The 72,089-nt window shown below is 36.7% G+C and overlaps 3 pseudogenes; 2 read left to right on the top strand and 1 right to left on the bottom strand.

The window, feature by feature from the left end:
* The first annotated feature begins 32,293 nt into the window (after window positions 1-32,293).
* On the top strand, window positions 32,294-38,837 carry LOC105881690 (large ribosomal subunit protein uL3m-like; annotated as a pseudogene).
* Window positions 33,130-34,060, top strand: LOC105881694 (PSME3-interacting protein pseudogene; annotated as a pseudogene).
* A 6,196-nt stretch (window positions 38,838-45,033) lies between the features above and the next one.
* On the bottom strand, window positions 45,034-46,171 carry LOC105881689 (translin-associated protein X pseudogene; annotated as a pseudogene).
* Between the last annotated feature and the right edge of the window lie 25,918 nt (window positions 46,172-72,089).

Raw genomic sequence — 72,089 nt, 5'->3', positions numbered from 1 at the left:
TATAATTAACACCACCAATTTATTAGCACCAGTTATTATCTGTGTGATTGCCAGCAAGTCATATAGTCTTTTTAAACATCCAGGTCCTCATTAACAAATAGGCAACCCAGGCTGGGCACGGTGTCTCGCGCCTGTAATCCTAGCACTCTGGGTGGCCGAGGCAGGTGGATTGTCTGAGCTGAGGAGTTTGAGGTTGCTGTGAGCTAGGCTGATGCCACAGCACTCTAGCCCGGGCAACAAAGTGAGACTCTGTCTCAAAAAAACAACCAACCAACCAACCAACCAACAAAAAAACCAAATAGGCATCTCAAACCTCTGGTTCTTCATTTACAAATAGGCAACAGATTTCTTGATGAGTGTTAATGCCCATGGGCTTAACACACAAATTCTTAATACATTATAACTTATTAACAGATGGTTGATATAGATAATGGTAGCCACTGTCAAGTAATTTCAGCATTTACATTTTTCAAGACAATGCTTAAGTTTTGCCTTATTTATAAAGGAAGGAATCAATTTAAAATACATTTTCAGAGTCTTGTTAGATTAACACTTAATTTTCTTTCATGACAAACTGCAGTGCCAGAATTGGCTTCATTTATTAGCAAACAACATTTTCTAGGTTTATAAAGATAAATTAGCCAAGTCCTTCTTCTCTAATATGTATTTATTTTTTTTGTCATTGTATTTTTATTTTATTATTTTATTTTATTTCAGCATATTATGGGGGTACAAATGTTAAGGTTATGTATATTGCCCATGTCCCCCTCCCCTCTAGTGTCAGAGCTTCAAGAGTGACCATTCCCTAAACATTGCACATCTCACTCATGTTTGTATATACCCATCCCCTCCTCCCCCCTCCCACCTGCCTGAGACCCAATAAATGTTTTTCCTACATGTCCACTTAGGAGTTGATCCGTTAATACCAATTTGCTGGTGAGTACATGTGGTGTTTGTTTTTCCATTCTTGAGATACTTCACTTAGTAGAATGGGTTCCAGCTCTATCCAGGAAAATACAAGAGGTGCTATATCACCATTGTTTCTTAAAGGTGAATAGTACTCCATGGTATACATATATCATATTTTATTAATCCACTCATGTATTGATGGGCACTTGGGTTTGCAATTGTGAATTGTGCTGCTATAAACATTTGAGTAGAGGTGCCTTTTTCATAGAGTAACTTTTGTTCTTTTGGGTAGATGCCCAGTAATGGAATTGCTAGATCAAGTGGTAGATCTTGTATTGCTTTAAGATATCACCATATTGCTTTCCACAGAGGTTGACCTAGTTTGCAGTCCCACCAGCAGTGTAGGAGTGGTCCTATCTCTCAGCATCCATGCCAACATTTATCGTTTGGGGACTTTTTGATAAAGGCCATTCTTACTGGAGATAAGTGATATCTCATTGCAGTTTTGATTTGCATTTCTCTGATGATTAGAGATGTTGAGCATTTTTTCATATGTTTGTTGGCCATTATTTGGTCTTCTTTTGAAAAATTTCTGTTCATGTCCTTTGCCCACTTTTTGATAGAGTTGTTTGATTTTTCCTTGCTGATTTTCCTGGGTTCTAAATAAATTCCAGTTATCAGCCTTTTATCAGATGTGTAGCTTGTGAAAACTTTCTCCCATTCTGTGGGTTGTCTGTTTGCTCTCTTGACAGTTTGTTTAGCTGTACAGAAGCTTTTCAATTTGATCAGGTCCCATTTATTTTTGTTACTGCTGTGATTGCCTTTGGGGTCTTCTTCATAAATTCTTTGCCTAGGCCAATGTCTAGAAGAACCAAATCAAACACTCAATTCCCTTCAAAATGGCAAGAAAGAAAATAAAGTACCTAGGAATATATTTAACTAAGGAGGTAAAAGACCTCTGTAGGGAGAACTATGAAACACTGAAGAAGAAAATAGCAGAGGATATAAACAGATGGAAGAATATACCATGCTCATGGGGTGGCAGAATCAACATTGTTAAAATGTCTATACTACCCAAAGTGATCTACAGAGTCAATGCAATCCCTATTAAAATACCATAATTTTTCACAGATATAGAAAATATAATTTTATGCTTCATATGGGACCAGAGAAGACCCCGTATAGCAAAATCAATCCTAGGCAATAAAAACAAAATAAGAGGTATCAATTTACCAGAGTTCAAACTATACTACAAGGCTATAGTAATTAAAACAGCTTTTTATTGGCACAAGAACAGGGACATTGATCAGTGGAACAGAATAGAGAACCCAGATATAAAATCATCCTCATATAGCCAACTAATCTTCGACAAAGCAGACAAAAAGATACACTGAGGAAAAGAATCCTTATTCAATAAATGGTGCTGGGAAAACTGGATAGCCTCATGTAGAAGACTGAAACAGGACCCACACCTTTCACCTCTCACAAAAATCAACACATGCTGGGTAACAGACTTGAACCTTAGGTATGAAACTATTAGAATTCTAGAGGAAAATGTTGGAAATACTATAATGTGTATTTAGACACTTTTTTTCCTGAAAACTTCAGATTTTGGGAAAAGTCTCCTTGAGAGGTAGTATTTTAGATTTTATGGGTTCTTAGATATACTGCTGGTAGATAGTTTCTTTCATCTATGCATGCTACATTGGATTTCTGTTGGCAACAATCACATCTTCTGTATTTTTGCACTTATAACCCTACTCTGTAGGGTGTCCTTGCTTGGCTATTAGAGAATCAGAGCTAGAGGAGAATATCTGATGTTCTACCCAACGTGTACTTCTCACCAAGCATTTCTTAAAGGATATTCAAATCTTTTGATATAATGTTCTCTCACACATGAGGGACTCACTTTATTTCAAGCAGGTTTGGTAACTATCTCAAAGATTGCAATAATTGAACTTACATTTTTTATTTTATAACTTGTTTGTTTATAAAGTTTTCTATTGTTTGAAGACTTTTTTTATATTTAACATTCTTCCTATAATCTTTTACTCATTGATTCCAATTCTGCTCTCTTGTATTTAACAGAATTAAGTTTGGTTCAGTTTTTCCAAAAGCTAGTCCTTTAAATATTTAAGGAATTGATTATCTCATTATCTCACTATATATGTGTGTACACACACACACACACACACACACACACACACAGGCACCCCCCCAGCTGTCCAGAAAATATCCAGCTATGTACTACATTCTCATTATATTAACAACGGCTGGATACTTTCCAGACAGTATATATATGTATATGTGTTTGTATATATACACACACACGCACATATATATAGTCTTTTCCAAGCTAAACATTTCCAATATCTGTAGGTGCTTTATCATATAATAAAATTTACAGATTCTTCCTCCTTCTCTGTGTTATGTGGTTTACTAATGTCCTTCTTGAAATGTAGTGGAAGATTTGAAGATTTGATCACTGTGGAGCCCAGAGCCCAGGCATTTATTCTTTCCTTTCTTCAAGTTCCACAGCTATGTGAGGGCATTTCGTTTTTGTTGGCTGATGAAACCATTTTCATCAAACTGTTATTCACTTTTTGTGAGTGTATGAGTGTATGACTGCTGTTTGAAATTCATTCTGATATTTGGCAAACTGTCTTAACTAGGCAAAATTATAAGTAAGCAGGCTTTTGTTTTTCACAAAATCATCAATATACATGAAATTCTATGTTAAATGTCCTAAATAATGTTTTCCTTTGAAATGGAAAGACATTCATAATTATTTATTTAGAATATTTATATATTTAAGTTGAAGCAATGTTCACAACTTTTCTAGCTCAGAAGCACATACATGCTTTTTGATAATTTTTCCTTTTGTTAAATGAATGGGGTAATTCAAACACGGCTTACGTGGCTTGTTATATCACGTTGCCGATTAACACAGAACCAGGGGAATAAAACTCCCTTGACTTAAAGGGCTTCTGGCCAAGGGGGCTTGCAAAGGCAAACCTCTTTGATAATATAACTCCTCCTGGAGGGTATTTCCCTCTTAATACTATGATCTTTATAGTTTGTTTGTTAAATTAAGAATTACAATTATTTAGGAGCAGTAAAGCTTGCAGACATACTCTAAAAATGGGTCAACATTGAGACATAGGATATTTAAATAACTTTCTTAAAACCCCAAATGAAGTCATTTCTCATGTTAATCATAAAGGAAAATTCCCAAGGCAGTTAAGGACATTGCTGTAACTGGCACGGTGAATACATTTATACATTTTATTGGCTCCAACGAGGAATGTAGGCTTTTCAGACATGGCTCGTTCTCTCCAGGGTTAGGTTCACACTCATCATTACGGGACATTCACCATTCAGTGGGGGACCAAATCTGAAGCGCCAGGTCAAGGGAGGATTTATTTTTTTTAATCAGAAACTAATTTCACACAGAACAGTGATCCTCAGATTTTAATGAGCGTGTGAATCACCTGGGACTCTAGTTAGAGCGTATGTCCTGATGGTGGGGCTGGCATGAGGCCTGAGTATTTGCATTTTGAACAAGCTTCCAGGTGATACCAATTCTGTCGCTCCCTGGACAGCCTTTCAGCTGAATGTTCCAGGTTTTGCCTCACAGCCTCCGGGACATCATTTAGTGCCAAAACCCTTAACACAGACTTACAACAGTTATCACAGTTTTATTGTAATTATTCTTATGTAACAACTTCTTAGACAACTTCGGGAGTAAGACTTGACTTTTTCATTTTAGCAGAGCTTCGCCCAATGACTGGCATGTAAGAAAGAACTCAACAAATTTTTCTCATTGTATCAACCAACATGTATTCTTCATCTACTATCATAACAGTTATAGTAATATTCTATAACTTATATAATGTTGTGTCAACACAAGTCAACCTTCCAAACATTTTTTAGTCTCACCAGTATTTCAGACCTATTATCGATATGAATTTGATGAAATGTGCTTATATGCGGATAATTTTTTTTAATTTATAAAGAAATTGACCATAATTTTAGTTTTGCAAATTTAGTCTTAAAAATTGTTTGCACAATTTAAAAAATATAATTGTGTAAAAGTATAAAAAAGATGAAATCCCCTTCCCTTCTTGGTTCTTATTCTTTTAAGAAAATCACTGTTAACAAGTGGTATGTATCCTTCAAGACTTTTCTTAAGGCTATATAGTGCTTTTCTAGGCACAGACACATAGACGCACACACTAGTTTTTATTTGTTCCTAAAATTCAGATCAATCTGTAATATTCTTCTGCTGATTGTCTTTTTTTTTTTTTTTTTTTTTTTTTTTTTTTTTTTTTTTTTTTTTTTTTTTTTTGAGACAGAGTCTCGCTTTGTTGCCCAGGCTAGAGTGAGTGCCGTGGCATCAGCCTAGCTCACAGCAACCTCAAACTCCTGGGCTCAAGCGATCCTTCTGCCTCAGCCTCCCAAGTGGCTGGGACTACAGGCATGCGCCACCATGCCCGGCTAATTTTTTCTATATATATTATTTGGCCAATTAATTTCTTTCTATTTATAGTAGAGACGGGGTCTCACTCTTGCTCAGGCTGGTTTCGAACTCCTGACCTCGAGCAATCCGCCCGCCTCGGCCTCCCAGAGAGCTAGGATTACAGGCGTGAGCCACCGCGCCCGGCCTGTCTTTTTTAAATTTTAAATTTCATGGTAATATTTATAGTTCAGTACTTCGTGCTTTCATTTTTAGTACTTGGCAGAATTTTTAACTCTTAATAAATACTCAATAAATATGTGTTGAAGGAATGACCATATCTACTTTCTGATCTCTGGATCCAAAAAATTACAAATAATTCCCTTGTTGAGAACTATTAGCTTCTCTTCTCCAATGTTTAGCTATGAAAAACAATGTTGAAATAAACTTTTTTCCGTAATTGGCTTTTGTGCACAAGTATTGGTAAGACAATTTTATGTAACTAAAATTACTGGGTCAAACTCTATCTACTCTATGAATCTTGATAATATTACCAAATTGCTCTTCAAAAAGGGAGTGCCCTATTCATCGTCGACAACTGCTCACACCCTTACCATCACTGGGCACTAACAACTTTTTTAACAGGTGAAAAAATACATAATTATTTTTAAATTGTCTTTGTCAGGGTTTGAGCATCATTTTATGGGTTTGGTCACTCATATTTCTTTCTAGTGAGTTCATAATTCACATCCTTTGCATATTTTTCTATTGTATAGTTTGCTTTTTTCCTTCCAAATACCTTTTAATATATATGGATATTAATTTGTATATTAATTCCATCATAGAATATATTAAAATATTTTCTCCTAATTTGTGACCTATCTTTTAATTTTGTTTCTTAGTTTTATAAATTCAAATCTGTCCTTTGTGATGACACATGGTTTTTATGCTATGCTTTGCAGCACCCGTCCCTCCTCAAAATTTTCCATATTTGTTTCTTATTTATGGTATTCATTTTTCTGTGTATTTAAAGCATTTGTTTGAAATACATTTGTGGTTGTTATATGAGGTGAAGGTCTAAATTTATTTTTTGTATGGGATAGGCTATTAGCTCTATGACATATTTTTCTACACTGATTTGAAAGGACATATTTAATCTAAACTAAAATGTTTTATGTGCATAGCACTGGCTTTGGATTGTTATATTAAGTATTTAATTTATTATAACATCCCTAACTATTAATAGTACAGGTTTATTAACATCTTCTATCTAATCTAACTATTTTTGAAAGATTTAATGTAATTGTAATAGTAGCCTCTGGCATTTTTACTCCTTTTCCATTTTCTTTATATAGAACAGTTGAACAGTTCCATCAATGACATTTAATTTATTCAAATTAAGTTTTATAATTCACATTCAGATGCTTTTTGTGTTGGCTTCTAGGTCTGAGGATATTTAAATTATTTGATTTGTGAGAATAAGTTCAAGTATCTCAAAAATTGAACTTCTCATTATCTCAATAATATATATTTTTATTTCACAAATAAATTGAACTTTTAATTTTGCTTTTAGTTTACATACTCAGCAGTTACCTTCCACAATTATAGGAAGCCCTGATATTTATAGCTTTCACTTTCAATTCTTTAATTATTTGAATTATTTGATTTTTATTGGCAATAAAAGCCATCTGGCACAGTCAGATGCTTTTGCAGGTTTTTGATGCCTGTCACTTTTCTCCAGTAAGTTCCATTTGTATGTCATTCAGTTTCAGTTCATGAACCCCTGCTTAAGATTTATTACATAAATTTTTATGACCCATGTGGAACAAAAGACACATGATAAGGTATTTATAGCTTCTTCTCACAGGCAATGTGTTTTTAAAAGTTTGTTTACTTTTTGTCTCCTCCTACTAGACTGTAAATTTCATGAGGACAAGGACTTCTGTTTGGTTCATTGCTTATGGGAATGACATATAGTAAGCTCTCAATAAATACTTGGATGAATGGATGAATGAATGAATGACTATTCTAAATCCATGACATTGGTAACATTTTTAAGCTCATGGATTTGTCTCAAAGTAAAGTGATAACAGAGTTGTCAAATATAATTTTCAAAAAGTTAAATAAAAAACCATGATTCTCTGAGCTACAGAGAATAAACATGAGCCAAAGGTTTAGTCACGTTATTGAAATGGGAATCAGCAGGCTGATAATGTTGGTAAAGATAATAAAGAACATTTCAAGAACTGAGTGTTTATAGGCATTTGACTTAAGATAATTTAAAATAATATTGCTGGGTTAAATACTAAACCTATTGATATATCATAGGCCATATAAGCATAGTGTTTGGGGTTATTTTTCTGTTAGAAATCATTTGCATCTCTAATGGACACAAATGATAAATAAACATGCAACTTCTCAGAGTGTGGGCCTTTGATCAATAGGTGGCAGATAGTGAGTCCAGCAATGGTACTCTTCCATGGATGATTAAGCAACCCTGGGATTCACCTGTTAAACAACGTTCCTGTGTATGAAAAGGAAATGCTGCTCTCCATTTACCTTATTTCAAAATGTTGGATAATTTTTCTTAACAGAATAAATGACCAATCTTGGAATATGCTATTAAGTTTGGCCCTTGATTTGATAGCATTTTCTCCATCCAAAGGTCAATGAAGTGATGTCACATTTGCTTACTGTCCCCTTATAAACATCGGAATTTCATCTGCTTTACCTAAAAGCTGAAGTTTCTAGTAATGGCTAAAACATGAAAGACTTGGCATATAAATGCACCAGAACTTTTATATGTTTCTTGATCGACCTTAAATCCTATAGGAAGATCTTAAGTAACAGTAAAGAAAAGTCTTTCCTATGTTTAGAACTTTAAAATAAAAGGCAAAATTCATGCCCTACTGATGCGGTATTGGCGAAGGCTGCTGTGACCTCACAAGAAGCAGCAGGAACCTTCTGCTGGTCAGGGCTAGATTGCATCCATTTGGACAAAATAAGAAATTCCTAGAAGGAAGATAGAGTTTGGAAATAAGAGAATGAGGCTGCTAGGCCAGGTTAGCCACTTGTAAGTATAAATTTGGACTAATCACAATCCCAATCTTAGGTTGAAAATTTGAAAGAGATGGAATGAATTCCAATGGCAAATGTACTAAACTAAACAAGGTAATGCTTTCTAACAAATTTGTAAGAGGAAGCTTTTAAAATGTAAACAAATTGCTTGGCAATGTGCTATGGATTATGACTTAAATGCTGCTATCGATGAACTCATTACATACAAATGCACACGTGTTTTTTATATGTATATAAAATGTTGATGTTATTGTTTGTTTTGTTCTGGATCTTAAGAGAACATTCTCATCTTCTGTAGAGGTGGCTTTTGCCATAACCAACACAATGAAGGAGCAGGACTCAGTGGTGGGTGAAATAAAAAGGAAAATTTATTTTTTTTTCACTGCAAGCCAACTCTGTGCAATTGTTCATTTGCCCTTGGATAACATTCTTCAAAACCCTGCTGCTTAGCTGATAATTTTCAGATGATGAAAGTATCCTTGGGCACATTGCTCCCCTCAAAAACAGTCTGAAAATATAAGTCAAAAATGCATTTAATGCACCTAACCTACAGAATATCATAGCTCAGTCTAACCTACCTGAAACATGCTCAGAACACTTACATTATCCTACAGTTGGGCAAAATCACCTAACACAAAACCTATTTTATAGTAAGGTGCTGAACATCTCATGAAACTTATTGAATACTGTATAGAAAGTAGAAAACAGAATGATCATATGACTACTTGCAATATGGTTCCTACTGAATGCCTATTGCTTTCACACCATCATAAAGTCAAAAAATCCTAAGTCAAGCCACTGTAAGTTGGGGACCATCTGTACTTAAAGAATAATTGTGATTTTTATAATATGAATATTATAGTTGCCAAAATAAGACAGTGATAAATTGTGTAATATGGACTGCTAGTTTCTCATGAGTTTAGGGAAATTGAGGACAGTCAGGAAGACTCCAGCAGATGGAGAAACTTCCATTTGGCACTTCCCTCAGACTGTTCCACTGAAGGCTCTAATTACGTTCTTGTTATGGAATCCAGTTGACATTCTTCCACATTTCCTTTACTTGTACTCTTGGCAACATTTGACACAACTGACCACCACTTTTTTGAAGTGCTCAGCTTCTTTCCCTCTCCTGGTTCTCTTTCTTCAGCGGCTTCTCATTCCTCCTCATGGACACCTCTTTTTCTGTTTTCAGTTGGTACGTTTCTAGATCTTGCCCCCACCTTTCCTTCTCAGTCTGTACATTTTCTGAGGACAGTCTCGTTCACTGCTGTTTATGCTGGTGCTTCAGATCTGAATCACCTTCCTCGACGTCTCTCATGATACTCTAAGCTTCTCCTCCAGATCTGCTCGCCCAGTTCCCTACCGAACATTTCCATTTGGAACTCTCACAGAAATTAAAACCAGAAAAAACAACAACACTTACTGCATCCTAAACAGGACTTGTCACATCCATCCCTCCTGCCAAATCTGTTCCCTAGTCTCCTGTGGTTCTCATTGTATTACTTCTGTTTAAGTGAGCTCAATGTTTGTTTCCTGGTGTAATTTGAACACAGAAAAAGCCTACTTGCTTTCAAACATTTATCCTATTTTCAGGCTTATCCAAGTACTAAAATTTTCAGCTTCGAACATTTCTTTGGTTTAAATCACTTCAATCAGAGGCTCTCTTTTGAAAAATGTCACCTGTAGTCATAGAATTAGGCCCAGCAGCATCAATTTACAAAGAACAAAGCAGACTAATTAATTGGCAATAATAACAACTATGATTTATTGAGTATTTACAATGTTCCATACATTTAGCTAAGTGCTTTTCATTTCATTTAATCTTCATAATAAATGAGTAGTTATTACTATATTACATAAATGAGGAAGCTGAAGCACATGAAGTTTAAGCAACTTGATCAACCTTTTCTGGTTGTACTAAATGGTGGAGAAATGATTAAAATTCAGATCATCTAACTCCAAAACTCATGCACATAACCATTTGATATACTGACTATACTGTCCTGGCAAGGAAAAAAACTTTAACAGAAGGTGAGATAGGGCAGAAAGTATTTTGAGGCCAGAAGCCTGTAAAATAGTTTAGGTTACAGGATACTGGCCAACACCTAGCAAGGAAGAGAGAGACAAGAACTCTACAGAGCCAGGATTCAGGAGGGCACTTGTCTTAGTCTATTTTGTGTTGCTATGACAGAATATCTATGATTGGGTAATTTATAAAGAGGAGAGTTTTATTTTGGCTCATGGTTCTGGAGGCTGAGAGGTATAAGATCAGGTGGCTGCATCTGATAGCTTTTAGTGAAGGCCTTATGCTTCAATATAACATTGCAGAGAAGCAGAAGGGGAAGTGGGCACATGAAAAAGGGTTAAAAGAGAAGAGATGACCTCACTTTATAGCAACCCACTCTCTCAGTAACTCAGTTTCATTAGAGTAAAAATTCACTCACTCCTGGCACTAATGCCTAAGACCCGACTGCCCCAAAGATCCCACCCTCTCTCAACACTGGCACATTAGGGACCGAGCCTCAACATGAGTTTTGGTGGGGACAAACCATATTCAAACTATAGCATGACCTAAGTATGAATGGTCGGAACTCTAGAAAACAGAGATGTTGATATTTGCATGGTCTCTTTGAGCCATGACTAATTAATTTCAAAATTAAATAAACATTAAGAACATTAATAGTTCATTACTGTAAAGCTTGATACCATATTTAACTGTTTTATATAGCTAAGAAGGAAGGTTGTGTTTTGCAACATTTTTATTTTAATTAGATAGATGACATGATTAATAGCACTAATATGTGCTAGGTAATTACAGTGTTAAATTTCATATTAGTGTAAGAGGGTAAATTTTGATGCATTGGAGAATAAGAAAGCCTGAAAGAACATTGGATAGGCAATGAATTATAGTCAATTTTATATTAGGTATGTAGCTGCATTAATAGTTAAAGCAAAGTTAACTACTTATGGTTCACTCAAGTGTGTTTGAAGGATACAGTGAGAGAGGAAAGCTTGTGCATTAGTCTGCTCAGGGTATAACAAAATACCACAGCCCACGTGGCTTAAACAATGGAAATTCATTTTCTTGCAGTTCTGTAGGCAAGAAGTCCAAGACCAAGGTGCTGTCAGGATTGGTTTCTAGAGAGGCCTCTCTTCCTGGCTTGTAGATGGTTGCTTTCTCATTGTGTCCTCACATAGTGGAGATGGAAAGATCTCTGGTGTCTGTTCTTCTTCTTATAAAGATACCAGTCTTATCGGATAAGTGGCCCACTCTTAGGACCTTATTTAACCTAATTACCTCCCTAAAGACCCTACCTCCAAATACAGTCATCTTAGAGGTGAGGGCTTCAATGTATGAAGTTTTGGGGGATACAATTCAGTCCATCACACATCGAAATCCATGTAGAAGCCAAGACTGCTCCCATGCTTTGGAGTGATTAAAAGCCAGGGCTCTGGGGCTAGAGTGTCTGGGTTTGAAGCCCAGTTCTATAGGAGAGAGAGCTGTTGAAACTCCCCTCCTTAAAACACTCTCTTGGGCTTTTAAATGGAGATGTTAATTATAGTACCTATCTCATAGGATTGCTGTGAAAATTATTAATAAATGAATTAAAATATAAAATACAATGAACAATGCTTAGTATTTGGGAAGGCTCAGAAAATGTTAGTTAGCATTACTTTTATTATTGCTGTTGTTGAATAGGTTGGTTTTTGGCTAAATTAAGCAATGTGTTACATACCAGAATTTGAAATCATATAAAGAGTGTTACAGGAAGGAGAAATTGACATCCGAGATATTAGAAGGCTCTTATGGGACAAATAATTTATTTAAAGCATAAAGGTCAACTTGTTTACCTCTTTGTTCCTAAGAAATAAGAATAAATTGTTAAAATAATGTAAGAAAAAACTGATTTTGCTCATAGATTCTAGGTTGAGAAATGTTAACCTTATGAAGAATTTACAAGAATTCAATGACAGTACATTAATTCTATCTTGAAGTGAGTAAGTAGAGGTCAATGTTTAAAAGTGTGACATTCTGGATGCAGAGAAAATTTCTCATGAATGTAGCATTGTTAGTTATATTTTTTCATGGACATTATGAAAATGCAACAGATATAAGAGCAAAGCTTTAGAAAAACTGAAGGCATGATATTTTAATATGACTTCTGATATTATTCAAATCACTGTAGACTGCTACAGTAATTTAATAACCCCTCTTGAAGCACCTCATTAGGATATCTCTAGGGATGAGTTAACTGTTTTTTTAAGAATATTATATTAACATAATATTATTATTATATGAATGATTGAAGAGAATGGGGTAGAAGCCACAGTGTCATCTACGACCTTACTTTGAAAATCACATAACATCACTTCCGTTATATTATTTTCATTAGATGCAGATTGCTAAGTCTAGCTTACACGCAATGAGAGAAAATTTGTCTCTGTCTTTTAAGGAGAGGATTGTCAATGAATTTGCAGACATATTTTAAAACTACTGCAAGATACATTAACTTTTCTCATCATGCCCAATCATTACCCCCTCAACAGCATAGTTTAGGGATTAATGTGTCACATTCCCAGTGGAATAGTACCTCAATATGACATTGGTTTTAGGAAGTGGAGACAGGAGAGAAGAAAGCTGGCAGAATTAAAATTCCTAGAGCTCAACAGGATGTGTGTGTGTGTGTGTGTGTGTGTGTGTGTGTGTGTGTGTGTGTTTGCGTGTGGGGGCAGAGAGGAGAGAGGAGAGAGAGAGAGAGAGAGAGAGAGAAAGAATTGGAGAGACATGAAAGATGTAAGGGGGTTAGGTGGGATATGGATGCATGAAGTTAAAAGATAAACTAACCAGACACCATTCCTCTCTGTCTTCTTAATTACTTTACTTCTAGTCACCAAACAAATTAGAGTTAAGTCCTATGAGTTTAAGGGCCATATGTCTTTTCAGCTTTGTTTTGGCCCAATAGTACATAGAATCTTCATTCTGTATAGGCACTCAGTAATGGCTACATTTGATGGAAGAAAGTAATTGCTTACGTAGTGCTGAAATATACCCAAGCTAAAGCTATGAGCTTGTATTTATTATTAGAAGAGGCTCAATGAAAAGTTGTTTAGTAACAGAACCTTAGAAATGTGTTTTTTTGTTGTTGTTGTTGAGACAGAGTCTCACTTTGTTGTTGCCCAGGCTAGAGTGAGTGCCGTGGCGTCAGCCTAGCTCACAGCAACCTCAAACTCCTGGGCTCAAACGATCTTTCTGCCTCAGCCTCCCGAGTAGCTGGGACTACAGGCATATGCCACCATGCCTGGCTAATTTTTTCTGTATATTTTTAGTTGGCCAATTAATTTCTTTCTATTTGTAATAGAGATGGGGTCTTGCTCTTGCTCAGGCTGGTTTCAAACTCCTGACCTTGAGTGATCTGCCCACCTTGGCCTCCCAGAGTGCTAGAATTACAGGCGTGAGCCACCGTGCCCAGCCTAGAAATGTGCTTTTGATAGTGAATATGGTGATGGTGAATCATGAAGTATCTGATCTGATTTACTGAAGAAATGTAACTTTTTTGGGATGGTAGGGTTTACAACTTTCAAGTGAGTAGTGAATTGTTTTTGTGTTGTAAGGCTTACCTAGGCAATAAGAGGTCTTGGATTTTCATGGATATTTATTAGTTCACATTTTCTCTTTTATTCTTTTAAAATTACAAGCCTATCAAACTTTGTCTACTTTTGATTTGGAAAATATTATTATTGTAACTATGGTTTCTTAACTGTGTCCCTTTTATTGTATCTCCTCAACTTTTCAGTGTATGCTTACTTTATTACATAAAATTTTTAAAGGCTTTTCACTGAGAGATGTAGAATAAAACAATCAAAGGGCTTTTATTGACTAATATAAAAACTAAATATTTTTTAAATATACTAAACTTAGACAAATATTTGCTGTTCCAGAGCAGATGTTTTTTCTTAGTACAGAGCAGAAAATGCTCTTGGTAAAACTGGCGAGCATTTTGATTGTGTGTTTGTTTTCTTATTTCTCTGTGCCTTTTCTAACCCTTGCAGAAAAGAAGTTCAGTGACCTCATGCTGCTCTCTAGCTTTGGAAAGCCCCATACTTCATTGTGCTACTCCAGACTGTGTATTACTTAAGTACCATGTGTTTCCAAATATTTCTTCCAGTCTATTACCTGGGAATCACCAGCCCCTTCAATACCACCTTATAGGTTGGTGTTAGGAAGAAAACAACACAATTAAAGCAATTCACAAAGAATATGTCTGATTAATAGCCTGCCAAATCTCCAAAGTGTATTTGCATTTTAAACAAATGCAGCAACAAAACCAGTTGACCCAGATTAATCTCTAGATGATAAATTGCAGACTTTTGGGGAAAGCCACAAAGAAGAGTAGTACCAAAATTCAGGCCCTGTGAAAGAAATGGATGGAGTGAGAGTGATGAATTTGAAAGAGTTTTTAGATTCCTAAATTTTATGGTTCAGATTAATTTTTCCTTTATTGGACAGGTTGTCCAATCTACTGCTTGAAGGCAGACTGAAAAATGAAGGAAACGGCCCCATCACTCACCCCATCGCTTAGGCCAAAGCCGTTGGAGTCCCATCTTGGATTCCTCGCTCCCTTTCACATCCCATACCTCCTCTGTCACCAACCCTACTATAGACTCATCTTTCCTGATGTGTCCAGATGGGACTACAGTTCACCCTCCCCCACCTCTACACATGGTCGGGCCCCATCCTTGGATTTCATTTCCTGTCACTGTCTTTTGCCCCCCACAGCCCAACTATGTCAGCCCCTCTGCTGTGCATTGAACATATCAACCATTTTCCTGTGTCAAGGCATTTTGTTTTGTTGTCCCTTCCTCCAACTCCTTCCTCGGGGGGTAAAAAATCTCCCGAATAGCTACATGGCTCTTACCTCAAATCAGTTAGATCTTTCCTCAAATGTCACCTTCTCAGAGACTCCTAAACACTCTAACAAATCATTGCCCTCACTCTGTATCTCCTTACCCTGGTTAATTTTTTTTATAGCTCCACACATACGTTTGTTTACTGTCTGTCTACCTACCTAGAATTTCTGCTCCATGTGGCCAACAACTTCATATTTTATTCATTGCTGTATCTCCGTAGCCTAGACACAGTGCTATAAAATAGTGATATAAAAGACACAGTGATATAAAATAGCTATTTAATTAATTAATGTTTGTTGAATAAATGAATGACTTACCTTTAAAAAGTGAGCATATTTTATATTTATATATTTTTGATAGAGAATAGTATATGTGCTATTAAATTACATGATTATTTTTGTTTCTTGAGGTGAATATGAGGACCTAGTGACTTAGGGATTACAGAAAAGTAAGAAATGACAAAAATCTAGGAGGAGCTTACAAATAGGAGGAGATAAAGAGTAGTGGCAATTCCAATAGTACCAAGTACTATTGCCTATATTTTAACATTAAAATATACTGGGATTATCACACAACAGGCTAAAACAATTACTGGAAAAGTAATATAAGGCAAAAGAAGCTAAAGAAAAATTAGGTAGTGACTGGATATTGATTATTCAGGGTTCTTTAGTTGAGTTTTTTATACACATGAACTTTTTCTCACCGGGGAGAAAATGTACTGCTGGATTTACTGAAATATTATTTTACTATAGTTTAATTCATTTATCTTAGTGCAATACTTATTTTATATCAGTACAAAATATTATTGTTCCTTTTTGGACTATGTCTCCCGAGAGTACTATGCTTCTTGAGATCTGGCTGCTTGTTAAAAATACTAGTGGAGCATAAAAATGTGCAATATTTTAGGTTGTAAGCTCATTTAAGCTGTCCTCGGAAGGCTGATCAGAATAAAGTAAGAAGAAAAGGTAATGGCTAATTTTCTAGAAATCTGAGGGGAGGGTGCAGTCAGGAGAGGTGATGTTCCTGCCATCAGCCACTCCAGGCAGTCCCATTTCCCCCGAGCTATGGTATAAGTGATTTTAAGAGAGAATGAGGCAGATCTATAACACAGAATGCATTATTCTACTTGTGCTGGAGCTCAGGGTCACGGATAGAAATCCTTTCTCACAATGTTAGCTGCTAAAAGCTCTGGAAAGAATCAGTTCAAGTAAGTGAAGCTCGTAGATTATCCTGAAGTAATTTCAAAAAGAGCTCCTTTTTCCATAGACTTCCCCAGTTTAACTGAAAAATTATTTAATTAAATATATACTGTATTTAATTTACTTTCTCCCAGTCATACCTATGTGACAATTTACCTCTACTGGTTTAATGTTTTCAAAGACATTATGAAAGAAAATGTCAGCAATTTTGTATCTATTTATTCAAGTTTTTTTTGCCACTTTTTTGTTATTTCAACAAAGAGCAGATGAGACAGCAAAACCAGTCATGAAAATAATATTATATTTGCTCCTTTATCTTTTTTTCCTTCTATTTGGATTTTTTGTATCTCTGCTTGATTATAAATCTAAATGTAGAATAATATCTATCTATCTATCTATCTATCTATCTATCTATCTATCCATCCATCCATCCATCCATCCATCCATCTATCTGCTGTTCCACAAGTATTTGAATAGCTACTTTTTATTTAGGACTGGCATAGTTACAAAAGGAGTATGGATACCATTTTCCTTGGTACCTTATGATACTACATGCACACAAGAATGGCTCAGAGGGAAACATAAGAAACTGGGTGGCTGTAAAACAAAATAATCACTAAGATTAATAGATACCTTTACATAAGATGAGATGCATGTGAGATAAATATGGACCTGCATAGTTTAGCAAAATTTTACTGAAATTTAATTTATTTATATTGAGCTTTACTATTTTATATGTATTATCTTATTTGATCCTCACTGATACTTTGTGATAAATAAAGATAGGCAGGCACTGTTAACATGAAGCCTCTGCTCCTGGTCATTGTCATTCTTCTGGTTGGATAACTGAACTCTCCATTTGATCTTGGGATGAAGCCACATTTTTTCACTGCCGACTTAATTCTCACAAGATGGTTCTTACCTTGATTTCCTTCCTTTCCATTCCCAGTGACCCATTTATTCTTGAACTGGGATCTTATTTCTGGGCCCTCCACCCTATTCAGGATACGAAGGATCTCAGGTTCTGGGGCTTGGCCTCTGTGCTTTTCCGCCACTGTGGCTCCATCTCCCCAGCCTGCCCTCTGCTTTTTCCCAGGGCTCTCCCTGCCATTGACCACGAGTGGGTCCAATGGGTCAACTTTTCCTGCCCTAGTAATCCTTGTTTAGCCACGCCTGCCACAAAATATACCCCTATTCTCACATAAGACCATCAGAGAAATTAGGAAATTAGAAATTTTCAACTTTCTTTAGCAAGACTAGTTTGTGATGACTCCAAACAAATCTCATATCAAATGCTGGACAAGTCTGACCTAATTATGCTCTCATGGAAGTATGGTAAGTGGTCATAGTTGAGTTTGGAAAAATAATAGTTCAAGGGAATTTTATTAAAGGAGAGAACAGATGGGGTCACAAAGCTATAACAATGTCTACAGGCAATCAGTCTGGAGGTGGCAGATTAGACAAGCAGGCAAGCAATTAGAGAAGCACAGTTTATAACAGTTGATAATAATAAAGAATTCATTATTTTCCTATTGTGACAGTAGCTTCAGAACTTTTGGTTACAAGAATGAAAGCCAACTAATTTCTGTTCTGATGTTCTGGCTATTTATCATTTATCTTTAGCATATTAAATACCTTGTTATTAGTTCCTCTCTGTTTCTATGCTGCAGGTAAATCTGATTGTTTTCCTGTTATACCCTAATCTGTCTTGGCAGCCATGTAGAGCACTTGCAAAAAGTTTTAAAATAATGTGTTGGAGAAATGTCCAGTCTTAAATGGAAAGTTTTTACTTTTCTGGTGTCTCAATCACATTTTAGTGAAAGATATTCCAGAACAAAGATTTGTTATTTACCCTTTTAGGATTACTGTGTTTATTTCATTAGAAGGAAGTATATACATGGATAAATACACTAACTTCTTAACCATTCTATGTATATTAATACTATTAAGTAACATCATGGTGATTTTTTACTAGTTTCTGAGATGTGGTAATAAAAAATGATTTAATATTATCTTCAGAAACTATCCAGCAGGCTGTAATCCTAGGTATCTATTTGATATACTAAGCAGAAATGTACATATTATTGGGGCAAATGGCAATGTGTGGAATATGCAAAACAGACTTATTACAGAAAGTTGGACATAATGAAGTAATTCTAATGAGTAGGCATATGAGAAACTCAGTGATTTTGTGCTTTGGAACAAAGCTTCCCTAAAGGAAAAATACGACACCTTTTCAGTTTGTCAAATCCTTGAGCTGTGCAAAAGCAAGGCCAGAATAATCACAAAATCTCAAATAAGCACAAATCTGTGTAGGGACTAATTGTTTTCCACTAGGATGCTCACAAAGAGAAAGTAATTTAATTTTTTTCTTTTTAATTTGTTAGCTTTTATTTTTTTTAAAGTAAATTTTATTGTGTGTATTTGAGGTTCCCAGCATGAAGTTATGGGATACACACAGATAGTAAAATGGTTACTATAGTGAAGTAGATTAACATATCTATCATCTCATATAGTTACTTTTTTGTGTGAGAACAGCAGCTAAAATCTACTTATTTAACAAAAATTTCTAATACAATACTTTTTAAAACTTTAGTCCTCCTGCTGTGCATTAGATCTCTAAACTTGTTCAGAGCTGCTATTTTGTAGCCTTTGACCTATATCTCCCCATTTCCTCTCCCCCTAATTTAGTTTATTAAAAGCTTAGTTTAAGCTCAGCATTTTTCTATGTATTTTGCTTTTCAGTAGTAGTTTTAGTAGCAAGCTACAATTTAAGATGAAATCAATAATTTCTTGCATATGTGTGTATGGTATTTTTGATTTTTCACAAATATTTTTACATTATTTTCTTTTTATAACAACAGTGTGAAGCACGAAAAGCATCATTATTCCCATTCTACAAAGCAGCACACAGAGAACAGGTTGTTCTAAGTTGCTCTGTGGTGTTTCCAGGGATCTGGGTCCTTCATCTGGGCTTGGCCTTTGATGACTTACCCAGGTTGGGAAAGACATCTGAGGACAGAAAAGAAGGAAAGGTTACCATAAACATCCCACAAGAAGAAACAAAGCTTGGCAGGATAGTAGGCCAACATTTAGATAAGAAAAAAAAAAAGAAAAAGAAGAAAAAAAAAAAAAAAACTCAACCTGATATGAATTGAGTTCCAGGGAACAGATCAAAAGCCCAGGAGTCAAACTCTGCTCAGTGGATTTCCAGGTATCTGCTCTTGAGTGACAACCCTTATTCAGAGGCAGAGCAAGGCATCTGCTTCCATTTCTGACCTGAGCAGTATCAAAAACCATTTTACCTAAAGACAAACAAAAAACACCCCAAAATCAAAAACAAATCAATATGTTCTCTTCTAGCATATTTTGTTCTTGACATTACTCATTCTTTTGGTTTATCCCATCCAGGGTTAATGTCAAAATAACACTTAAGGAGTGAAAGATGAGAAACAATAAATCGTCACCTGCTTCAACACCTTGGTATGAATTATATTCAACATCAGAACTGAATAAATTTATCTCATTCTGTAACTGGTCACTTATCAGGAACCCATAGATTAGGACATAAGGCAGGTATAAATGAAGAAGAAAGAGGAAAGGCAAAAGTTAGAAGCAATGGGGGCTTACAGAGTAGAATTATTTAGAGAATTTTGCCAGGTTGTTTACATGTCAGTAAGAAAGTGCTAAGCCTAGGCAAAGAATTTATGAAGAAGACCCCAAAGGCAATCACAGCAGTAACAGAAATAAATAAATGGGACCTGATCAAATTAAAAAGCTTCTACACAGCCAAAGAAACTGTCAAGAGAGCAAATAGACAATCCACAGAATGGGAGAAAATTTTCGCAAGCTACACATCCGATAAAGGACTGATAACTGGAATCTATTTAGAACTCACGAAAATCAGCAAGGAAAAAATCAAACAACCCTAACAAAAAATGGGCAAAGGACATGAACAGAAACTTCTCAAAAGAAGACATAATAATGGCCAACAAACATATGAAAAAATGCTCAACATCTCTAATCATCAGGGAAATGAAATCTTAACTCCAATGAGAATGGCCTTTATCAAAAAGTCCCCAAATAATAGATGTTGGCGTGGATGCAGAGAGAGAGGAACACTCCTACACTGCTGGTGGGACTGCAAACAACTAGTTCAACCTCTGTGGAAAGCAATATGGAGATACCTTAAAGTGATACAAATACATATCTATTTGATCCAGCAATTCCACTACTGGGCATCTTACCCAAAAGATCAAAAGTCACTTTATGAAAAAGACACCTGCACTCAAATGTTTATAGCAGCACAATTCACAATTGCAAAGTTGTGGAAACAACCCAAGTGCCCATCAATACATGAGTGGATTAATAAAATGTGGTATATGTAGACCATGGAGTACTACTCAGCTTTAAGAAACAACGGTGATATAACACCTCTAGTATTTTCCTGGATAGAGCTGGAACCCATTCTACTAAGTGAAGTATCTGAAGAATGGAAAAACAAGCACCACATGTACTCACCAGCAAATTGGTATTAATGGATCAACACCTACATGGACATATAGGAAAAACATTTATTGGGTTTCGGGTGAGTGGAAGGGTGGAGGAGGGGATGGGTATAGACAAACACAGTGAGTGAGATGTGCAATGCTTGGGGGATGATCATGGTGGAAGCTCTGACTGGATGGGGGAGGGAGGCATGGGTAATATACATAACCTTAACATTTGTACCCCCATAATATGCTGAAATAAATAAAATAAAATAAAAAAGAAAGTGCTAAGAAAATTATCTGAATAGAATAATCTGGTATAAAACAGACATGAAGTTCCACAGTTCTGTCCAGACTCTAATTCCATTTGTGCTTTTCTCAAAAGCTACCATTTTCTTCCATATTCTGGCAAGGTAAGAAGGAAATAGAACATGTATATCAGTAAAGTTCAGGAATTCACTTTATAATATCAATATCAATATTAATATCTATAATATCAAGAAGTATGTTTTTAGTTATTGCTATAATTGTAGCATTTAAAAACTGTTTTATTAACATTCATACACAATTAAAGGATAAGCAAATATTTAGAAGTACAAATAGTTTTGATATTTAACCATTATGTTTATTGAATATTTGTTTTATCCAGCTTTCAAAGTAATATGGCAACTTGTAGTATTATGCATGTAGTATTATGCATTTCTTAAAATCCCCACCAGCAACTGAACCTACATTTAAATTTAGTGCATGAACCAATTGAAAGGACAATTTAATCTATCTACTACAGAATTGAAGTATTTCTGAGAAGTTAGAGTGCTTTATGCTGTTTGATGAATAATTACGTGATTCCAGAAATAATATCTTATTTATGGAGAATACACCTGCCACTTATTTTGATAAAAAGAAATATAGTCTACGGCTTCCAAATTTACTTTTATCCTTTTTCATTCTTTTGGAAATTGAGCAAACTTGAATAAACAGTATATTATTCCATAATGTTTCCTTTACAGATTTATGTGATGTGTATTTTTATTACATTGTAAAAGCTGAAGAATATCTCATATCTGTACATAGTATATTATTGTCAGAGAGAATTTAGAGATCATTTAGTCTAGCTTTGTCTTATTTTTGAATTTACTTTTGTGGGGGGACTTTTGTTCTTAAAGATGTGACTATGATGTTGGTTGGGTGGGGTCGTTTGGCTTTGCCTCTGGGCCTGTGCAGTGCATAGCCCATCCCATCGTGTTCCTCTGTTTCTTTCTGTATTCTTTTTTTCTTAGACAGAGTCTCACTCTGTTGCCCGAGCCAGAGCGCTGTGGTGTCACCCTAGCTCACAGCAACCTCACACTCCTAGGCTCAAATGATCCTTCTGCCTCAGCCTCCCGAGTAGCTGGGACTACAGGCATGTGCCACCATGCCTGGCTAATTTTTTTCTATATATTTTTAGTTGTCCAGATAATTTCTTTCTATTTTTAGTAGAAATGGGGTCTTGCTCTTGCTCAGGCTGGTCTCAAGCTCCTGAGCTCAAACAATCTCCCCACCTCGGTTTCCCAGAGTGGTAGGATTACAGGTGTGAGCCACCGTGCCTGGCTTGTATGTTTTAAAATTGATTCCATAAACTGTGTGGTTTGAGCATCTTAATATGATATGTAAGACTTTCAGTTCTGTAACTTTTGCGATAACTCATGTTATATTATACTTGGAGGCTACCATTGCAGTAAAATAAGTGTTCCCCCAATGCAGGCAGCTCCCTCAGCCGTGTCCTTCTTACTTTGGGGCTCTAGCTGATTGGAGAGAACAGACATTTGATAGCTTTTTAGGAGCAAGCTCTTCTGCTGCCTGCTGGGAGGCCTGCTAGACTTGCCCCCTACCTGGCCTATGAGTGGTTAGGGAAGTCTGCCTAGTCCTTGCTCATGTGGTTCTCACAACAGCTAGGTCCTCAAACTTAACCTTCATAGGTAACAAAAATGATATTTTGATCTATCACTCATCACTATTTAATTTTGTTTTCCAATTTCCAATTTTGTTTTTTCTTGATCCCGGGTACAAAGAGAAATGATATGGAAGCTCACTCCTTACTATCTCCTAGGGATGATTCTACCTTATGTGAATTCTAGCTCACAGTTAATACTTAGGCTGAGTCAAACCAGCACCCTGTTTCTTAAGGAGCCAGCAGTGTAGTATAATCCTTTGATCTTGTTCTGTAATTATATAATCTTTTGACATCTCTCGTAGGTCAGCTTCGTTTTAAGACTACAACACTTCACTTTTTAAGTGCATGACCTCTCCTTGTCTCCTTTAAACAACTCTTAGTTTCCTAACTTAGAGATGCTGCCATCTCTGATCTTTCCATTCCATTTCTACTCAAGGCAGTGCTAGAATTTTATTTCTGAATTTTATAGGAGAAAACAACTTTCCAGATAAAATACTTAAAACAATTTATTCATTGCTAACAAGGAAATTAGTCCCTTCTCTTACCTTTAATTTCAGCTCTATCAGTTACCTTCAACATTACCCAAATTTTTTGTTCTTTGTATGATTCATTTTGCTTCAAAATCTGTTGCTATCACTAAAAATAATGATTGTATTTTATTTATTCATGACTCCTAGGGCCCAGCATAATTCCTGGGTAGTAAGGAAGAAATACATCATAGTGAGTGAGCTGCTGGAGAACATATCATTTTGTTTTTTGTCATTCGATATCCATTTTCCTTTTTCTAAAACAGCTCTCCAATATTTACTTATGGGAACTACTAGCGCCACTTTTGGATATGATCTGGCAGGATTGTCATTCATGGTGTCCAAAGTATGGGTGTCTGACCCAAGCTTGGTCATTCATACACTCCCTGCATTTCAGAGATTAAAAACCACTGACATTTGTTAGAGGTGATTGGTCACAGAAGCAGCACCCTGTAAGACAGTATACTAGTTCATTTAAATACATTTTATTGAGGTAAAATTCACATAATACACTATTAACTATTTTGAAGTAAACAATTCAGTGCCATTTAGTGCATTCATAATGCTGTACAACCAGCACCTCTGTCTAGTTTCCAAACTTTTCATCATCCCAGAAGATAATACTGTACCTATTAAATAGTCATTCCTGTTTATTCTTGGCACCTAGACACCTTTTGTTATTTCTGGTACATCAGTGTTCTCTCCGATTCTGTGAGCTACTCCATATCCTGATAACCTTATGGCAATTCCTTTTCTACTTAAGTTTTTCAAAATCGCTTTCCTGTGCTTGCAACAAGATTATTCTCACTAATATAAGATTATGGGTTTTGGAATCAGACAAGTTTCTTCAACTGTAAATTGTAATTGTCAGGATTAAATGAGATAATTCATGTGAAGCAAGTGGCATAGTCATAATATAGGTATTACATTAAATAAATGATAGGTATTATTCATATTGGGTACTAGGTGAATATTTAATGAGTGAATTACTACTCAATAACATGTCTGATCTCCCCTGTGTGTTTGCAGTAACTGAATTTGGTCAAATCTAGATTGGGTGTATAAGATGACTAGGCAGAAAGACCATCTATGAATATATATGTGCTTGGCAGGAGAGATGGAGATAATAAATAATTACTCAGAAAAGTTTTGGAGGACGTGGAACATTTATTCCTCCACTCCTGATGCTTCTTTCCAAGTGAAGGGATATCAATTGTTGTACTCTCCTGGTCTCTCTCCACCCCCTTGTTATTTGGTTGATGAGTTTAAGAGCAGGAAGTGAGCACTCCACCCTCTGCTTCTTCCTCTTCCTTTTTCTGGGAATGAGTTATTTGCAGGAAGCAAAGTTCCTGTCCTGCCACTGGTGAGATTTGGAAGTGTGGGAAGGACTGCTGCTGTAACTGGCTAGGTGATTTCCTTGTATTACTCCTGGATTTTATTGGGTTCCTTATGACTGTATTACTTGTTGCATTGTTCTTATTTGGGAGAAAAAAATCTGTGTTTTAATCAGTAAGTAGAGACAAAAGATATCACTAAGATAGGGAGATTGCAAAATTGTGAGATGAGATGAGGAAGAATAGAGAGGACAAGAATGCTACTTCTCACCCAGTCACTAGGTATTGGGTGCTTATTTGCTGCAGGGTTGATGTGAAAGCCATGCCCAGGTGAACCATGGAGAAACACACTTTTCTATAATTTAGGAGAGATAGTTGAAGGAACTGTATTTTCCTGCATTTCTTGGAAGTACTTGAAATAATTTATGAAGCTATTGCTAACAGATTTTGAAGCTTAACTATCTTTTGACAGTTTGATTTGTTAGAGGCAATAGTTTAGTTCTCCTGCATAGCAAATTAAATAAAGCCAGCCTAGCTCTGAGTTGTAATTTCTCAAGTTACTCTGTTTTCTTAGCTGAGGCAATCATTTGTTAAGCTAATGGGAAATAATTGCCCAAGTACATTAGAAGAGATGGGCGTGGTGGCTCACACCTCTAATCCTAGCACTCTGGGAGGCCGAGGTGGGTGGATTGTTTGAGCTCAGGAGTTCCAGACCAGCCTGAGCAAGAGTGAGACCCCATCTCTACTAAAAAAAAAAAAAAAAAAAAAAAAAAGAAAGAAATTAACTGGACAACTAAAAAATATATATATATAAAAAATTAGCCTGGCATAGTGGCACATGCCTATAGTCCCAGCTACTCAGAAAGCTGAGGCAGGAGGATTGCCTCAGCCCAGGAGTTTGAGGTTTCTGTGAGCCAGGCTGATGCCATGGCACTCTAGCCCGGGCAAGAGAGTGAGACTCTGTCTAAAAAAAAAAGAGACATAATTTTTCCCAGAGTTAATACTTTGCTCAGGATTAAGTTTTCCTCGGCTTAACCATCAAGAACTAAGCAGGAGAGAGGTCAGAAGAGGAAGCTATTCACTAGAAAAAGTGGGTTTTGCAGAATAGAACCAATATAATGGTGATAATAATGTGTGTTAATATAATTATACATAGCATCTTCACATCAGCTTATGTGAAAAATAATTTTTTGGCTTGAGCAATACTTTAAGTAGAAAACATCACTCTTTTAGGGAAGGAAGTCTCCTTTGAATCTAACCAAGATGCAAGGAAAGTAGGCAAGAGCTAGAGAAAGGTGTCACAAGTGGACATGCTATCTAGCATATCAATATGCTCTCATACTGGGATCAATATATACATAGAACATATTGACTACATATTGAATAATATATTAAATATATGTAGAATAAAGCAATAAACATGGCTTTATGTCTTCATAACTAATTTATAAATTACTTTTCCCACTATTTCTAGACAAATATAAATTATGTCATGGTTGTGCAAAAAGAAAAATTGTTCTTTATGGTCCTAACATGAACTAGTGATCATGGGCTACTGAATTATCTAGAACATTTTTTGCTCCACCATGATTTTAGCCATTATGGTACCAAGGCAAAGGCTCCCTTCTCTCCTTTAGTTAAAAGAAAGCTGACTCATCATATCTGGATACGTATCATGTATTAATACTTTAGCTTGAAGCCTATTCTTTCCTCACCTGATGATTTTGAGAAACAGTGTGAATCCTGTTTTAGTTCTTTTCCATGAGGACTTTTTCGAGCCAGTCTCCAGACCATCCCATCATTTCTTTCAAGCTCTCCTGGACACATCATCGCTTGTTTCTCTCCAGGGAGTTCTTTCCCTTGGCTAGCCCCACAGCATACAGGACTGGACTAAAATCTTTAGAGAAGCTGAAAAGATTGTTGTGCCTTATATAGAGTCAATCCAAAAATTACTAAATAGTAAAACTCAAACTTATGTATATACCAAAATAAACACAACTTCTTCAAAATTCTTTGATCACAAAAGTCCACGAAAGTGCAACTTAATTTTCTTTGATGCCTTTGTTTTCCTGTGTCCTCTCCCATAACCTGGGCTCCCACTGGGGTGGTCTCCCGGCTGTGGTGGTGACAAAGGGTTTTGTGAAATTTGTTCTAATATTAAATATTTAAATATTTATTTTCATAACTTGAGACATTGAGAAGGTCTATTAATATTCAGTAGTTGTCATAGATTTATGTAATTTTGGTTTTAAAAGAGGCCTTGATGGTCATTATTTTAGCCCATGGGTTACAAAGTTTCCCTGAGGTGAAATGTTTTTTAATATTAAACTTTTTTTAAATGACAGATAATATTTATATTTATTTATGAGGTAATAGTGATATTTGATACATATGATGTGTAGTGGTCAAATCATGGTTATTGGCATATCCATAACTCAACCATTTATCATTTTTTTGTGTTGAGAACATCCAAAATTGAGGTGAAGTACTTTTTACAAGCCGTATACAGTATGTGAAGCAGCTGGGGCTAGAATTTAAGTGTTGGGTTAGTGTTGTTTTTATCACCCACACTGTTCGTGTTCTTTGTTTCTGTTTTCTGGAAGGTAGGATGACTAGATATAGCAAATAAAAATACATGCACCATTTGGCACCTACTCGTACAGAAAAAATTATTTGTTGTTTATCTGAAATTCAAATTTTACTGGGTGTCCTTTATCAGGCCACCTTATCTCAGAGTAGAGAATTAAAAAAACTCTATTCATGCTTAATAAGCCCTGAGCTAGTTGTTTTTATTAATATCATTTCACTGAGTCTTAATTGCATCTTTGTAGTTTTTAAAAAATAGTTTATTTTTATATAAATGTTGATATACTTTTATATTTTTATGGATGAAGAAACTGAAGCTTAGAGAGGTCACATTCTTTGTGTCAAGAATAGAGCACAGAAATTAAAATCTGGAGCAGGGAAGAGATGAGTAAATATGTTTGTGATTTTCTTTTTTAATACTCTGGAATTCCTTTGGGTTCCTTTTGTTTAGAATATTTGTTTCATTTCCCCACCTTGAGGAAAATAAAAAAGCACCTTCCTTTCGTGTGTGTTTGTGTATCTCAAAAGAAAACTAGGTTTTAAGCAGGCACTGTGAGTGGACGGTAAAACTCCTGTAATCAGGGTAGAGTTTGCAAAACCACGAAGTGAGATGAGGAGGTGGTGGGGCAGGAGAGGACTGAGAGTTACATGGGCAGACTGTGAGGAATGCTGAGTTAAGTCAGGTGGTCCCTTCTTTTCTTATGTTCTGCTTTTGCTAGATGTTTTTTCCCAATGTTAGTAGGTATTTCCCAATTTCCACCTCCCTGGGCAAATACAAGTCAAATCATATTGGTGAGAATGGTAAAAAGAAATTGTTCCCATGTCTTTCCCTTAAGGATAAGGCGCAAGACATTTTTGGGAGTTAACCTTGCCTCTTCTTGTCTTTCTTCAGGGAAGACAATCTTTTTTGCCAGTTTTTTAGGTGGTGGAGCTCCTTTCCTCTTACTCTATGCACCATACTTGCTTCTTGGAATGGTCCACTGCTCAGTCGATTCCCAAGAACTTTTTCATCTTGCTCCTTTCTAATGCATGTGTGTGTATTTGTAGTATGGATATGTGATTCCTGCCCTCCATAGATACTCAGCCTAGATTTTTTAATCTCTAAATCTCTTCAGGTTTCTCTCTCTTGTGACTTATACCAAGAAAGGAAGGCCTTCCCACCAAAGAAACGATATCCTTCTAACCAACCAATGATGGCCCCATAGAATTGGCACCCACCATGCTCTTGCAGTGTTTGAGATGCTTGAATCTGTCTATCGTGGTTTGCTTTTCAGAGCCAGTGCCTTCTCTAAATGTCATTATTTGGAGCTCAGGCTGAAACTCTGTAACTCTCCCAAACCTATAGAGGACAGTACCTTCTGATTTTGCTCCATTTTATTTATTTATTTATTTATTTATTTATTTATTTATTTATTTATTTATATTTTTTTGAGACAGAGTCTCGCATTGTTGCCCAGGCTAGAGTGAGTGCCGTGGCATCAACCTAGCTCACAGCAACCTCAAACTCTTGGGCTCAAGCAATCCAATCCTGTCCCAGCCTCCCCGGCAGCTGGGACTACAGGCATGCGCCACCATGCCCGGCTAATATTATCTCTCTATATATTAGTTGGCCAATTAATTTCTTTCTATTTATAGTAGAGACGGGGTCTCGCTCTTACTCAGGCTGGTTTCGAACTCCTGATCTCGAGCAATCCGCCCTCCTCTGCCTTCCAGAGTGCTAGGATTACAGGCGTGAGCCACTGCGCCCGGCCTTTGCTCCATTTTAAAAGGTGAAAGATTTATATGATCTGAAGAGAAACCAGAGTATATGATTTTGCTCCATTTTAAACTCAAAATTAGACTCTTAAGCATTTATCTTTGCAAAAGGACATCTACTTTTGCCTTTTGAACTACCTATTCTTCTAGTTTTTCTAGTGAGAATCTCAATCTCCAAGTTTTCAGTCCCTAGGATTCCCGAGGGTCATCTTATGTGCAGCACAAATTGCTGGTTTTCCACTTTCCTTTTCTCCTGCAGGGATGGCACAGTCTGATCTGCAATGCCTTGTAATCATTCCCTACAGACTCTGCAGCCTGGAAATACAGAGTTTGGGAGAGAACAGTTTTTACTTAGAGGTTATTAAAGTATAAAGCATAAGAATAGAGTGTTATGCAAATGATTTCAAGTGAACAGCTAATCAATTTTTTTCCCTTTCCCACGAGGCAGTTTTCAATTCTCTTAAACAAATTCAGTTTTTTGGTGAAATCATCAGTCCATGGACAAGCAGTTACCTTTTTTTTTTTTTTTCCCTTTTCTAATAAAGTCTTCCAACTGCAGAAAGTATTGTGTATACTGCCTGAAGTTATATATACCTTTCATTTTTATATTTGGAGTAGGAGAACAGTCTACTCCCTGACATTTACTGAGCACCTCTTGGGCATAATCAGTACTATACTTGACCTGGGGAGTTTGAAAAATGGAAGAGCTATTTGAGCTTCCTTAAATGATTTAGGAGCAATGCAGGTCATAAAATCTCAAGTTGAAAATAAGAACAAACTGAGTTAGTTCTGGGCCTGGAGATGCCTACTATCAGATGGAAGAAACCATGCAGCAATGACTTGGAGGATATTTGAAAGCACTTAAATAGAATTGAACACTGAGGAGGCGGGAAACAAGTTCATAGGCCGGTGTTAGATGGAGGGGATGTTGAAACCAGGGTTAGGTTCTCTTGCCAGAACTTGAAGTATTTTCCTGGTTATTGGCTTGTCCAACACTTTCTGTTCAAATATTCAAGGCTCACATTTGATGTTTTCTTATATCTTTTTCTGACTTTGGACTCATGTGGATGTAGAAGCCTGGTCCTTGTCTTTTCTTTTCCCTCTTAGTGGTTAGAATCAGGCTTTGTAATTTAAATCATTCACATGCATTATCTTTTCTTTATTTCTCCCAACAAGCTCATAAGGTAAATATTATTTCTACCACCATTTTTCTCATTAAGATAGTATATTTCTTAATCTCTTAAGGATGATTACATTTTAGGAAAACAGGTCTTTATTTTTAGAATATTGCAGTTAGTTGGAAGCTCTCTTTCCTAGATACCAAATGTTCAAGCTTAATCAAAACCACTTCTTTGTTTTTTCCAAATGCTTCCTAAAGAGGTAGATAGCCCCCAGGTGAGAGTCCAGCTTCCTGCATATAGTGTATGATTGAGCTGGAATCCTTATTTCTTTCTTTATTTAAGGCAGAGTCTCACACTGTCACCTGAGCTAGAGTGCAGTGGCACAATCATAGCTCACTGTAACCTTAAACTCCTGGGTTCAAGTGATCCTTCTGCCTCAGCCTCCCAACTACCTGGGATTACAGGCACATGCACCATGCTGGCTAATTTTTTGTAGAGGTGGGGTCTTGCTATGTTGCCCAGGCTGGCCTCAAACTCCTGGCCTCAAGGGATCCTCCTGCCTCACTCTCCCAAAGTGCTAGGATTCCTGGAATTCCTATTTAAATGTTCCAATTACAACTACTATACAAAGCCCATTCTTCTACTACATGGTAACATGCTTCTTCCTTCTAGAAAGTCTGATAACCAGGTAACAGGTGGAACTGGACTGAAAATGACTATTGAATGAATGACTGGATGAAGGAATAAGCAGATAGGCAGCAATGGAGGTCAGGTATCAATTTAAAGTTAGAAAATTGAAAGGTAGAGAAGGTGTTTGTAAAAATTTATTTTATAAAAGGTCATTTTCAATTTATTTTGAATAGGGGAAATTTTTATAAAATAGTCATATTTATTACATAGGTTATTTGGAGTTAAGAAAAACCATAGACTCCATTTATTTAACATTTATATTTTACTCTTATGAAGAAATCTATGGGAAAGTACAGAAATCAAGTCTGTAATACTATACACAGAAAAAGAACCTTATTTTATTAGCATTAAATGCTCTCATGATTTTACAATATTTGCCAACATTCCAGATTGCTTAATAAATGTGAATTATTTATTCTTAACCCTGTGATGGATTATGAAACACTTAACTAGATGGTTTATTATTTGTCATACCCCCATTGGAATATGAAATAAACAGGATAGTTTCAAAATAAATTATTTGTGAATATATATAAAGCTTTACTATAGACCATATGTATATATACATTTCTCCATTTGATAATAGCCTTTTGTGCTATAATATTTAAATATATTGAATTCACAGCTTTGAAAATAAGCCTACTTACATTTAGAATTAACATAATAGAATTATAGTATTCAATAATATTAAGTAATGGCAATATAAAGTAGCCTTTGGCTGGCATAGTGGCTATAATCCTAGCAATTTGGGAGGCTGAGGTGGGAGAATCACTTGAGGCCAGGAGTTCGAGACCAGTCTGGTCAAAGTAGCAAGACCCCCATCTCTACATAAAATACAAAAAATTAGCAGGGTGTGGTGGCATGCCTGTAGTCCCAGCTCCTTGGCTGGCTGAGGCAGAAGGATCTCTTGAGCCCAGGAGTGCAGTTAGCTATCATGATGCCACTGTACTCTAGCCAGGCAACTGAGAGAGACCCTATGTCAAAAAACAAAACAAAAAACAAACAAACAAAACAAAACCAAAAAACCAAAAAACCAAAAAATGTAGCCTTTGATTAAGTGGCACACCAGGTAAATAAATATGCATTATGCAACAGCAAAATGGGCATTTTTCCATTGCGGAGGACATTGGTGAACAGACAGTAGGAAGGGTCCCCCAGGGCTGCTGTGATTGCGTGGTGATGGTGCGGGATGCCCTGAAAGCCTCGCAGCTGGGTACTCCAGAGGTGTTGAGAGTGATCCCTCCCCTGAGCCTCTCTGTCCCAGGTGGGAGGCTGCTGCCCCTGGCCAGCACCCATGTGCAGGGTGATGGGGTGGGCATCCCAGCGATCGGGGAACAGAATAAACATCTGGCTTTTTGTTAGAGAGGGCAAGAGCAGTACTTGGTGGGATGAGCATCTTTCTGAAGAAAATGTCCCATTTGTTAAGCAGGTGGTTTCTGATGAAGGTAAAGCCCTAGCAAGTAAACTACATCTGTTAAAAGATAAACTGTGACCTATACATCCTTGGGAACCAGGTTCCTCTAGAGTTGGCTTTATTGCCTTGAAGCTGGGTGTGATGCTTTTATGGACCATGGGTGGTCAAAAACATGTGGTCACATAACTTCAGGTACAAGACTGTCAAGTCCTCAAATATACTTCAAAGGAAAACCATTAGGGAAAAATGGCAGCCCTATCTGTAGGAGGCAAAACTGAATCAATTTTCTGTAAACCTACAGATGTATTGGAATTGTACAGAGAACTTGGATTGCTGCCAAAATAGGAAGTTAAAATCTTTCATATCACAGATGATACAGTAACTAAGCCAGGCATTCCTCTCTATGCTGTTCACTTTTGTCCAGGTATTATGCAATGTCACAGCTGGAACTATTGGTAAAGATTTTTAAAGCCGAGTTTCCCAGTACAACCTCCAGGGAGAGGAGAGGGGCTGAAGGTTGAGTAGGTCACCAGTGGCCAATGATTTAATTGGCTGTGTCTGAGTAATGGAGCTTCCATAAAAACCTGGGTTTGGAGAGCTTCCGGGTAGGGGAACATGGGGAAGTTCCCTAAGGGTGGTGGGCCTGTAGAGAGCCTGGAAGCTCCGTTCCCCCTCCCACATGCCTTGCTCTGTGCATCTCTTCGTCTGTATCCTTTATAATATCCTTCATAACAAACTGATAAACATTGTTCCATTATGGATGGAGGGGATGATGGTAACCTTGTTATCAAAAAGAGGTTTGCATCTGAGGCAGAACTAGATGAACGGCACAAAAGGAGGCAAGAAGAATGGGAGAAAGTTCGAAAACCTGAAGATCCACAAGAATGTCCAGAGGAGGTTTATGACCCTCGGTCTCTATATGAAAGGCTGCAGGAACAGAAAGACAGGAAGCAGCAGGAGTATGAGGAGCAGTTCAAATTCAAAAACATGGTAAGAGGCTTCGAAGAAGATGAGACCAACTTCCTTGATGAGGTATCTCGGCAGCAGGAACTAATAGAAAAGCAACGGAGAGAAGAAGAACTGAAAGAACTGACAGAATACAGAAATAATCTCAAGAAGGTTGGAATTTCTTCAGAAAACAAGAAGGAAGTGGAGAAGAAAGTGGCCGTGAAGCCCCTAGAAACCAAGAACAAGTTCTCCCAGGCAAAGCTGTTGGCAGGAGCCGTGAAGCATAAGAGCTCAGAGAGTGGCAACAGTGTGAAAAGACTGGAACGGGACCCTGACCCAGATGACAAGAATCAAGAGGCCTTGTCCTGCGAGTCTCTTGGGTACACTTCCCCGAGCGGCCCCTCCATCCACTGCCGGTCGGCTGCAGTCTGTATTGGCATCCTCCCAGGCTTGGGCACCTACTCTGGGAGCGGCAACTCTGAGTCCAGCTCAGACAGTGAAGGCGCCATCAACGCCACCGGGAAGATCGTCTCCTCCATTTTCTGAACCAACACCTTCCTCCAGGCCCCCTAGCTCCTCTGTCCTTCCCAGAGGGAGCTGCTCCCAAGGGTAGATCAGACTGTTCATTCTGCTTCCAGGCATCACATCCCTCAAAAAACTCCTTTGCCTGCTTCCTGTGTACACCGTGACACTTTTTCTACTTGTGGCCCGAATTGTGTTTGGTTTCTCTTCCCACTCCAGTGCAGACGGCCATACCTGTCCCTCTGCCTCCTTCCTCACCAACGTGACGGAATGTGGCGCAAGGCCCTGCAGAAATGCCACTAACAATGTCCTGAGAGGGGGACAGGCACCAGCTGGCTTGCGGAGGGGTTTGGGTTTTATTGCTTTCTGGTAGTGTCTTTTTTCCTCTTCCAACAGCACAAAGAAGCAAGGGCAGTTATTGGACAGGTGTTATTTAAACATTTCTTGTAGATAGACACATCATGTGGCCCTGCTGCATTATGGAGCGTGTCAGGGAAGGGGACTGACCCGGGTGATGAAATGGAGCCTTTCCCTAGAACTAACCAGTCCTTGATGTTGTGTGACTAAGTAAAGACTATAAATTATATCTGCAGGGGGTGTCACTTAGCAGCATTCATTGTGAAGTTTGCCCTCACCCTTGGCCATCTTTTCTCCCCTCCATCCAGTCCCATTTCTGTTGGAGAGGACTGGCAATAGGAAAGCTTCCATCTTCTCCTCGGACCTTTTCTTAGACTGGCAAATGATTTTGTTTTTGTTTTGAAATAAAAGATTTAGTTTAAGATTCTAAAAAAAAAAAAAAAAAAGATTTTTTAAAGCCTCATGAAAAGATGGGGATTCAAAGCCCAGCCTGCTGCACAGGGTCAAACAAAAACCCACAGGTGACCTGGAGATCTTTCAACTGGTGACGTTGCCTGAGTCAGGCCTGGACAAATGGGAAGCATAGACAGGACAGCATGTGGACTGAAAGTGTGGAGAATAAACACAAAGCACAGTATAATCTATGTAAATGCTACTGTATGTGGAGGGAGAATAAAATCACTTAGTAAAATTCAGAGATTCTTAGCTTCTGCATGTAAGGATTTCTGTAAAAATCTACCATTCCCTACAATTTTCCGGATGGAGACAAAGTGGAACTACTCAGAGATTTGTGTGATGATACTGTGCACTCAATGTCATTGGATTGGCAGAAACTTACACATTCTGTGAGCTTTGATGAGCATAATAATAATATAACCAGAAATTATATTCTCTTTTATAGTCTTAACAATATCACACTTGTCATCTTTGTCAAGGGAATAAATACATTACTCATCCCCCAATTAGATTTTGTTAGAAAAAATTACCACTTTAAACATATCAATTAAGTAGATTAGATTTGCTAAACCTGCCAGTTTGCATATTAGCCAAATGATTGTAGTTTGTGGACTGTATTCTTTTTTACTACACACTTCCCAAGTTAAGGTGTTTATAAATTTAACTTTTATGATAGGTTTGTCAATCTTTGTGAAGGGGTGGTTGTGGAACAGTAGAAAACCATATGGCGACTATCTATTGTGTGGTCTACTTGGATAGAGAAGCCATGTGCTGAAATTCATTTTTATTGTTCTATATATTAGAGCCCTAACTGGAGGAAATAAGATTTTTATTTAAAAACAGAAACATATATGTTAAAGACATGACAAAGGAAACACAATAAAATCATAAATTATGGTTTCTGTTTACACTTCTGTTGGGGGAAGTAATTATTTTTTAGTTTGATCACTCGATTATGAGACCAGTATAATTTCTGGACATTATACTTTTATTAATCATTTATTACTCAAAATGTTGATGGCTTCTGGGTTTGAAATGAAGATGTATTTTCTAATGGCTACTCATGGTAAATAATTAAACTTAGCAATCTAAATATAAGCAGATCTCATTTAACTACTCGATTTCGCTTTTTAATCATAGTGTTAGGTCTCCAGGTGATTTCCTTATAACTAATGGATTCATCTTAAAAGCTCCAACACTTAAAAACAGAAAGAACAATGGCAAATTGTGGGGGAGATAGAAAGGGAGAGAAAGAGAGACTGACTGACTCCTGTAATGAGTTAGAAATCTGGAACTTGTTAATGACAATGCTAATGATAGTGTTAATGAAATTTTTTTTTTTTTTTTTTTTTTTTTTTTTTTGAGACAGAGTCTCACTTTGTTGTCCAGGCTAGAGTGAGTGCCGTGGCGTCAGCCTAGCTCACAGCAACCTCAAACTCCTGGGCTTGAGTGATCCTTCTGCCTCAGCCTCCCGAGTAGCTGGGACTACAGGCATGCGCCACCATGCCCGGCTAATTTTTTATATATATATCAGTTGGCCAATTAATTTCTTTCTATTTATAGTAGAGACGGGGTCTCGCTCTTGCTCAGGCTGGTTTTGAACTCCTGACCTTGAGCAATCCGCCCGCCTCGGCCTCCCAAAAGCTAGGATTACAGGCGTGAGCCACAGCGCCCGGCCTTGAAATTTTTGATAATAAGTAATTATTAACAACAATACAATGCATACTATTTAACAAAATCATCATAGGTTTTATTCTATTCCTGAAATTCAAAAACTTATAATTTGTTTTATAACTTGAAATAAGATATATTTAGTTTGCTTTTGCTTTTAGCTTTAAAGAAATTCCCTTAAAACATTAAAAATTTCTAAGTTGAGTTACCATCACTACAACCATGAGCAAGTATCAGTATGAAGGAGAAGTTTTAGGTGAAAGAGAAAAAATGAACAGACAGACTGGGTGTGGATCTGTGGGAAGGGTGCCAGAACCTTCAGGAGACTCCACAGGAAGAAGTTGAGGAACAGAACAGGAAGGAGCAAGGTATGGGCAGAGATCAACCCCTGAGAGGCTTGGAGTCCAGGGAGAAGGGTGGGTGGAGCAGTTTATTTCTCCTTCCCTCGAATCTCTGACAGTCGGTGGTTCCTGAGCTGCTGGAGAGACTTTCTGCCCACAGGAGCCCAAAGCTGCTGGCGCCAGTGAGCTGGGAGCTTCTTGCGGACAGGGCACCTCCTGTCTCCACAGACCCGAGCTGGATGGCAGGCGCCATATTGCTTCTCTACCCACTGTGCACCTTGGTCCTCTCCAGGGGGCTTCATGGCCTCAGGTTTTATCTTGCCCATACAGACCTTTCCCAACTCTGGCCCATACTGCAGGAGCCACAGGGGTCCAGTGGGTCCCCGGTGATCTACATGACTCCAATGCCTAGACATTCTGGGTGGGCAGCCTCCCAGAGAGAGGGATGGACATGACCAGAGCGCTGGCTTTCCTCCATCCAGACTCTTTTTCTCTCCTCCCCTCCGCCTTCCACCACTGCAAAGAGAGACAATTGAGCCACCACACCTAGGCTTTCACAGACAGTGGGGCTCAAACCTTTCCTCTTGGGTCCTGCAGAGGACTGAGGAGTGCTTGGACTGTGAGCTCCCTGCTTGCCTGCCCTCCCTGGTGCTGCTTGCCTAGTGACTCCATCCGAGTGGGGCATGCCCTAAGGAGGAGGGACATCAAACCTGCTTGGACACGCCTTGGGCAACTCAGGACCAGTGCGCTTCTCCCTGGCATGGCCAGGGATTAATCTTTGGGGACACAGGGGTGGCCCATAGGCCAAATCCTGTACCCCCAGTTCTCAATCACATTGCTCAGGGGCACAGAGGGAAGATTTGTGAATGGGAGGCAAAGGTGCTCTATAGGCAGATCAGGGCAGAGAGTGCAGTGTGGGTCCTAGCGGCAGCATGCTCGTGGGGCACCCCTCCCCCCATAGGAGGCTGTGCTCTCAGCTCAGGCTGTGATCTGGGGCAGGGAACCCCCCAGCCCACATCACAATCGTGGGGGAGCTCGGCTAGCTTCCTGCCTTCCTTTCTGCATTTTTCTTTCTTTCTTTCTTTCTTTCTTCCTCCCTCCCTCCCCCTCTCCCTCCCCCCCTCTTTTTCTTTCTTTCTTCTTCTCTCTTTCAAATAATATCCATTGTTTGTCTTCTGTGTAATAGTTATTGAAAGAATCAAAATACATAAAGGGGAATGAAATGTAGTTGAGACCTATTAAGTGTTTTGTGGAAAATTATCTTGGGCCTCATCAAAGATAATTTAGAAACATTTATGAAAGTAATTTTAAACTCTGCCATTTTATAGTCATTTCACTCTGCGAGTTGTTGAAGACAAATCAGAATCTTATAATCAGAGTTCATGTGAAATTGCAGCACACTGTTTTCTCTCCTTCAAAAGCACTGCTTCGGCTTATGTGTACTGTGAATATCACTGCCAATCATTCATCATCCCACCATTCTAAAGAAATTTGCTGTCCTGAATATGTTTAGTATATGTAGATATTCTAGATGACTCTTTTGGCCAAGAATATAGATCATTTACAAGATAGTGGCAAGTTATATAGCTAATATAGAGCATCACGACAGCAAAGCAGATTACACACACACACACACACACACACACACACACACACACACACAATCACTAATAGATAGAGAAATTTCATAGAGAAAAGCTAGCAGACAGAGCTGGAAGAAAAACAGATGGGTAAGTCTGTAAGTGGCAGCCAACTGTTGGCATTTTATTATCAGGACAGTTGTTCCAATATAGACTTGTCAGATATAAAATATTGCTTTACTTTACTATCCAAATTACATTTCAAATTCTGATATATCATGGAATGCTTCTTTTTGGCACTAATCTCAGTCATAACTTTAAACACTGTTGATTCAGCATCCTTCAGAGAATACTGTGTTAATGTACATTTTGTACTCTTGTCTTACTTTTGACAAAAGACAAAGCATATTAAGAGCTTTATTCTAGAGATCTTTCCTCTTTGGTGAAATGGCATCTTTATCCACCCAGCTGCTTAAACCTAAAAGCAAAGATTATACTAAGTCCCTCACTCTCTTACTTCCCTTTCCCCAGTCATCGCTGCAGCAGGTTACTTACCCCTGAATTCCTGCAATCTTCACCTCTACCTTCCTCTGTCACTATGCCAATGGAGGTCTCCCCCTTTCTATACACACACACACACACACACACACACACACACACACACACACACACACACACACATACACACACACACACACACACGGCACTCTTAACTGACTTGCTAGCAATCAAGTTTTTGATTTGCCAAGAAAGTATTCCTTTCAACATGCAAATCTGATTCATTTGTCATTTTCCTACTCAAATTTCTTCCACTGCTCTTCATCATCAGATAAAATGTAACATTTCCTTGAATTGTAAGAAACCTCATCATCAGGCCCTTATCCACTCAGCATTTCTTCCTGTGCTCTGCTCCATCACCAGCTGAGCAGAATGTCTGGGGTTTCTGCCTTTCTCCAAGAGGCTGTCGTTCTCACTTCCTCATGCAGGAAATGGGCACTGGTCTTTCAGGTCTTATCTTCAGCGTCCCCTCCTTGGACATTTGACTCTAGACTCTTCAGTGCACTTAAAGGGTCTATTTCCTGAGACTCTCATGCACCTTGCACTTATGCATGACATATTATCATTGTTTATTTTTGTATTTATCTCCACATCTCATGAATTTACTGAAACAGAAGCCTCTATCATTTCTGTCTCCGGTCTTCAGTCCTCTGCATTGTGAGGGTAACATAGTGTGTGCTCAGTAAACAGTTGTTGAATAAATGAATGAACCAACTGTTCCCTACCACATATGTCTGCATGGATGACGTGCAGACATCTAAACACTTCATTTTAAAAATTAGCTCCTTATTTCTCCTCTTGATTTTATCTTAGACTTACTCATCCATTCTCTGAAGCAAAAAATCTATGAGTGGCTTTGTTTGTTTCTCTTACCTTTAATAAAAAGGAGAGCAGAGTCACATGAACTTACCAAATTTCTCTCAGCTTTTTGTTTGTTTGTTTGTTTTTTGAGACAGAGTCTCACTCTGTTGCCTGGGCTAGAGTGCCATGGCATCAGCCTAGCTCACAGCAACCTCAAACTCCTGGGCTCAAGCAATCTTTCTTCCTCAGCCTCCCGAGTAGCTGGGACTACAGGCATGCGCCACCACGCCCGGCTAATTTTTTCTATATATTTTTAGTTGGCCAATTAATTTCTTTCTATTTTTTGTAGAGACGGGGTCTTGCTCTTGCTCAGGCTGGTTTCGAACTCCTGACCTTGAGCCATCCACCCTCCTCGGCCTCCCAGAGTGCTAGGATTATAGGCGTGAGCCACTGCGCCTAGCCTGGGGGCTGTATTTTAATCATAGCTCCCATGCATTGTTTTATAACTATTTAATTGTTTGTCTCTCCTGTCATTTGTGGATTTCTTGAGGTAAGGAACTTGTCTTGTTTATTTTGTAACTCTAGCTCTGCACAATACTTAGCACATAATAAGTGCTCAAAAACATTTTTCAAAAAATAAGTGAATGAATGACTTGCTATTTCACTCTTGATTTAGGAGATTGAATCCAAATATGTGATGATGGGTGGTAGTCTTGGTTGCTGACAGATAGTGTTCTTTTATATTTGATTCACAGATAGTTCAGAGGTAGTTCAAAAATCCTTTTGGAGATGTACATGCCGCATTTTATTCTTTGATATTAACAGCAGGTGCTCTCTTAAGCAAACACCTCTTAATGAATTCTCTAGATTAATTGTCACTGCCTGTCATTTGTCTAGAGTGTGTACTGATGCCCACAGTTTGCGGATACCCCTTTAATATGCCTGCATACTTTTTTTCCTCACTTGAGTTTTATGCTTGCTGAAATTCAGGTCCGTTTGTTCTAAAACCCGTTTATGCCATCAATAGCGTTTAATTAAAGTTTTGTAAACGTACCTAATGTAAGTGTCAAAAGCAAGAGGGTTTTTTTTTTTTTTCTGGGAAAAATTAAGTTGACTCCTTAACTCCTACAGAAAGATATGATGAAAGAGAGTTGTTAAAAGACTGCTTTCAAATTAGCTTTTGGCAAGAACTATGTAAAAGATTGGGAGGAATATGTAGTCATATAGCTTCAGATATACTTTTAGATTCTAGCTCCATTTTTAAAAAGAAACTGAAGCAAATGCATCATAAGTATAAAAGATGAGGCAGAACCCCAACCAGCGGATCCATACCCAAGAAAAGGCCTAGGTTTAAGTTAAAAATTAGCAAAAAAATGCAATTTAATGTTCTAAGTGAAAATAAAAGGTTCAAGGTGGATATATATCATTTTTATGATTACCCACTTTAATGTACTTTTTTATTATTTGATCCTGGTCCTGGTTGCTTGGATAAGATTGCTTCTTATGGATTTATAATCGTCCTTCTCAAATGCTGTATTTTCCTCCTAATAAAATAAAACAAAAAATCAGGCACCTTGATTCCATTACTTTTAACTACTTTCTACTGAGCCATTTTAGTAAGTTTTTCTTTCCCAACAACTACTTTACAGTATCCAAGGGGAAATCTCTGTTCTTCATTATAACACAGACATCTGAGGAGTTTTCTTTGTCCACATGTAACTATCTTTAGAAAGCATTTGATTCTCACAGAAGCCATTCATAATATCATGACACTCATGGGTCCCAGCCAAATTAGTATAGAAGGATGCTTTGACCTTCACTACACAACACTTAGGAAGGTCGACTGTGGTCAGATGTGCAGGCTCTCGAATTAATGCTTTAAAAGCATAACAAAATTTTCCTTTCCTTGACTCTATCATCCAAACCAGTCATATAATACTTTTCAGACTCACCTTGGACAGAATATTTCTTATTATGTACCAGATTGCTTCATATGGGGAAGCATGTTTAAATCCTTGACCAAAAATCTGATATTCAACAATAACAAGCCCCAGACCTGGTGATTAAGGATCCCAAGCCCTGTCAGGCTGTGATTTTTATTGCTTGTGGAAGGTGGATTTGGTCTTTCATACTCTGTAGCATGGACATTGGAGAAAAAAAGGCATAACCAGAAAGGATGAACAATCATATGTTACTCTAACATTCTACCAAGTTTTTAGGGTTCAGTAAGCTGAATAAAGAATGAAGCAAGTTTACAAAATTAGCTATGCAAATCAAGACAACAGACATTTAAAGTGTTCTGTCTAATTTTCACAAGTGTTATTACATTTTTATTTTGTTACATGCATATATTATATATCTGAGCTCATAGTTGAATAAATGAGTGAATAATTTAGTGATGTCTATTCATTTGAAGAATGTTTAAAATTAAGATGCTGGGTCTAGGGAATGTCAATAAATTCGGTTTGCAAAATAAAGCCCAGGATATAAAGAGAAAAAAAATTAGGATAGGGAACAGAACCTGAATACAGGTTGAAAAAAGTAAAAAATGAAAATTGTGCCTATAAGAGAGAGGCACCAGAGGGGAGAGGCATCTGAGAGTCCAGAGGAGACGAAGTTCTCTGAGAATTTTCAATGCAATTAGCTAAGAATCCATCCTCATGATCCATCCATCCTGGGTGCTGTCTCCTGTCCAACATGTTGTACTTCCTAGTTCACCACGCTAAGCCACGCCAGCAGTTTTGTTTTGCTCATTTTACATGTGCCTCAGGCTTTTATCCTTCCTGTCCCCATTTTTTTTTTGGAATACTCTCCCCAAATCTTCGCATAAATGGCTCCTTCTTGCCATTCACATCTTGTTTCAAGTATCACTTGCTCAGAGACATGTTCCCTGACCACCTGCCAAACATGGCCACACTCCAACCCCTCCTGGCACTTTTTCTCATGTACTTGTTTTATTACCTTATAGCACCTACTGGTTTCTGAATTATTCTTTCTTGTTAGTTTACTTGCTTGTTTGTTTGTTTGGTTTTAGGTCTGGCTTAGTCACAACATAAGGTCCATGAAGTCAGACATTTGTCTTTTTCATTATAGTATTCTTAGAGTTTCAGATAATGAGTGTGCTTAATGTATACTTGTTAAATAAATAAATGTGTATGACATGAGAAACACTAACAATAGATATATATTATATTAATATTTCCAGTGTTTAAAACAAAACAGCCTATATATGCTTTTAAAAGATATCTCTACTTGCATAAGAAAAAGTCAGGAATGAAGTAAGTATACAAAAATATTAATAGTTTTTATTTTCTCCTTGTGGAGTGGAAATTTTATTACAGGCTGTATGTTAATATAATAAATAAAAATTAGCTATTTTATGTGCTTATTATTACTTCTATGACAAAATGAAAATGAAAGAGAAAAGGAAATGTTTGAAAGAGCTATTAACAGTAAATATTGTATTACCAACAGCACTTTTGAGTGGGAATAGAAATGGTTAGCAAACAACTCTTTCTTGTGTTTTAGAGTTGAAAGAAAGTGATATTTAAAAGAAGTTTTATTTTTTTTCTTCTGATTTGATTAAGTGAAAAAATAAAAAAAGAGTAGCTAGCATATGGAACCACAGATTTTCTGGCTAATCAAGAGTATAGAACCACAGCAACCAAAAAGAAAAATAGTTTGCAGGTAGATGATGGAGAGTAGGTTCTGGAAGTCAGATGAGTGAAGATAAAAACCTGTGAAAGAGCATTTGAGTATGAATTTGAAGGACATTCAGCAGAATATTCAGAGTTAATCTAATCCTTGCTACCTGTTCAGGGACCTTAAAAGAAGGCTGTCTTGGGACTCTGCTCTTATCGCCTCAAAACCTGGTGTGATTCCCACCCCCTTCCATCTCCTGTGTCTGCCTCATTCCAGTGGTACTCACTGTAGGTATGGTCTCTGCTGATATGTTTCTTTAAAGGTTGCGTGTTTGATATACCTTTGAAAACTCTACCAAACCAATATACTGCTTAAGCCATGATAGGTACCAAATAAATGTTTGTTACATAAATGAATTTATATGCAAATTAGACCAGAGATCGACTGTGCATGATAAGCAGTTGAATATTTATTGTTAGTAATACAAATAATCCCATCGTATAAAATTTTCTTAAAAATTGTATTCTAAGGCTTAATTTGGAAGTTTTAATAAAACAGTATTTTCCAAACATTTCCCACATTTTCTTCTTGAAGAGAAACCAACTGAATGGCTTTTATCTGTACAGTTCTTAGACCAACCACCGTAGAATTCTGAGTCCTTCAGGATTTTCAGGTCAATGAAGGATTGGCAATGAGTATATGACATTTTGAGAGAAATTTCACTGAATACTTGGAAAGAATTTGTCATATCGTTAAGTTAGGTCTCCCAAGCTCAGCAACTTTCAAAGATTTTAACTTTCAAAGTTAAAATCCCATTGTGTAGGATTCTGTGATTTTTTTTTTATTAGGCATGTCTATGTTTTATTTTCTTTTAGGTGATATTTTTTGGAAAATTACATTCTCAAGCAATCAGTCCTTACAAACAGAGCTAACCTTTCCAAAAATAAAATACAGTATCTAGATTCTCAAAACTCACAAAACCAACTGAAAATGTCTGGTTGTCAACAAATAGTGTCATGCTCAAGTCAGTTTCACATCAAAGTAATAATCTATAACTAATTTCAATACTCAATTCCAATTCTAAATATTACTACAGACTACCACTGTTATTCTCAACTGTACTGACAATTGTCTTATTGCTGAATTGTACATTATAAATTGTCTTTGGCAATTTTTATTTATCAATTACCACCACAGGACACCTATAAAGATTTGTATTAACTTAGTATTTCAAAACTTCATTATTTAAATGTAATTTGTAATAGATGCTAGAATAGGAAAGCCTCTGAACATGCCTAATAACGAAAAAAAAATCACTAAATAATCACTACTAAAAGATTTTCAGTTTTATGTACAAGTATATAATTCAACTCAACTAACTTTACCAGTGAAAATATTACAGTGTTCCCTCCTATTCTTTTTAAGATCTTCTGTGGTAAAGGACAAAAAATAAATGGAGAAAGTAACATCTGGGTATCTGTCCATTTTTCTGGAAGGTTGTTTCTTATAAATTTAAAATGGCCTAAAATTGACCAGACTATAATATTTATTTTCACTGTAATATCTCATAAACTTGTACTTAAAGTATATTGACAGCTTATTAATTTTTAATTCTTGTTCCATGGAATAAGCCTATTTTGGAGGCTTGGTACAATAGTAACAAGAAATTTAAACTAGAACCTCGAGTCCAGAAATTTAACTAAAAAATCTTTTCTATATATAATAAAATCATCAACTTAAATTATAAATGGCTTCCACTAAAAATTACCACTCAAAAATTCACAAAAAGTAAATTAAAACAGATATGGCAGAAAGTGCACTCTGAAGTATGTATTATGTTCACATTACAAAGATAAATGATGAGGGTTAACCAGCAAAAATTCAAATAGGTATATAGGCAAACATTTGTATGCAAATTTCCATGAATAAGATATAACAAATGATTCATTTGGATAATTTTATGTACAGCTTATATACACTTTAAAACAAGTAAAACTGAGAACGATTCTATGTAAAAGCCACAATAAAGTCAAATGAAATACGAAATAACAGTCTTACAAATTGGTCTCTCTTAGGAGTTCTCAGAAGAATAGTAACTGGGAAACATTATTCGAAGAAATGCCCTCTTCTTGATCAATCATATCTGTTTTAACTGAAAACACATCTGCCAGCATATGTTTTGGAATTTCTGAACCTCTGACTTTCAAAGCATAACAAGCATTCTCCACTTTGGCCAGACTTTGTTTCAAGGTATACAGCTTCTTAGAAACCTCATATGGTCCGGTGTTGCCAATGAATGAAAATCCATCATAAACCTGACGTAAAAATTGGCTCACTTCGAAGGGGGTATCAATGTCCCCATTCCCCACACTGTTAATACACATCCGCATCAATTCTCCAGTTAAATCAGCCACTCCCAGAAGGTGATCGACAGGTGTGATTTTCAGCCTCCAAGTGCCCAACTGCTTATCTTGTGCATCAGAGGAGGGCGTCTTATTTTCTTTCCCATTGTCTTCAGTTGTAAATATCAATTGTTTATTAATTTCATCCATACTGATTAATGATCCTGTTTTGATAAAGTGTTGAAAAGAAACAGCTTCCACATATTCCTGCAGTCCTGTGGTGATGGCTCGATGAAATTGGTGCATGTCTTCTCCTGATACCTCCTGTGCTACCTGTAATATCTTCTGTCGGACACCATCCAATTTAATTTCTGATTCATTCAGTATTTCTTCCATATCAGGAGCAATTTGAAGGCCAGCATCACGGGTGAAGATGAATTAACATCCTTCCCTTCTCTTCTTTGGTTATGTGGAAAATTGCCATGCTTCCTTTCCCTGAACCCTCCTGATCCTTCTTTGCTGCTCATGTCGTCAAGGCCTGCGGTAAGCGGAGCGGAGCGCCGAGTGCGGGCCGACTGCGGAGGCCTGGTCTTCGCGGTCTTTGGGGCCTGGCCGACGTCAACGCACTGGCCGGACGGATTCTGTGATTTAACAGCCATGGCCATATTAAAGAAAAAATGCAAAATAAGAATGGCCATACTCACTTGAGTTTTTAGATTATTACTGACACACATAACTGTTCTTATGAATAGTAGGTCTCTTCTGAAAAAACTTTAGGAAAAAGGAAAATGGGGAAAATAAAAGTTTTTATTAAAAACATAATTCATAGGCATCTAAATTCCATGGACTATTATTATATATACTGACATAAGTTAGAGGAGGCTATAAAAATGCTATCTGATAATTCATAAGCTAAAATTTTAAGAAAGTGGAGAAAAATGAAGACATGAAAACAAACTGAAATTTCATAATCTTTACAATGGACTTTCTTGGGGTTTTTGAATTTATGGCCCAATATATCCCTTTCCAGAATGTTAGGATCAATGTATTCATAATAAATGTATTAAGGGCAATATACGTAACCTTAATATTTGTACCTCCACAATATGTTGGGAAAAAAAGACTAAATATCATAATAGATGTATTGTTGTCAGTGAATATTTTGATTTTTAAGTTATAAATGTTTGTTAAGAAGCTGTTAGCGTTAAGCATCAGATCTATGAAGGTGGATGGAGGGGCTTGAGTGGTGTACACAGCTTTCTTTTCATGGCCCTATTTGTGAAAGAAGAGATGTCCTGCTCCCCAACAGCACCGGAGAAGCATGACGCTGGCACTCGTGGTGAAACCACCGATGCTGTGCTGTGAAAATCCTGCCATATGGTTCCAGCACCACTGGAAACTTCATCACAGGAAAACCTTTGCTTATTCACAAGTCAGGGGACGTGTCCTCTGGCAAAGCTGTCAGTGTATAGCTCACAGGCATTTCCCTTTTCCTCCTATCCAGAAAAAGCCCAGGGAGAAAGAAAATATCCCAGAGAAGACAAGACCCTACAAGGTTGTGGTCATCTCTCCAAGGTCTGATGGGAGAATGCTGTTAGTCTGCTACCTAGGAATTAAGTCTGTGGTCACTTTGATGATGGTTTGCTCAATCTAAAAACTGTTACTTGATAGAGAAACGCAGCTACAACATACCACACTCAACTTCAGTTGGCCTTTGTACTATCTCAAGATCAAAAACGTCCCCCTTCTTCACTCTGCTAATCAAGGATTTATATGTGAGATGCAATGTAACCATAAGCCCAGTCTACCTCTCACTGGCTATGCTATTGGAAGGTTTGCTTGTTCTTATCACTTATTGAAGGTGAGAATGTCCTAATTATTCCTCTTGAGTTAAAAATTATATTTACCCTTATAAGCTAAGAAATTAGCTCAAGCTTCAACTGGTGATTCCTAACTAGGTTTTTAAATAAAAAAGAAAAGCATAAAATAATGCCACAGTGCTTCTTCCTCCAGTTCTCAAGTTTTAGCTTGGATTCTTAAACTGATTCAAGAAAGCTGAAATGTTACATTTATATGAATCAAGTCTGAACAATTTAATTTCCCACATCCTTGAGAAAAAGGTTTGTAAAATAAATTCTCCAGTAGACTCCAAAGGCTTAAATATGATACTGCTTTATTAATGAAAGGATCTTGACAAGGCGCCCATGGATTTCAAAGCAGGAAATGAGAATGATTCAAAACACCCCCCAAACTGTGTGTAAAGTTTATGGTCTTGGTACATTTGTGCTTTTTTTTCAAAAATGAGCTGAATTGCCTTTGTTACAATGCCAAGATATAGACAATCCGAAAAAAGGTAAAGGAAAACTGATTTGGCAGAAATATTTTTAAAGTAGTATTAGAACATACTCTTTGAGACACAGCAAAATACCTTGGACAGCTTCCAATTCAAACCAGGATACGAAAATTAATTAAAGGGAAACTAACATTGATTGATAATTGTTTTTAAAGTTTTATCATTCGCCTTTGTAGTGTTGGGTATGGTATATCCTCTATGGTAAATGAAAATGCCACAAGAAGACAGGCTATATTTGGTTTCACCTTCGAGGGTACTTTCCTATTGAAATAGACGTTTTTAAATAGTACCCCACCACTGCGCATGAAATGGGCATCTCTCGTGTGAACTGTTAGTAGTTTTCGTTCAGTTCAAATTATTTTCCTATCGAAAACGAGAAACATTTTAAGAACTTTAATTTTAACGTAATCCTTAGACTTGCAGCTGTGTTCATTTTGTTGTATTAGATCAAATGTTGGTAACAATTACCTTGGCACTCTTTTTGGCTAAGAAAAAAATATAAAGATTGAGATATATAAAAATAATAGGATAAAAGACGGGCAATGATTTTACATATGGTTTTATCTCATTTCCAAAATATATTTTAAACATTAAACTACTAATTTATTTTCCTAATACAAATTTTGAGTCCAGAATGAATAACACATTACACATGGTAACTAAATTAACATGCAAAATTCTTATAGGTGTTCTATGTGGTACTTTTTTGTACAGTGATTATTTTATCAAACATTTATTTATCAAACATTTATTATGCACACACTACATACCAGGCTCTTATCTGGGAGCTGGAGACCCAGCAGTGAACAAAAAAGACAAAGTTCCTGTTTTCATGAAGTTTGTATTTTAGAGGAGAGATATACAATAAATGGATAAAGATAAATAGAAAGTTCATCACCAGAGAGACAAAATTTTGCTATGAAGAAAACAAAACAAGATAAGGAAATAGAGTGTGTTTAACTGGTAAGGTCTGGCTGTTTATGATAAGGTAGTCACCTGAAGTTTCATTGAGGAAGTAACTTTAGGGCATAGATAGAAATGGGAAGTCATGGAAAATATGAAGGAAGAAAGAAGAAAGAAATAAGGAAAAAGGAAGGGAGAATGAAAAGGAATGAAGGAAAAAAGGCAGAAGCAAGTGCAATAGTTATGAGGAACTTATTGAAGTAACTTATAAATACTTATCTGAACATCAAATATGACTGATGTATATTTTTAAAATGTATGTGCACATAACATGTATACCAGACTGCAAGCATCCAGACTGAGCAACTGTTCGGCTGAATATTACATTTTTACCAATGAAGCAATCATTGCTCAGAGTATTTGAGGAATACCTATTTAGAAATCACTTTTAAGAAACAGTTTATGAACTGCTCAAAACTTCAGCTTTGTTATTACATTTACAGCTCCTTTTTGGTAAAAATGTGTTTTACTGACTTGATCACCCAATTTATTCCTTAGACTTAGCTTTAAATGGTTCTGGCTATTTCTAAAAATCAATCTATACTCAAAAGATGAAGAAGTGCAACCAGAAAGATATATTGCTACCCTCAAGGTCATTTAAATGGGCCTTTCAAAATAATTCCAGCAATTATTAACTTTTGACTTGTGAATCTAATAACTTTTTCCCTGTAAGGCAACCTGAACAATGTTATATTACCTAGAATTTAGGCTTTCGTGAGACCATAAGTTAATTAAAAATCATTATTATACAGTTTCAGGAATAAAACACATCTGGTAATCTACTTTTACAAATTTTTAGGTAGTGTAAGGATCTTTGTTTCTTTTGAGATGTTTTCTTATATTTATTACCAGCCAAATATAACAGATATAGTCTGGGAATGACTACTGTTTTGGTATTCCTTATTAGCTTATGCATAACATTATTTTTCCCTTTTCTTTGCAGTTTCTTAATTAGATGTCTGATCAGTTATTCAAAATGTTTAAAAAATGTGGGATAAAATCTGTTATGGAAAAGTTAACAAGGTCTTGCAGGATGGTAGAGAATAAAAATCCTGATTACCCTTATCTATATGAGTTATTCAGCAATGTTTTTTGAGTCCAGAATGAATAACACATTACACATGGTAACTAAATTAACATGCAAAATTCTTATAGGTGTTCTATGTGGTACTTTTTTGTACAGTGATTATTTTATTAATAAAAGTCCATTAATTCTTCTACTCACAGGGTAAACCAAATATCAAAAGCACCTTCTTACTTCCCAGCTGGGTTGATGGTATATAGAAAATACAAACATGACTTATTTTTTACATGGCACTTTTGATACAAGTTGCTTAAAAAAATAATTGCTAAGCACTCAAGATAGCCATCAGAGGTGGTTCAGGTTTGCTAGATAGGACTGCATTAAGGATGGCAGGGAGGTGCAGTCGTAGATTTCAGGTAACTGTTTGGGACTCAGCAAGCTCCTATTTGTTTTTCTGCTAGTGTATTTCTTCTGTTAAGAAGCCGCAAAGAGTCATTTGGATTGATGCATATTCCTTAATATATTTTTTAAGTGTTGGCATCTATTATTTATCTATCCAGATGTTATATCCAAGCTTGAATACTTTACAAGAAAAAGGAAACAAGAGTGAAAAGGCAAACGATTGAATGGGAGAACATATTTGCAAGCTATATATCTGGTAAGTGGTTAATACCCACAATATGTAAGGAACTCATTTAAATCAATGGCAAAAAACAACCCATTACAAATGGGCACAGGTCTTGAATAGACTCCATACAAATGGTGAATAGGTATATAAAAACATGCTCAACATCACTAATCATCAAAAAATGCAAATCACAACCATAATGAAATATCACTGCCCACCTGTTAGAATGACTATGCTAAAAAACCCCACAAAAGATGATAGGTGTTGGTGAGGATGTGGAGAAATTGGAAACTTTGTACGTAGTTCCCACATATTTGTCTTTTTGTGCCTGTCTTATTTCCTTTAACACAATGTCCTCTAGTTCCTTTTTTTATAGCTGATAATGTACCACTGTGAATATGTACACATTTTCCTTATCAATTCATCTGTTGACAGGCACTTAGGTTGTTTCCATATTTTGACTCTTGTGAATAGTACTGCAATAAACCACATTGTCATTTTTAGATAATTAATTAAAAACAAGTACATTTACAGTAAATGGAAAAACCAGTAGGTATCAAGGTAGGTACTGTGAAAGAAGCATCGAGAAGACGTTCTTAGTTTGAGATAGGAAAGATATGAGTATGTTTTCTAGGAGTTGAAAAAGAGATGACATAGCCTACATTAGAATGAGGTTCAGGAACTGTCCAAAGAGTAAGAGCATACCAAAGTAGTAGGACTTGGAGGACAAGCATGTACAATCATTAATGTTTTTCTAGTTTGGTGTAATTACTAAATGTAGATTGTGTGTATTTAAGAAGGCTAGTCTAGATTTGTAAGACGAAGAGGAGCAAAGAGAGTACAGGTGGAAGGCTGTGTAGGTCCGTGACCATGAGTTGGAACTCTGAAGCCAGATTGCCAGGACTCAAACCCTGGCTCTGCACTTCTTGACTGGCTGCCTGTTCCCAAAATCTATTTCTTCTTTTTAATGGGCAGACTTGCAGACTAAATAAATGTGGCCATATAACTGAATTCTAGCTGATAGAATATGAACAGGAGTAAGATGAACCAGACTAGGCTAACTCTCCCTACTCTTTCCCCTGTTTATGAAGGCAAGCTCTATGTGGCAGGAAGAATAATGGGCTTGAATCAAACATGTTCATGTCCTAATCCCTAGAACCTGTGAATTTTTTAGGTTACATGGCAAAAGGGAATTAAGGTTGTAGATTAAATTCATTGCTAAAATACAGAGATTACCCTGGATTAACTGAGTAAGGCCAATGGTTAAATAATGGTTCTTAAAAGTGGAAGAGAAAGGCAGAAGAGGGAACTAGTGAGATGGCAGCATGAGAAGGACTTAGCCTGACATTGCCTGATGCACGGGGGCCATGAACAATGAAAGCAAGTGGCCTTTAGAAGCTGCAAAAGGCAAAGAAACAGATTTTTCCCTAGAGCCTGCAAAAAGGAATGCAGTTCTGCCAAGACCATGATCATTGCCCAGAGAGACCTGTGTCTAGTATATGATCTGTAGGTTTGTAAGATAATATATTAGTGTTGTTTTAGGCCATTAAATCAATGTGTGATTTGGCATAGCAGTAATAGGAAATTAATACACATTGCAACCTTGAAAGCCAAGTGTTGAAGATGTCAGAACCACTAGATAGAAGAAGTCTGGGTCCCTGTGTCAATTCCTCGAAGAGAGCTGCCAACCAATCAAAATACCTGCTGTGGACTTTATATGAGCAACAAATAAACTTCTATTGTTTGAGCCTTCATACCTTTTGGAATCAGTTTTTATAGTAGTCAGCATTACCTTGATTAAACATGGATAAGTCAATCTCATTGCCTTAGTTTCCTCATCTGTAAAACATGGTACAAAATTATTTGCAAGGTTGGTCTTGCTCACCTCAAATTTATCTTCAAGTCAAATTCTAATTTCTAGTCTGATATGTAGGTATTTGATTTTCTAATAGATTTCTTTCTTGGTTGTTGCAAGGATTAAATGAGATAGTGTATGTAAATCACTTATAATGAATATTGACATGTATTGTGTTCTATTAAAGTGTCAACTATTATTATCATCCAGTGACGTAAGGAAAAAACTAAGGTGGAATTTTCAGAGATCAATGAATCAGTGTAGGGTTTGCAATGGACATAGTAGGGTCAAAATTGTAAAAAACACTTAGCTATATGTGGGAAATTATGCATCTTTACTGTCTATAATTGACCCAATCTTGCTTTTGGTTCAGAGGTGAAGAGTACTGATGCTTTGATTATATACAATGTAGAGAGCTTGCCCTATATTGGATTCTAAACAGAGCTGCACATTTGGGAATATATCATATTTACCTTCTCCCCCTACCCCTTTTCTTTTTTCTCTTCTAAATTATACTGCTTTTGTTTTTTCTTTTGTGGAACTTTAAAAAAAAAACTTCATTCTTAAAACTTTATTTGGGATTGTATTTTATACTATTGATGGATGCCATCTTTTTATTTTTTATTTATTTTTAAAATCTCAGAGTATTATGGGGTACAAATGCTTTGGTTACATAAATTGTCTTTGCACTGCCCAAGTCAAAGCTACAAGTGTGCCCATCCCCCAGATGCATCACACCCGTTAGGTGGGAGTATACCCATCCCTTCCTCCCCCCTCCCACCTGCACAACATCAGATGAATGTTACTTCCATATGTGAGCATAAGTTTTGATTGATTGGTACCAATTTAATGGTGAGTACATGTGGTGTTTGTTTTTCCATTCTCGTGACACTTAGGAGAAGGGGCTCTAAGCTCCATTCAGGATAATACAAAAGGCATTATTTCACCATTAAAACATTAAGTTCCTGGGATCATAAGAACAACTTTCCCTCTTCTAGATAACATACTAATGGAAATATGAGGAGCAGGAACCGTAAAATCTCAACACTAAAATAAGGGACATTTAAAAAGATTTCTTAAGGTAACCTTTGGTACATGTTATTACAAATAGAAAGTTTAAGAAATGCTTTGCAGGGAAGTATTGATCATTTTATGGCTCACTTCATCTTCCTTGGTTACCATAGCAACAGTCAGAAAGAAATAAACCAAAATCTCGTTAGCCATGGCTATCAGAACTTTTTCTCAGCTGCCATCCCCTCAAAGGCATTGAATGAATCCTGTGTCCCAGAAGCACAGCTTCATTATTGCGTCTCAGCAAGTGGTTACTCTGCAAAATAACTGGAAAAAAAGAGACAAAGAATGAAAATGCATTGGTATGTATTATTTTTCTAGGCTTCAGCATTTTCCAAGGAAAAAAAAATTAAAATAAATTGTAATAGCATTCCAATGCCTTAAAAGTCAACAACTTCCAAATTTGGGTGAAACGTATCATTTGGGAAATTATTTTACACACTATGCAAATTTGGACATTTATAAAAAGCAATTTTTGTGTTAAATATGATTTTGGGGTTATAGATTAGAAATGATGGTAAAGCATTTGGATGTTGGTATATTATTTTTTCTTACTTTTCTTAGGAAATGTTGTTTTGTGGTAATACTGAGGAAAACCAGGTGTTAATTATCAGGATAGTCCAAGTTATTTCATCTTTTTTCTTTAAATAAAATGACTCAACTCTCATCCTACAAAAGGTGGAAACCCAGGTTCTCTTCCGAAGATTTTAGGGGCTCTGGAAGTGGTACTTTCTTCATTGCCTCCAGCCACCTTTCTTGCCTGTTGAGGGTATTTCCTCCTTAGCACCATCCACCACTGGCCATCACCCACATTCTTTCCTCACCCAAATGATCACACACATACTAGAGTCTGCAGTGGTTTTTATTATTATTTTTTTTATTATTCCTTCATATTATGGGAGTACAAATATTGTTAGGGTTACATTTCTTCCCCCTGCCCCCATCCCCCACCCTGCTATGCCAGAGCTTCTAGCGTGTCCAGCCTCCAGGTTGCAGTGGTTTTAAATAAAACTTAAGACTCAGGTGGGTAGTACATTACATAGAGCATTATGCAACAAAATGAGTTAACATTGAGCAAGCAGCATCTGCCATTTTTTCTGGACATTTTGCCATGCAGAGCCCCTGTTTCTGGCCATCTTGCTGAAATCCTCCTTTTTTCCTCTGCTTACCCTCCAATTCCCTTGTGTCTGTCTCTTAAGTTGTTGGAAGAAGTTCCAAAATCTCCTCATTGTAGTATGCATACAATTTTACTTTTCTTTATTTCATTTGTTTGCCTTTCAGATTGATTATCTTCATTTTTCCTCTTCAAACCCCAAACAACCATTCATAGTTTTACTTAAATTAATAGCCATTTATTCTAGAGATAAATAATGCCACTTAATTAGGAAGTAGAATTCCTCAGTCAATTTTGGCTCTAAGTAATAGTTTAATTTTATCTGACAGAGAATTTAGGGTAGAAATTGTAATATTTGTACAAAATACTAATTTTGCATAAGTCATTTTGTGAGTTTCAATAATGGTGATGACTATGTGATTGTTTTTAGTGATAAATTATCTTCTCAGTTTTAAAGATGGGGAAGTTGAGGGCCATGGATGTTGTCATTTGTCTAAAATCACAAAGTCAGCAAGTGACTGACCTAGAATTTGGTCTGAGGATTTTTGGATTTCTATGCCAGGATTTTTTACATTATACCAGCTGATAATGTTATACATTAGTGCAAAGGCTGTGTATAAAACCCCCAAGGTAATGCTTGAAAATTGCACATTCACTGTAGAGTTTTAGGCACTGGCTTCAACTAAGGAAGTGGTAAATTTTAAGGTCAGAGAAGAGTTATGTGACTATTAAATGACTGGATATTGGAATTTGTGGAGAAGACTAGAAGATGTGATCAGATTAATGACCTGCCACGCTATGATTATGCCTCTGACAGTGTCTCCAAAGCATAATTTGTGAAAGGACATGTTTGCATTCTGTGACATTAACTTCTAAAGGTTATGACTGTAGCTGAAAAAAATTCTAACTTCCCTTAGTCAATTTGTGGAATCATCTGTGAATTCAACTAAACTCTTCAAAAGACCTACTTTTGGTCTCTTTTTTATTTTTTTGGTCTACAGTATTTTTGGATTTTATATTATAAATATACTGCATAAAGTATTTTTTTTTTACATATACAAAAAATACCCTTTAAAAACTTGATGTTGGAATAAACATATCATTGTGGCATACTAAATAATAAAGTTCAAACTTAACAGATAGGTGCTAGGTCAAAATTTACACACTATAGTCAGAAAAATATAGTTACTGTCTACATATAACTGACCTCATCTTGCTCAGGAGTCTCAATTTATACTGAAGCTGGAGTGAGGCTGTCTAGCAGTGGAATTAAATATTCCAATGAAAAGTAACCTAGTTTTTCAACTTAAGATGGTTTATTTCAGATTAATTCAGAATTATTTGTGTAATTATATTGGCAAATTAGAGTTTAATTCCCTGCCAGGTAAGTTTCTTCCCTTTCCTATGGTGTCTCTCTTTTTTTTTCCTCCTTGTCAAATTGGCATCTGGGTGCAGGGAGATCATGGATATCCCCATGGCATTCATGGGAATGAGTGCTCTATGCCAGCTGTGCTGTCTCATCTCTGACCTCACTGTGGAAGGGGCTGTGTCTTGTGATCTGTTCTCAGGCCATGGGCAATACATGGTGACTGCTCCAGGGATTTAAGCCAGGCCCCTTATCTCTGCTCTCAGTGACTCTGCAGATCCATGTAGGTCTGACTGTGACCCGCAGGAGATTCCTAGTCTGATTGATTGTCACTATATCACCCAGCTGGTGGCTCATTTCACCCTGTTGGGAGACAATTTCCCATGAGCGTCTGGCATTTCTTTATGTCTTGTGAGCAAGGCACTGGTAGGTCTTTGCTCTGGACTGTCTTTCCCAAGGTATTTTTGACTGAACACTGAACAGCCTCAAAAGGTAGAGATACTGTCTCTCTCTGGAGCAAAGAGCTGGCATGTTTACTGCTGGTCACGAAAGAGTCAGCTTCCAGAAAGAGTCAGCTTCCTGAAGCTGTGTGCAGTTGTCATTTGGTCATCTTTCTGTTTCCCCGTGGGACTGGGGCTTGGAAACCAGCATGAGAGATACTGATATTCATGTTTCATTGATATGACTCATAAAATGACTTCATCTCTGTCCCAGGTGTCTGGTGTTTTCTTCCAGTATCTATGAAATAGTGGCAGTCTAACTTATTAGCTGGCAAGTAGGGCAAAATCTCAGACCTTTCTTAGTTCTCAACACACCCCACAAGCACACAGCCAACACCTTTCTCCTGGGCTTTATTTGCAGGGGGGGTGGGAGTGCACAGGGAGTTAATGATCCCTTCAACACCATTCGCAGGCCATGGGGAATTGGAGAGTGCTGTCTCCCACCCACCCCCTGACCAAAGATGCCACACCACCATTTCCATGCAACTTCAAATGACTCCCCTGTGTTGGCACAGGGAGCACCCCAAGTAGGGTCTCACCTCACAGAGCCAATGGAAAGTGGAGCTTCCAGCTCACTTGTTAATCTTGCCTCTTGATTTATAAAAAAAAAAGTTTTGTTACTTGTAAATACTGTTTTTCCTTTTGACAAAGTATCCTTTTCAATACTGTAGTGTTACTTTGTATCTGCTGGAAGTCAAAAGCTGCAACTGACTCCTTTGATGCGTATTTTTGCTCATTCTTGCTCGAGAGATCCTAATTTTCCTTGATGCTGTGTGTGGCCCTGGCTGGAAAGGGGTAAAGAATTTTGATATGGTTCAAAATATTATTCATGTAGCACATAGACATATTTACAAAGATAAATAATGAATAGACACAGTCTTCTTTAACATGTACCTGAGAGGGAACAACAAATCAATTCAGGCTACAATGACTTCAGTCAGTTCTGTTGATATATATTAGTTACATATTAGTCAATGGACTCAGGATACCTCTTAATTCAACTATATTGAAAATAAATGTCCCTAATCTTTTTATTAATTAAAAACCGAAAACTAAACAAACAAACAAAAACAGCCCTGGGGTAGAATTGTCTTTATTTCCCTGGAAAACAATTTAATAAATTCTCAGGGATGAGCATTACTTTTCTTTTAAGATAGGTTAGTTTTATGGGAAACCAGGTTTAAAATTGTCACATAACCCATTCCCCATGATGTTCTAGCAACATTCCTGAATGGGGAGATTGAAAAAGTGAAGAAAATTCCCTCCATAGTTTGGGTATAGAAATCTGCTAAAATGAGTTGCAGAATTTTTTCCCTGGAATATTTACATCTATATCTATCTGTATCTCTATTTGTATCTATACCTATATCTATATGTCTATATCTGTATTTGTATCTCTAGTCCTATGTTTGTCTGTATTATTCATTTCACTGATGCTTTAATAATTTTAAAACTTACCTTTAAGCTGGAAAATAACTTTGATTTGAGAAGTTGACAGATTAGAAATCAATCATTTTAAAACAATCAAGTCTATCTTTCTAAATGTCCTATAACATTATCTTAATAATGACCTTAAGTATCTTAAATTAATAATAATCTTAGCAATTATCTTAAAATCCAATGTTGAGTCTAACAAGTATAGAAATATGTAAAATGAGAGGTTGAGCTAATCTCATAGTTTTCCCCCAGCTTTGACAGGCTATGCACACATGGCACTGCCAAATACAGACAACATTTTAGAATCTCCCTGTTGGGTGAAATTTGTTCCAAGTGTCATTGATAATTATTATTATTATTTTATTTGCAAATTATTGTTTATTCTTCTATTGAGGAAGAGAAAATTTTTTTTATATTTATTTATTTATTTTTTCCAAATTCTGTGGGTACAAATATTGTTAGGGTTATATATCTTGCCCCTGCCCCCCTCCCTACCCTGCTCTGCCAGAGCTTCAAGCGTGTCCAGTCTTCAAGTGGTGCGCCCTGCACCCACCATGAAAGTGCATACCCTTCCCCTTCTCCCCCCTTCCACCTGTTCACCTCCCATTAACAATTTTTTTTTTTTTTTTTAGGCATTTTGGTTACAGTGTGTTTCTTTGCCTCTCCCTAAAAAGGGATAGAGGTAATCCTTTCCCCCCTACAATGCTCATTACATCCTTAAGATGTGGGTCTCCCCCCCTCAGATCCCTGTTGAACACTACAATTATTTGAACACCATAGTTTTAGGCTGTCAGTATCAATTTGATGGCGAGTAGATGTGTAGCCCATTTTCCAGGTCTTGTGTCGTCTCGCTTTGTATTACAGGCTTAAGCTTAATCCACGATAGCATAAACGGTGCTAGTTCACTATCATTTCTTAGGATTGAGTAATATTCCATTGTGAGTATATGTCACACTTTAGTTATCCATTCATGAATTGATGGGCACTTGGGTAGTTTTCATGTCCGTGCAATAGTGAATTGTGCTGCTATAAACATTTGGGTGCAGATGTTTTTTTTTTTGAGAGTCACCTCGTCTCAGACAGATGTCTTTATAATAGAGGGACTTGTGTTCTTTTGGATAGATGCCTAACAATGCTATTGCTGGGTCAAATGGTATTTCTATTTTTAGTTGTTTGAGGAATCTCCAAATTCTTTTCCTGTCATTGATAATTAATCTCATTTGAGATTTGGTGCCCACATTTTTGGAATTTTATCCAAATGTTTGGGTTAGAAACAAAGCACCTTTGGAGTTTTCTTATTATACAAATACTACTAAAGTCATTTTGAAATAGCATATTAATTTGAAATACAGTAGCTTCTACATATCTGGTTTAGTTATAATGTACCTTTCAATCCAAGGGTAGGATTGTTGAATTTTGCCTTTTTTTTCATGATGAATCTCACTTTTTGGCTTCCCTCTGTCTTTTCATTTCTTGTTCTTTAAAGGTAGGGATTTGCTAATGTTTTTGGTTTTTCAGGTTTTCCCATTGTCTGCTTGGGCTGCCATAACAAGATAACACAGTGCAGGTGGCTTAAACAACAAATGTTTATTTTCTCACAGTTCTGGAAACTGGAAATCCAAGATCAAGGTGCTGCAGGGTTAGTTTCTGGTGAGGCCTCTCTCCATGGTTTGTGAACAGTCGCCTGCTCACCATGTCCTCACACAGCCTGTCCTCTGTGTGCACACATGGAGGGTTGGGGGTGGGCGAGTGAGCAAGGTCTGGCATCTCTTCCTGTTCTTATGGGGACACCAGTCCTGTTGGATTAAGGTACCATCCTTATGACCACATTTATCCTTAATCACCTCCCTAAAGGCCCTATCTCCAATAAAGTCACATTGGGAATTACAGCTTCAACATATGAATTTTGGGGGGACACATTTAGTCCCTAACATCCACGATCAGGCTGTCTCATGCTCTGGAGCTTTTTTCTCATCTTCTGCCTTCACCTCTCCTCAAAATGTGTCTGCTCTCACTCTCAGGATTCTTCACTTTGCTCACCAAATAAACTAGTGTTTAGTGGCTACTAATGGGTCAAGACATTAACTATAGTCTGAGATAATATATTTGTATTTTAAAAAGGAAACTTCTGCAAACATTATTTTACTACAAGATATGTAAGTTAAGTGTTGCTACAGGTAGCGTATTTAGCCACATTTAAGTGGAAGACAAAAGGCTTTTAGTATCACACTTTTCTTTCATTCTGTTAGGATTCTGCTTTGGCTGTGGATACAACGACTTTAGTGTTCCGGCAGGTCAGTGTGCCCATATTAGAAAGGGAAATTACAACCAGGATATCGCCAGTTAATTAGGCCTTCATGAAAAGTAGACAGCACCTTGTTATTCTATTGTACTATCAAGAAATACCAGTCAAAGATGTTACAAGATAGCTGAAGCAAAGGATTAAACATAAACATAAACATTCAAAACCATGTGAGGAAAGACTTTTCTTGACCTAGAGACCTGGGGAAGGGAGATTGAAAAGCTGCTACTATCAAAATAGGCATTGTTGTCACTAACACATTCACTAAAATAGGAAGACCTTGGGGAATTTTCTGGCACTCAACATCAAAGAATATTTTGAACTTTTGTTTTACTAGCCATTGACTTGTCAAAATCTCATTTGAAATGATGATATTCTAGTTTCCTTGGTATAACGATAACCCTACTAATTCTTTATAATTAGACTTCATTGAAAAATAATACTAATTGGCTTTCAGCTCTGCCTATGGATTGATTCAGAGTGAAAACATCATATCAAGCTTATAATTTTGAACCTCCACATTTTTCAATTTTTTGCCTCAGGATCCAGGTGGGGAATCATTCTTTTTCTATAATTCCTAAACAATATGCCTAGGAATATTGGCATATTGTTCAGGTAGCAATACCTGTGACTCCAGACAAACCCAACATATCTTTATCTTTCATAAGGCTAACTAGTTAACATCTTAGTTGGAAGAAAAGCATTATGGCACTCTTTGCATTTGGAGAGATCTGTTCCATTCACCCTGTATTTCCATTCATTGTAAGCACATTACAATCTCCCATTTATCCTGATCACTGTCCCAGGACACTTAAAGTAATTGAAATTTATGAGTCTCATGAGCTGGATGGAAACAGATAATTCTTGAACAAATGGAAAATTTCAAATCAATAGGTGTGGTCTTAGCCATTCACAAAAAGCCTTGATAACTTGACCAAAGACACAGGGAAGATTTTAGGCCGACATCATTTGCCTAGTGGCTCTGAGTTGGGGCTAAAGGAAACTAAGAGAAGTCTTTGATCTTAAAGCACATTTAGGGGATTCTGTTTTACCTAGTATAAGTAGAAGACTATCTTAGTTGTTCAGAAAGTTTACTTCAGTTATCACAAGAATATATTTGGATTAAGTGCAGATCTTTAATATCATGGAAGTTCAGGTTAACCTCTTTTATGAGAACATCTTTCTATTTGCTGACTCTGAGATGATAGGCTAATATAGGCAATACTCACTAATTAATTATGTATCTAGAGATAATTCCTTGCTAATTTTATAGGTTGTAAGAATAAATAAGATTTTTGGGAAGGAAAAGCAATGTTCCCAGGCACCTTTGGAGGCTGCAGACTTCTACCATTCCTCTGAAATTATCTAACAATGTGGAAGTTGAGAGAGAATCTGTTTTACGCATTATTTACCCGGATAGTGCCTATGAAAGCTAGATATTGGCTCTGATAATGTTCATTTACTAGATTTCTTTCTCTGTTCACTTAAATTCTGGCCTAATGGTTTCATTTGTTACTCCCTATAGTAAGGGCGTTACTATAGAAATTTATACTATTAATCAGTGCAAGGCACTGGATCTGGAAATTAAAAAACCAACCAACCAAATAAGCTGGCCTTAAACCTCAAGTTAAGGCACAGAAAGCTTTATTTTTTTTGCATATCCTAATCTATTCTCCTGACACACTGTTTTGTTCTTCTTCTGTGGAAGCTCAACAACAGATTTATGCAGGGCTTATTAATTTGTTGCATTTCAGCTCAAATCTTTCCCAGAATTTCCCAAAACCATTAATCTTAAACTTTTCATGAACATGATAGATTCAGGCTGTATATTTCAACTAACTTTGTCAAAAATATGCATTTTCAGTATAATAGGAAAATATATTTTTCTACTTGTTACTTTGCGTCTGATTGTTTTTAGAAGTAACACAATGTCACCCCTGTTCAGAACAAGTGAGTTAATTCCATTTATGTTTATTTATTTATTTATATATCTATTTATTTCAGAATATTACAGGGGTACAAACATTTTGGTTACATAAATTGCTTTTGTACCATTTGAATCAAACTTATAAGTGTGTCCATTCCCCTCAATAGTGTGTATTATATCTGTTAGGTGTGAATTTACCCATTCCCTTTTCCCTGTTCCTACCTACTTGATTTCCAATGACTTATTTCCATATGTGCACATAAGTGTTGATTGATTAGTCCCAATTTAATGGTGAGTACATGTGGTGTTTGTTTTTCTATTCGTGTGATACTTCACTTAGAAGAATGGTCTCCAGTTCCATCCAGGTTAACATAAGAGGTATTAGTTCACCATTTTTTTTTTTTTTTTTTTTTTGAGACAGAGTCTCGCTTTGTTGCCCAGGCTAGAGTGAGTGCCGTGGCATCAGCCTAGCTCACAGCAACCTCAAACTCCTGGGCTCAAGCAATCCTGCTGCCTCGGCCTCCCGAGTAGCTGGGACTACAGGCATGTGCCACCATGCCCGGCTAATTTTTTCTATATATTTTTAGTTGTCTAGATAATTTCTTTCTATTTTTAGTAGAGATGGGGTCTCACTCTTGCTCAGGCTGGTCTCAAACTCCTGAGATCAGACGATCTTCCCGCCTCGGCCTCCCAGGGTGCTAGAATTATAGGCATGAGCCACTGCGCCCGGCCCCATTTTCTTCATTTAATGGGGATTCTCATTATCTTATTTCCCCCTTCAGTGGAATTATCTGAAGATCTGACAGGACTATGGGCTGACCCTAATACTCAAAATTCCATTACAAATCTTTCCCAAAGGGAGTAATAACTACTTGTTATTGGCCCAGTAGATAACCCGAAGAGGATCACTAAGACTCTCATTCTTGACAATGCTCCATAAAAAGAGAATAAGTTCATCTCCATCCCAATTACATAAATCATATCACTTCTCTTTTGTTTTTCCTTTTTAAACATTTTCTGTATTAACATGTCTCCAGAAATCTTCTTCTTCTCTTGACAATGTATTCACTGATTCTTTATTTTACCCTGTGACGGCAACTCCATGCTTTAAATCATTTTAGGCTATCAGGAAAATTACACTGACAAATTCAGTATCAAGCTGAACTAGATACTTTAAATGAAAATAACCTGAATGATATTTAGAGGACATCCTATATAAACAATCAAATGGCAAATATAGTTTTAAGGAAGATTATAAGTGCAGTGCATTTGAATAATTACATGGAAATATGCATATTGAATATGACAATAAAAAATAAATGGGCTTGGAATAAAACCTCAAAAGCACAGGCAACAAAGGCAAAAATAGATAAATGAGATTATATCAAACTGAAAAGCCCTTTGCAATAAAGGAAACAATTAATAGAATGAAGAGATAACCCAGAGAATGAGAAAAAGTATTTGCAAAGTATGCATCTGACAAGGGGTTAATATCAAGAATATATAAGAAACTAAATTCAATACCAGAAAAACAAATAATCCAATTAAAAATGGGCAAAAAAACTGAATAGCTATTTCTTTTTTTTAAATTTTTTTAAATTTTAATTTTTTGTATTTTACCATAGGTTTTATTTTATTTATTTATTTTTATTACCTCATATTATGGGGGTAAAATTATTGTTAGGGTTACATATCTTGCCCCTGCTCCCTTCCTCCACCCCACTATGCCAGAGCTTCAAGCGTGTCCAGCCTCCAGGTGGTGCACACCGCACCCACCATGTGAAATATTTCTTAAAAGAAGACATACAAATGGTCAACAGATACATGAAAAAATGTTCAAAATCACTCATCATTAGTGAAATGCAAATCAAAACCACAGTGGGATATCACCTCATCCTAGTTAGAATGGCTATTACCAAAAAGACAAAAAACAACAAATGCTGGCAAGGATATGGAAAAAGGGGAACTCCTATGTACTGTTGGTTGGAATGCATTAATAAATTAGTACAGCTATTACAGAGAACAATATGGAGGTTCCTGAAAAGATTAAAAATAGAATTACCATATGATCCAGCAATCCCATTACTGGGTATACATCCAATGAAAATGAAATCAGTATGCTGAAGAAGATATCTGCACTCCTATGTTTATTGCAGCACTATTCACAATAGCCAAGATAAGGAATTAACCTAAATGCCCACTACAGATGAATGGATAAAAAAATGTGAAAATATGGTGTACACATAAAGATACACAATAGTATACTGTTCATCCATAAAACAATAAAATCCTGTCATTTGGCCAGGCATGGTGGCTCACGCCTATAATTCTAGCACTCAGGAAGTGTGAGGCAGGAGGATTGCTTGAGCTCAGGAGTTTGAGATCAGCCTTAGCAAGAATGAGACCCCATCTCTCTCTATAAAAAAAATCCTGTCATTTGTGGCAACATGGATGAACCTGGAGGATGTTATGTTAATTGGAATAAGTCAGGCGTAGAAAGATGAACACTGCATGATCTCACTCCTACGTGAATCTAAAAGAGTTGATTTCATAAAAGTAGAGAGTAGAATAGTGGTTACCAGAGGCTGGTGAGGGAAGGAGAAAGAGGAAGGGACCAGGAGGTTGGCCAACAGGTACAAAGTCACAATTAGATAGGAAGAGTTAGTTCTGGTGTTCTGTTACACAGTAGGGTGACTATAGCAAATGGCAATGTAGTGTATGCTTCAAGATAGCAAGAAGAGAAAATTTCGAATGTTATGACCACAAAGAAATGATACACGTCTAGAAGGACAGGTATGGTAATTATTCCAATTTGATCATTATAAAATGAATGTAAACATTGAAATAAGACATTATACCCCATAAATATGTATAAGTATTATGTGTCCATAAAAATTAATTAAATGTTTTCTTGCTGATTTGCTTGAGTTCTTTGTAGATTCTGGTTATTAGCCCTTTATCAGATGTATAGCATGCAAATATTTTCTCCCATTTTGTAGGTAGTCTATTCATTATTAAAAAGTGGGTAAAAAGACATAAACAGACTTTTCAAAAGAAGATAGACTAATGGTCAATAACGTATGAAAAAATTCTCAATGTCTCTCCATGTCTCTGTCAGAAGAGTGCAAATTAAAATCACAATGAAATAGAACCTAACTTCAGTGAGAATGGATTTTATTAAAAAGTCCTAAAACAACAGACTCTGGTATGGATGTGGAGAGAAAGGAACACTCATACACTGTTGGTGGGACTGCAAACTAGTATAACTTCTATGGAAAGCAGTATAGAGATACCTCAAAGAACTAAAAGGAGACCTATCATTTGATCCAGCAATCCCACTACTGGATATTTACCCAAAGGAATAAAAGGAATTCTATAAAAAAGACACCTGCACTTGAATGTTTATAGCAGCACAATTCGCAATTGCAAAGATGTGGGAACAACCCAAGTGCCCATCAACACATGAGTGGATTAATAAAATGTTGTATATGTATATCATGAAGTACTACTCAGCCACAAAAATGGTGAACTAATACCTTTTGTAACAACATGGATGGAACTGGAGATCATCCTTCTAAATGAAGTTATCACATCAATGGAAAAACAAACACCACATGTACTCACAATTAAATTGGAACTAACTGATCAACCCTCATATGTACATATGGTACTAAAATTCAACAGAATTTAAGCAGGTGAGAGGGGGGAGGAGGGAATGAGTAAATTTACTCCTAACAAATACAATGCACATTATCTGGGTGATGAACACATAGCTTTGACTCAAACTGCACAAATGAAATTCATGTAACCAAAACATTTTTATCTCTGTATTATACTGAAATAAAAAAATTAGTTAAAAAATGGATATTGACAAGTGAAGAGGCAGATCTGAAGGCTTTCTCTAATCACAGAAAATTGAGTCACATCTTTTATCTTTCTTGCACATATAATAGCTATAATTTCTTTAGAATGCTTACCATGAACATTGACTTAATCTAATAGGACAGGTACATTTCTTTTATGTATGGGAGAGTGACCGGGTTTTTAAAGCCCTCACATGAATGAGTAGATTGAAATTATAAAGAGTATACATTCTGGAGCTTTGAGTGCATAGATCCAAATTCCAGTTCTGCAATTTACTGGCTGTGTGAATCTGGTCAAGTCATTCCATCTTTTTGCACTCCTCTTTCCTATAAAAGGGGGATTATAATAGTACCTACTTGAAAAGAGTAACATGAGAATTCAATTAATCAATGTTTGTCTAGGACTTATAACTGTACGTAGTACTCTGTAAGTGACTAGGTATAAGAGGTGGGAAGGTGAACATTATTGTCAAGGACACCAGTTCTCACTGGGCATATTAAAGATGCCAGCACTGTGCACTTACTTTGCATATATCATATCCTTCAATTCTAAAATATCTCTTTCAAGTAGGTATTTATTTTTTACCTGCATTTTAGAGATGAGGAAACTGAGGCTTACTGGTTACATGCTGTCCCAGGCTTAGTAAATGACCAAGCTAAGATCTGATTCACCATTCTACTATACTAGGAGTCTGAGGACTTTGCATAAGAAAAGGATCATTTCAACATCTGGTACTTAGTTTTTTTTAAAAGTAATCCATGTTCTTATAAAAATGTCTTTTCATGAAAGAAGACATGAAATTTAGAAATCATGGTAAGAGAATAAGAAAAATTATTCAAGTGTATTTTTTCTGTTGTTATCTGCCCTGGTTTATTAAACCCTTGATCAGATAAAAATATGCATGTGCAAATTTAATTAGATGTGCCCTTTTACTTTGAAACCAGCACATACAAAGGGCTTATTGTAATGCCACTGCAAGTGAAGTGACCTTCAATAGGTGCTATGGTAAAGGAAAAAAATATCAATGATTTTTCTTGAATTTAAGATAATAGAGAAATAGTGAAAGACAAATAGGACTTAAACTTTAGTCTCCCAGATGAATATTATACTAAATATGTCTATATTTGTTTCATATTTTAACATACATAAAAGTCACTCATGATGACACATCTCTAATCAGAAGTAACAATTCCCCATGATAAGCACTGTTGATGGGTTCATTCTGTCTTAGTACACTGTAAGTTTTGTTCATAGCATTGCTGATTTATGCTTTATTCACGTTTATCTGTTCTGCAATATGTGAGGGCCAACTGCATGCGGGGCCCTGTGCTGTGTGGGCTCGGGAGACTAGGCTGAGTTGAATAGACTGCTATGGTTCTCGCCAACACAGAGCTTATAGTGTAATGAGGAAGAACAAGAAAAGAATAAAACTCTACATCTTCATGCTAAAACATCTGCTTTTCAGTTAATGATGACTTTGCAATTCCCCCTAAATATGTGTGAATATTTTTTTCATATGTATTTACATAAGGAGTCTACTTGAGTTGCTTTGTCAGAATTAAGGACTATCTATTCCCAAGGTAAATTTAATTCTTTTCCAGAAAAAAACTGCTTTATATCTTCAAGATGTAATATCATATTTCAAATTTTACTTCTAGAACTGAGGTCTTGCAAGGGTATCCCATTCCATGGTGATGCTGACTTGAGTTGCCTTCTAATATCTTCTTTGGTAGGAATCTTATGCTTTTTAAGTTTCTCAGAGGTACTCCATTTCTTTTCAAGAAATTGTATTTTTTGTGTTTTAAATATTTATGTTCAGACTGCATCACCCTTCTCATAAGTTTTGTCTTCCCTTAAGGCACCATTATCTTTAGCTGTTTTCCCCCCCAGCCAACTTGTGTTACAAGGGAATGGCAGCCATAGTACTTGAGGACTGATTCTCTCTCCTCTGCTTTGGTCGCACCCAGGGAACCTCCGGCATGCTTCCCTCTCAATGAAGAGGAAGAGGGGCTGTGGAGTTGGCTGAGTAGTGGAGCAGCAGTGGAGATGTGGGTGGGGGGCCATGGGGGTGGAGAACAGCAGGCAGAAATGAAGTGAGTAGCAGCGTAAACTTCTTGGGAGAGTAGAACTGCATGTTTCAGCCTTCTGTTGATAACAACACAGAGGCCATGAAGCTGTGAGAATGGCTGAGTCCTATTTCTGGATATGATGCCTATGTAGAAATGTCACGGAGCTCCTGCTTTTTTCACAGTTTATCAGATTCTTATGGTACCCCTATAAATTGACTGTAACAAGCTCCTTCTAGTCTTCCTTCTTGAAGCTAGAACTATCACCTTCAGCAACATTTCCCCAAGATATTTGACCAGGGAAGACTATGTAAGTTATAATGAGTCAAGGGAACTCCCATAGGAGCTGCTGAACTAGTATACACACGTCCATTGAGGTTAAGGGCTAAGCAATATCAAATAACATTACAACTACATATTGTAAATTGGAAGAAGAAAACACACCATTTACCAAAGGTAATTGAAAATGAAGGATTCTTGGTAAATGTTGTTTATGAGTCAATATTCAGATAAAATGTTTTGAGTTTATACAGTTGTCAGACATTTGATTACATGTCATACCACTTTCTGAAGACAGGTTATATCACAAAAGAACCATTGCATACAGGTGTTTAGTAATTATATATTTTTTCATATACATCCACATGTACTTATAAATATGAGATATATTTAAATAATAGTTATAAATAATATTAGCATTATTTTTTTGCAAGAAATTCCTATTAGCATCTCATAGAACACCGGTTTTTCAGGTAACAAATCTCAATGCATGCTCATATAAGGCAATTATGTTTATGCTATTTTCTTGTCTCTAAGATATTAACTAATGTTATAGTTGACTGAAAATTACAGTTTTGGGTGTAATTTTGGAAAGCCATTTGGATCAAGATGGCCTGAGTTCTAAACATTGCTCTGAAAGAGATCAGCAGGTAACCTCTATGGACCATGTCAATGAACCTACTTGTCTTACCTTCCTTTCTGGTGTAAATTTTTCTAGCAGTGTTCTCTGCTTAGAGAAGCTGTCCCCATCTGTTTGCCTGAGGATGTCTTCCTGAGAAGACCAGAAATGGCTTCATGACTCGACACTGTATGGTCCACACCCCAGTCTGTTATCACACACAGAAGAGATGAGGTATCCAATCAACCCATCAGATCCCTCTTTTGAATGTCAACTGGAATCGAAAGATTTTCCATTTGTAGTAGAGAAGAAAGAAAGAAAGTGGGAGAATATAGGCAACTATGTTACTAGGTTTATTTTGAGTGATTTTTACTGGCTTCCCTTCAGGAATTCCATTGTTGAAATCTATTTTTTTAAATAATCAAATTAAATTGTTCCTATCTTTCTTCCTTATTTGTTACCATTTTGAATCTTTTTTATACTTTTCTCTAACACCTGTGTGCTTGTCCAAAATATTTTGTATGTTGAGATTATTTTAAGGAAGGAAATTTTCACACTTAATACAAAATGATTGGGTAAAAAAGCCACCATAAAACTGGAAACCCTTTAAATTGCCACCCTATTATTAAAAAATGAGAACCAATAGTCTATACACATTCATTACAGTTCTTCTTTTACGTTTTCTACTAACTCTTCCTCTTGATTCAAAAACATTTCAAGAAGTTATTTTTTAGAGCTACATTTTGGAGTGATCACTGCTTCAAGGAAGTTGAAGAGACTGTCAACTGCCCTCCCATGGCCAGCCCTGGAAAGGCCTTTCTGCCATTATGTAATTCCCTTGAGGGAGGGGACCTGAAGGAGGATAAGAAGAAAAATAATCAAAGAAACAAATCAAGCATGGATTTAAAAGAAAAGCTTTCTATCAGCCACTTTTTCTTCTTCCTTTTTTTTTCCCCAAACACAGAAATGATTGATTCATAGTCTGCCCTACGGGTATTTATTGAGTTTCCAACTGCCAAGTCATGTCTGAGCTACCAATTTTAGTCTCAAACTTTTAGAAAAAGAGCTGTTCCACACCAAGCCATTTGTTCCTATTACATTTTACATAAAAAACTAACTTGAAGAACTCCGGGGAAGAGGATATTTGAGAGTTTGAGAGTCTAAACTCCTTGACTTAACTTCCTACTTTGTTGTCCTTTAAGATAACTGAAGAGAAAAATCTCACTATGGCACCAAAGACTTACACGAAGAATTAAGCAAATGTAGGCTTCAGACAGGAGTTTTATGGACAACAATACTGAAAACAGGATTAAGAAACAGAATCTGCCTATCTCCTTAAGCTACAGTTTCAGATCTGAAGCAGCATAATCTTCTTATCACATTGTGCTGTGGGACTTTAAAAGTAAGAAAAGTCTCTGATATAGGATAGCAGTGATTCTGAAACCTCTGTGTACATCTGAATCATGTGAAGAGTTTGTTAAAACACAGATTTTGGGGTCCTATTCCCAGAGTTTCTGATGTTGTGGCGTGGGGCCTGAGAATTGGCATCTAACAAGTTCTCGAATAGTGTGACGCTGCATAGCCCAGTTTTGAGAACCAATATATTATAGGGTTCCTTCTCTCCATGGCAGTTGACATGAAGTTAAGGGCAGCACCTGAACTACTTAAAATAGGGAGCTACCTGAGGTCAGTGGTCCTCACTATTAGCTTCTGTTTTTCTGAATCACTTGGGGGAGCATTTAAAAAAATACTGATGTCAATGTCTTTGAGATGGAACTGGGGCATTGATAGCTTTTAAAGATATCAGATATTTCTGATGTGCACACAGAGTTAAGAACTTTTTTACGTTTCCTAATTAGATATCAAGGGTCATCATCTACTCCAAATGAAGAGAACTGGTAGTACCTGGGAGACAGGGGAGGCCTCTGGGAGACAGAAGAAGAGAATTAGTGACAAACCTTCTCAAAGTAACTTCTACTGCAAGGCTTTGAGTAGGTATAACGTTGATACATCACAGGTCTCTAACACACACCTTTGTCTTTCAAATCGGAAATCAATGAAAGATTTTTTTTCACTACATGGAACTGTGATGGGAGTTTCTTCCTACTCACAGTATTAAGCTGGGGACCCATGCCTAAAAGAAAACAGAATTTTTCTAAGGCCACCTATTTTGTGGGAATATGCTAGGCATTCTACATTACAATATATCCTCTAGCATATGAACTGGGAGGTGGACTTTCCCATAAATAAAGAAATTTGAGAACTCTTGCTGTATCCTAATACTAAGCTTGGCTAAATTGCATTTTGTTCAAGAATGAGTCAGCTGAGAAAATCAGATCAAAGCTCATAAAAACAGTCTGCAGCCCAAGAGAAGAACATTTCTCTAAGTGTTCAATAGAACATCCTTCCCTCCAAATAGAATTACTATAGGACAAGGAAAAAAAAATCTAAAATACATAACTGTTTTTGTTTTAGGAGAACACTATTTGTAATAATAAATAGGCCACGGTAAACAGAGACTAGCTTGTGATAAGAAAATATAATAGAAGGAATCAAATGGTTCCAGAAGTAATAATAGGAAAGACAATATTATAGAAAATTGAATCATTAACACTATATTTTCTATCTGTATCTTAAAAAATTAGTACTAGAAGAAAAATAAATTAGTTTATAGATTTTAAAAAGTAATGAGGATAAATTTCTTCACAAATAAAAATAAAAAGCAGAGTCCTCTATAACATAATGATATAAGAGTTTATATCCAGGTATATGTCAATTTGGAAGATTCATTTTTAACCATAATCTGTAAATATTGTATTTGACATATTCTGTGCTCTACCACCGATCCCAGAGTGCTATACTTGGGTGCTAGGGACCACAAAGGCACTGCTATGGCTGCCTGTTTCAAGTCCCTCCCTGGGTTTCTGTCTTATTGGCAAGACAAGAAGGAAATCATCATCAGGTTCCTTTGGCCTCATTCCTGGGAAATCTAGACCTAGAGCCCTCAAAAATACCAGCTACCTGCTGTGAGCCCTAACTCCTAACACAGCCCCTCTTAGCTTTGAGAGATGCCAGGAGCACTAAGAAAAATGACAGTTTCCA

This window comes from Microcebus murinus, chromosome 17 (genome assembly GCF_040939455.1).
Source record: "Microcebus murinus isolate Inina chromosome 17, M.murinus_Inina_mat1.0, whole genome shotgun sequence".
NCBI classification, from domain to species: Eukaryota; Metazoa; Chordata; class Mammalia; order Primates; family Cheirogaleidae; genus Microcebus; species Microcebus murinus.
Note: the sequence above shows the minus strand (reverse complement) of the source record. Positions and strands in the feature narration are given on the sequence as shown.